Genomic DNA, 70594 nt, shown 5'->3' with positions numbered 1-70594 from the left:
GAAGCAGGAAAGGTTTGGCCAACACTGGTTAGAAGGCAGACTTGCTGCAGCTCCTGGCAGTAGAGCAGCCCACAAGGCTGCAGAAAGAGGCTGGAAAACACAAGGCTTGGTGTTTGCTGTTGCCTGACCTGGATCTACAAGAACTTACAAATGCCTCTGAGCTAGAGCATTAGGGTAACACCTTGGGGAGCACCTAAGAGCTGGATTCTGACAGCTGACAGAGAGGACAAGCAAGGTAGGCAGCTCCCTACCTAAGAAGATAGGAAAAATGCCTGGCAATGTGACTTAAGGTGTCAGAGAAGACCAGCAAAATAAGAAATAAAATGCTGTGTAAGTGCTGTATAAATGCTCATCTGTCAAAGATGCAGATGAGCGTGAAGTAGGAATTTGAAACAAATGCAACAGAGTCACTGCACTGTCCTCCCCTGGTGCTGTAGCCCATGCTGCATTTTTAGAGCCAGGGATCTGGAGGTACTCTTTTTCCAGAAACATACCTAGGACATATTCAGACTGCAAGAACTGATTTCCTTAAATATTAGTCCATCTGCAAAAAAATACCTGCAAGCACCTTCCTCTGGGGCCAAACACCTCAGTCTTCATATGACTGATTTAGCAGACTGGCTTTGTTACCCCACAATTCGTTTGGATGCCATGAACAGTCCTAATTACCTGACAATCCATTTGCTAGATCCTTGGTCAAATGACAATCTAGCAAAAAACTAAACTCGACTCTCTGCTAGGCCTGATCCAAGGGGGAGCCCACACCATCCCAGACTATATTAGTAGCACTTCATAACAGAAATAGCAGCACCCCCTGATCCCAAATAGAACTGAAACACAGCTCAACTTTTTTTTTGGAAGCTCAATACTCTCAAGATTTGGACACCTAAGAACTGGAAACCCTTTCCTACTTTCAGCTAAATCCTACAATACTTAGAAAACACGAATTACTTACCAGTGACTAGTAGCAGAAACTGGCCTGGGATTCCCAGGATGTTTTTTTCCCCAGTCTACATCTCAGAAGCACCTGTGTGTATCCAACGCTGGAGTCTTCACCCTTAGGCCAAGAGGAAAACCTCAACACAAGTGGTCAGCATCAGGCAAATGCTCCCACGTGCTGTACGGCTGAGGCATCTTCCAGCAATTCACTGTAATCTTCATCCAATGAACAAAGCAACATAACCTGTGGCACAAACTACGCCCTGTACAAAAACCAGGAAAAAGGCAGGAGTAATTTGGTTATTTGAAAGAACTGCAAAACCATTCCACCAAGGTATTTCTCTCTTTATATTTGAAGGTTATTTTTAAAAAAGACTAACAGCAGGGGGAAGAAAAGGTACACATTTTAAATTCCTATTTATGGATAGGCATCCATAGCAGGAAGGGCTCCAACACAACCCCTTCTTCTCAAGTGTGAAGCACTCACCTTCAAACCCTTTTCTCCAGATTTGAAAGCACAATGTGGTGTGGAGAAACCTAAAGTCAGGAGCCAAAGCCACAGGTCTGGTGGCCAGTCAAGGCACTGGGATTTGCTGTTCACTTGGCCCTACCTCTGGATCATGACAGGAACACAGGTTCCTCAGCTTATAACCAGCAGAGCACCAGTAACAACCAGATGTAGAATGAAAACTGGTATTCTTCACCCCACCCCATGTCCCACAGGTGTATCTAAGAGCAGATGACCAAACACCACCATTTATCTGCTGATCAATGATGTCTAAGATTTCATCACTGGGGTCTGCAATACTCCCTAAGGAATAGAGCTTTCCCTTGTTTCACTGCAGACTCAGGAAGCAGCAATATTATCATTATTTCAAAGATCAATTGGGTATAACTTTAGATGCAAAACCAGTATCTGACACAAGGCTCTGACACATAACAGACTTTTTTCCTATTAGTTTAATCTTTCACCATTCTTCCTGTAAAGACTGTTTTACCACAGAAACCAAAAGACTGTGCAGATCATAGGATCTCAGAAACAGTCCCAAGTGATGAATTCCTAACCAAAAACTAGCTGTCCATCAGCAAACAGGACACAAGACTTAGCTTTCTGTAGCTCTCAAATCCTTCCTGATGAAAGTGTTTACTTCTCATAATGCATTATGCACAAAGAGAGGCCAAAGCTCCAAGAGGTAATCGACAGCTTAAAATAAAACAAGCTGTGGCAGACTGGGAAAAGTAGGCTTGGAATGAGCATAACTCTGTTCAGTTACTGCTTCTGCCAGGCAAAGTTTCCAGTTATTGACTGGTGCAGAGGAAGTGGTTACCTTCAGGGATCACATCAGACTATTAAAGTGTCTTCATATTCACAGGCTGGCTGTGCCCTGCAGTAGGCATGAGCAGCTGCAACTGTTCTCTGACCTTTTCTGGGCACAAACTGCTGTAATCACCCCCAGGAAATTTGAGAAATCTGGGGATTTTCCATTTGTCATTACACTCTGATGTTGCAGTTGCTTCCTGAGGACAAGGCTGACATTAGGTTGCTTCTCTAACTCCTCTGCATTGCCTAGGATTTTCAGTGTTTGACATGTAACCTGAAGTGAAAATGTTATGGAAGCTTTCTTACCTGGATCCATGTAATTTGTTTGTAATTTGATCCATGCAATTTTTTAACAAATTACAATTAAAAAAAAAAAAGCATGACAAACTATGCTTGAGGTTACTGTTCTCTCATTTTATCTGCTGCTATTAAAAGCCATTCAGTTTAACAGCAATAAAAAAAACACAGGGGATAGCTAGAGATCACTTCTGCATAAATTTACCACAGACATCAGAGCACTGCGTCACCAAATACATCCAGTTTTACTTACCTCTCAGTATTTTTTCCTCTACCAGCCTAATCATTTCCCACTTATGGCAATTACTGTGGCAGAGCCCCTACCAGGCACCCGTTCCAATTCACACATGGATAAAAACATCTGCACTTTCATCACTTCAAATCTCTCCAGGTTCTCCAAACTCCATTCCAAAACATATTCCAAAGGGTCAGATAAATCTTTATTGAAATTTATTTTGGGGAGTATTAATTTATTTTTTGGAAAGAAATAAAAGACATCTCCCTTAATACTTAAGAGGATCAAGTGTCAAAACAACTGTATCTCAGTCAAATTGGAAAGTAATCCATTTTCACTAAACACATATTTCATCAAGACTTGGACACAATCTGTTCGAGCAACAGCAAGACATTTAAATCCTTGTGAGAACGGAGAACTAAAATAGGTGGGACCAGATGCATAGCTTTTCTCCAGGCTGTACATGAAAAGCTGACTTGCATTATAGCGAGTACATGTACCAAAACTAAGTAGGCATTTAGACACCGGCAGCATGAGGATAAGATTAACAGCAGCCACAGCAAGTCTAGTTCTCTTGTTGAATCCCTTCTATTTCCTGTCTAATCTGTCTCTAATGTGTCCACAACTGCAATATCTATTACCCCATAAGAGCAATGCTTGGCTAAAAGGGACATTCCTCCTACCTCCCATTACAAACTATTACTTGGCCATCACACATCCATTCCAAGCATTCCTCCTATATTATGTTGAAAATACAGTTCCAGTTCCTACCTCCCAGGATTAGAATATTAAAGCTTTCTGCCCTAATTGTTTCTATGTATTGATCCTTGGCATATACTAAGAATCAAACGGGAAGAGATTGTTATAACGTAGGTAGACCCTACTCATAGGTCAGAAGTCTTACTCTTTTTCTACATCACCAAAGTATATAAATTATCAGATTTGAAAATAAATTGAATGCTGCTGAATCAGTTGTGTCCAAACTAAATTCAGTATTTTATTACTGCCTCATTTGTGCTCTAGGCAACATCCCCTTAACACCCTGAGTTCTGATGCTTTGTATCACCTAATTTGATCAAAGCTTTCACTGCTAAGGCAAGCCAAGAAAAAGCACAAAGCACAATTTGCTCAGAACAAAATGCTGCTGATATTTAAGCAGAAACAAGCATTAAGTTTCAATGCTTCAAAATAATGTGACTGGCTATCCAATTTAGCACATCCCTATTCCAGTTCCTAATACATTATTCTCAAGCCACTGCAATCACTGACCTGTTACCAACATTGCTGCTGCAAGGATATTATTAGAGAATGCCCTTGTCTGTTAACAGTCCTGTACCTTCTACTTTGAATTCCAGACTTTAGGGCTTGGGATTTTTTAATTATTTATGGGGGGGTTTTCTCCCTAGGATAGCCTTGGAAGCATGTGCATCCTGCTAGCTTCACAGACTTGGGGGAAGAACAGTCACACACCATCATCCTCAGTGCAATCAAAAGGAAAGAAGAAAAGACCAGCAAGGCAGTTAATTTTATACCAAGGCAGCACCTCTCCAAGAAGCATCACAACTACTGTGCTTTAAAAGAGGGAGCACTTGAGCAGCAAGAAAAGCTCCACAATCCTTTCCTATGAAGAAAATGCTTTGAGTTTTGTAAAGCTTTTTATTCACATCAACTGTGCTTGAGTAAAGAAAGGCAAACTTGCAGAACAGTCCTTGCTGGATGTTAGATTAGATCATGGATAAACTACTGTACAGCAAGGCAGTAGCCAATTTTAGTCTATCCCACTGTCATTTAACCTCACTGCAGATCATTTGCAGGAACTCTAATCTGAGATCATGGGGACCTTCTTCACAGACCACATACCTTACACCAGTTATATTAAGCATACTCACTCTTATTGCTGTGTTTACTGTGGGAGTAACCACGCTGTAGCAGTTTTCACTGTTATATATTAAAAATTGAATGATGCAGCTTAAATGCTGCCCCTGCCTGAATTAGCTGAATTTACCCTGAAACATCATCTGTTAAGTGCAGTCTATCTGAAAGTCAGAGCTAAGCACAACTTCACTTGACATCTAACAACCACATGACTAAGCAGCAATTTCCTGCAGAACTTGCATTTCCTCACAAAGTCTGCAATTCAGAGGGAAATCAGCACACAGCTTTGCCCATTGAAGCACTGAAGCCAGTACAACACTCAATCCAACCACCTCTTTATTACATGAAATACTGTTCCCAGATAAAGAAGAAATCAAGTCCAGAAGCCAGCTGCATCTAATTTTTCAGTACCCAGAATATCCAACTTAGTTCTTTACCTTCCATACTAAGTGTTTTCCTGTTCTTCAATATATTTCAAGATAGTTTGATTTACAGCACCAAGAAAAGAAGGGAAGAAGCACGTCGTGAAAAAAGATTTTTACTTGCATTTTACTATTGTTGAGTATTACAAGACAGTTGTTTATTTTACACATTAAAGTGCCAAGTTTATGTACAAACTATTAAAACAATAGTAAAAAAAAAAGGTAAACTTAAAACCTGCTAAGAAAGCAGTGAGATCATGTAGTTGCCTCCAGAATTTTCTACAGACTATTTGACAAATTTACAACAGTTCCTTTGTTTATGATGAGAACAGCAGAAGCCAGGGGTCAGTGCCCACAACCTCCCATCTTGCAGAATGAAGTGCCTGTATCTTTCATGAAATGGAATAGCATGTACTGTAAGATACATCTAAACATTCTATGCATTAACACCACTGGCAAAGTCTAAAAGGGATTTTACTGTTGGAGCTACACCAGCCTCCTAAAATATACCAATATCACCATACTTTACAAGAATGGGATTTTAGTACAGAAATCAAGTCACACTGTGACTCAATATATTGAATGATTCTCTGTAAACAGGGTGTTATGTACATTAATGCATATGGTCTCAGTTCATTTAAAATTCTGCATCCAGGGTGAAAGAGTTGTCTGTGGGCTTCGACATGACTCCCATCCTCTGATATTCACCTACTCGCTTCTCAAAGAAATTGGTCTTGCCTTCCAAAGATATGTTCTCCATGAAGTCAAAAGGATTCTCTGCTTTGTATATCTGAAACACACAAGCAATTCTATAGTCACTGCTGATGCTCACATCTTGAGCATGCAAGAGCATTACAGACCAGCTGGAAGGAGTCTAATGGCAGCACCAACAAGCTCACTATGTAGTGAACAAAAATCTCTGCCCCAAGCCTTCTCTACCATATTTGTTCCTGTGTTTTAGCTGCAGCTGACAGAAGCACAGCTACTCATAACACTCTTTTTCCATAGCACCCTTTTGCTCTTCCTTCTGTGGGTCTCCACATAGGACCTAGCAGCAGGACTGCTCAATGATTTTACAAGTTAAACTAATATTGCTGCACCCAATTTGGATTTCTGAAGGAAATTAAACTTAATATTACCTTTTCCCCATGAAATATTCTGTGTATTACGGATTAGAGCATTACCTTGTTAAATCCCAGTTCCAACATCAGCCGGTCTGCCACAAACTCTATGTACTGTTTCATTAAAGTGCAGTTCATGCCAATCAGCTTCACAGGCAGTGCCTCCGTCAAGAATTCCTGCAGATAACAAGCATTTCACATACAGCACTGGCATGTACTCTGTGCTAGCCAAGTTAATTTTATGCCCAACAGCTTTCCAGCTTTGTTTAATTGCAATCAAGTTTCTAAACAAGGGACAGACAATTACCTGCTCTATGAGAACAGCATTCATGATGATTTCCCTTACTCTCTCCTCTGATGGTTTGTGTATCAAGTGCTTGAACATGAGGCAGGCAAAATCACAGTGCAAACCCTGGAAGGAAGTTTCAGAAAATTATTTCAGGAACAGAGTAAGTGGCATCACCTTTGCCCTTGCCACATTATTTAGTGTTCCCTACAGACAGCTTTCTGCCTCACCAGAAGGCATCACACGAGCAAGTTCAGCCAGCCCGAGCTGCACCTGCTCCAAACGGTCAGGTGCAACAACTGCAAGAGTTGGTGAGAACACCTAAACTACTTTAGAGGAAGTAAAATGTCAAGTTCATTCATTCCCTGCTGCAAGATTCACAATGACACATTTGCACACTTCAGTGAGCCTTACTGCCTGTTTGTAAATATACTCCAGTTGAGTATCATTCCTTTGAGCTACTGTGGCACATTACGATCTTAATCTGCTAGAATTTGACTCATACCTCATCTCTACTGATGAGTTCATTAGAAAAAGTGAGTCCAGGCATTAATCCTCTTTTCTTCAGCCAAAAAATTGATGCAAACGAGCCAGAAAAGAAGATTCCTTCCACAGCTGCAAAGGCTACTACACGTTCTCCTGTTAAGAGAAGATTGATAGTAATATTTACTTACAGAAAACTTAGCAGGATTAATAAATACCCAGAAGTTACAAATAGACCAATGAACTGCATCCTGCAAGGTGAATGAAGTTGCTTCTGCTTAAGTGAGCTATGGCCTGTCCTAAAAACTATTACAATAAGGATTTCTAGTCATTAAACAAAACAAATATGAGTGGAAGCAAGAACTAAACAGAGTGGCTACTAAGTAGCTGAAGCCAAGGCTCCTTCCCCCTGGGTTAACCATCAATATCATCCTTTTCCAGACAGCTCACTGAAAAAGCAGTCATTTTGGCAGCTGATTTAAGCCAGTGTCTGCTCATCTTTGATTAAGTAAGGAACCTCGGCCATGAAGAATGCTTTAATGCTAGTGAAATAATGATCTGTACCATCTCATCTCACCTTTCAAGTAAGACAGCAGCAATTAGCAAGGCTAAGGAGCTACAGCCTCCAACCAGACATGTCTGCTGGCTACAGATGGCCAGTGCAGTTCTAGATGTGACAGCAATTTACAATTTGATCATATAGTCAGGCATATGATGATTGCCACATGACCTTACTAATCATAATGCCAGCAATTTTACAAAAATTCCTGTCAGTAGCTCATTTGAAGATGAAGTAGTTTCTTCATTTCCAGAATTTTATCACTATCTTATACTGGAGAGCATGGACTCTCCCTGTGACAATAATCCATCCCTATGAATTGTGAAGTCTGGAGAAATGGTGGTTCCTCCATCTTTAGGGAAGGAATTTCACTTTGCTTCCAATAGATGAACTCACCATATGTTGCTTTCTTGTCCCCAATCCAGCACATGGCCCAGTCAGCCTTCTTTTTAACGCATGGTAATGTTTCAATAGCATTAAAAAGAAATTCCCTGAGAAAGATAAAACTCATTAGGATGGACATAGGCACAACCAGTAGAATCAGCATTCACTGCCATGAACAATCTGATCACTCAAACATTCTCTGCACCTTCATCCTTCTCCTTCCCCATCTTACTTGGCACAAATCTAGCTTTATTTGATCCAATTAACTACCTTTTCACCTACCCATCACATCAACACCAGTTCACATGAATTCCCATGACCATATCAAGGGGAGACTGTTTCACAAAGTGTTGCACTTGAATGAAGCTTTCAAAAACTACAGATTAACCAGGCTCCACTCTCCCAGTGCCAAGGCACCAGGCCCCTCATGCGAGGAATTCTTGCTGGAATTTAGCATCTCAAAAGTAGAAATGACATGGCCAAATTTTCAAGTAGTAGCAATATATCTAAACTGCAAATAGCACTGCAATACCACATGACATTGGTGTTGATGTCATGTCATCAACACACGACAGGGAGTTGATTTGACAACACCAGAACAACTCAGCCTGAACTGCTCCAAACTGTTAGTTTTAAGACACAATTTTTTAATCGAGTAATCTCATTATAAAAATTTTTCAGTATCATTTTACTTTTAATCAAGACCAAAGGCCACTCTTCAGCAAATGCAACATGCCTTTCTTCCCCCAAGCAAAATAGTGTGGTAAGAGCAGCACATGCTATGTTTAAGTGCTTAGCTGTTCAATAAATGCACTGAGGTTTAGAAATAATATTTTAATAGAAGGGATAGCATTCTCAGAGAAACTTTCCTACATAGCTACCTACTAGGTGCAGGGGTCCTCCATATGAGCACTTACTGTAGTTTAACATACTCCCCTTATTTGAATGATCCACCTTTTACATTTCAGTATTGAGTGGTTTCAGTTTCGCTCTTAACCTAAGCATGTTCTTGCACTTGAGACTAAAAAGATATTCTGAAGTAAAACTGGTCTTAAGCAGCAGTGGTATTTTATATAAGCCTAGTTTACACCCTAAAATTAGCCTAAAAGTCAGAGAACAACTGATATGCAGCATTTAAATCTGAATATTTAGCAAGTTTTGAACTTTTCATCATCAAGCAACACAAACCTCTCTCTAGAATCCTTAATGTAGGTGTCAATAAGAAGACTGTACATTTCTGAATGTATATTTTCCATGGCAATCTGGAAGCCATAGAAACAACGAGCTTCTGTCACTTGTACTTCTTGACTGAACCGCTCCACCTAGAGGAAATAAATGAGTGTTTGCATAAGCATTTATAAGCTGCAGGTTTGAGGCACTGATGCTGTGTAGACCAGTTCTTGGTTAGCTCACAAAACCTTCAGATTAATTCCAGACATGTGGATCATTAACAGTAATATGCAGAGCAGTAACCCCTCACAGCTCCAAGTTGTGAGGCATTCTTTGGGCCCAAGAGAAATGGAAAAATGTGTTTGTTTTACTTATCCCTTACTAGGGAGAAGAGCACTGAGAGGGTGGAAGCAGAACACGGGCGCTGAACCAGGCAAGTGTTACTGTAAGGCAGCACTCAGGGCCCCATGGGGAGTAGACAAACTCCTGGATTACAAAACCAACCCCAATTTGCAAATTAACATAGGACAGCACTATACATCATAATGCTGTAACACTCCCATGAACCAGCAAACGACCTGGATCACCCACAGCAAGTGCTGAACATGGAGTTATCTGGTTATCTTCCCAAAGTAGTATTCCTGTCAGGACTGTTTCTGTACACTCACCAAGTTTTCATTGACAATGCCATCACTGGCAGCAAAGAAGGCGAGGACGTGAGAAATGAAGTACTTCTCCTCAGGCTTCAGGGACTCCCAGTGCTGGATGTCTTTGGAAAGGTCCACCTAAGACATTGCCAGGAGAGATAAGAAACGGTGCCTCAGAGGGGAGGCCGGACCCGAGTGCCGGGGCCGCCCCACGCTCCGCCCCGGGGCTGCGGGCGGGAGCGGCCGTGTCCGTCCGCCCCTCACCTCCTCCGCCGTCCAGAAGGAGGCCTCGGCCTTCTTGTACATCTGCCAGATGTCGTGGTACTGGATGGGGAAGATGACGAACCGGCGGGGGTTCTCCCGCAGCAGCGGCTCCTCCTCCTCCGCACCCCGCGGCACCTGGAGAGGCGGGAGAGCGGCTCGGGCTCGGCTCGGGGCTGCTCCGGACCGGGGCCTGGGGCGGAGCAGGACTTGGGAGGGAAACTGAGGGCGGCAGCCTCTGAGGAGACCCCCGTGAGGGAGAGGGAAAGGGCAGGGGAAGAGACCCCCGTGAGAGAGAAGGAGGGGGGGGAAGAGACCCCCGAGAGGGAGAGGGAAAGAGGGGGAAAGAGACCCCCGTGAAGGAGAGGGAAAGGAGGGGAAAGAGACCCCTGTGAGGGAGAGGGAAAGGAGGGGAAAGAGACCCCTGTGAGGGAGAGCGAAAGGAGGGGAAAGAGACCCCTGTGAGGGAGAGCGAAAGGAGGGGAAAGAGACCCCTGTGAGGGAGAGCGAAAGGAGGGGAAAGAGACCCCTGTGAGGGAGAGCGAAAGGAGGGGAAAGAGACCCCTGTGAGGGAGAGCGAAAGGAGGGGAAAGAGACCTCCGTGAGGGAGAGGGAAAGGGAGGTGCAGCCCCCGGCGGGGACAGAACCTGAGATTAGCTCAATTGGTTAGATCGTGGTGCTGATAACACCGAGGTTGTGGGTTCGATCCCCGTATTTATTTAAAGAGCTAGACTTGATGATCCTTGTGTGTTCCTTCCAACTCAAAACATTCGGTGTAATTTCTGACATCTCCGAGAAAGGACAAACCACCGATTGGAAGTGAGAGCGGAGCAGGGGTTGCAGGAGCCCCCGGGCAAGGGGAGAAGGGCGGGCGCGGTGCCGTGCCCGGGCGTTCCACACTCACCGGTTTCCAGTCGCCCTCCTGGAAGATCTTGCGGGCCGTCTTGCTGGCCAGGACGCGGGCGCTGCTGAGCGCGGGGGGCTGCAGGGAGAGAGGGGCAGGGTGAGCGCGCTGCAGCGCTACCGGGCGGGGACAGCGGGAGGGCAGGCGGGGGCTCACCGTGTTCTCCTTGTCGCTCAGCGCCAGGCCCTTCATGGGCGACAAGCTCTTCACAGGAGACTGGCCCTTCTTGGGCGACAGCTGGGGCTGGTCGTGGCGGGCGGCGAGCGGGGCGCGGGCAGACAGCATGGCTGAGGATAAGGGTGAAGCAGCGGCGGCAGCGGCGAGATGAGCGGCAGGAAATGGAATTTCTCGCGCCGCCCCTTTATATCCCCTTCGAACTTGGCGCCAGAACGGCGGGATGGCCAATCACAGCCCTCGTAACGCCCACCACCGCCCGCCCCCGCGTTCCCATTGGCTGGCAGGTCGGGCGGGGCCCCGCCCTTCTTTGTGCCTGCAGTGGCGGGAGGAAGAGACCCGCCCTCCGCTTTGGCGCCAGCGGCGCGCGGAAAAGGCGGGAGAGAGCGCGAGGAGGCCCCGCCCCCCGCCCCGCCCCCTCGCGCTTGGGAAGAGAGGTCAGGGTGGGCGATCTGAGTCTCGCAGTTTGGGAATGATTCGGGGGCGTTCGCAAAATCCAAAACTCGTTTCCGGATACGGGAACAGCCATAACCTGGTTTTGGGGTGCAGATCTTGGAAATACCACGTTGTCCCTGCCTCTGCCTTGCTCTCCCCTTCTCTCTGGCCCCTCCTACCTACCTATTCCTCCTCACTTTCAACACTGATTTCTGCGTTTGGATACATACAGATGCCACAGTCCTACATTTGGAGGTAGAAATTGGCTTCCTGGAGAAACTGACTCCTTGTGCCTCCTGGTTCCACGTTTTAAATAAATAGCACAGGGAAGGGAGAACACAGGTATGAAGAAGAGGGAAATATTCACAATCTTTAAAAAGTCAGCATTTATTTCATATTAATTAATTAGTCTTTTTTGAACAACATAGTTTTCCTCATCCAATTCCACAAACGATCTGTTTCTGTCAACTAAATGTTTTCCCTGAAGCAATTTTAGTGAAACCAGGAGCTCCATGAGACTTGGAGGCTCTTCTGTTATGTGGGTTGTACAGTGGCCTTGGATGAGTCCAAGTGGTCACTGTCATCTGATCATACGAGTTATTTGTCCCAGCTTGCACTGTGCTTGGCTGGAAGAGAGTCAGGAGCAGGAGAGCAGCAGAACTGTATAATGGTACTGTGTTAAATTTACTGCTGTAATGAGTGGATTTGGAAGAAAAATGAGAGTACTCCCCTCCACCATCGCTTTTAACACTGTAAATTCAAACTGATTATTTATTCATTTCAGCAGGTCAATGTCAAGGTCACAAATTTGGCTCTAAGCTCTCCTCAGCTGCAACTTATCAGAAATGGCCAACATTTCTGAGAGAGAGATTAGACTTATGACTTTTATTGGTCCTGTTTAGGACCTTCGACTAGTGCAGGCCCCCACTCAGGAGATGTTCTGTGGGACCTTCTGTGCTGAATATACATCCCAATATACATATCTAAATACACATCTCCATCTCTGGAGAACCACAAAACCCCATCCTAGTAGGCAGCCTGAACAGGCACAGACATGATCCTGCTCTGTCCCAGGAAGCAGGTGCCAGGGGCAGGAACACCAGGCAGCTCCCAAACAGCTCACCAGTGTCCATGTAACACCCTCTTATCTCATGCCACCTCTACAGCTGCTAGGAGAGTTGTCAGAGAGCTGCAGCAGCACCCTCCCCACCCCAGCCAAACTCATTTACCCTCCCACCCCAATAAAGGACCCCAGAGCCACCACCCTGGGCTGTGGCCAAGGGCTGTCACATTGCAAGGGCTGTGCTATCTCTGTGGTTCAGTTGCTGTTCCCAGAAGCCCAGAGCAGGGGATCAAAGCCCTGCCCCGGGGACAATGGCTCTGCAAGGAGAGAAACACCAGGGAGAGCATGGAGAGGGTCTGTGAGGAAGCATTTTGCAACTCTGTGCTGCTGTTTTTTGGAAATGAGTGTCCACACTGAATTTTCTTATTGCAGCAGTTTAATTCAATTGCATTTGTTCCTCCTTCATGTGCATCCTCTACCACGATGCAACTGCCTTTGGGACTAGCAACTTCTTTGCCAGAGCTGGGTTCAAGGCAGTAGGCTGCTGCCCTGCTTTGAGGTACTCAGCATCTCACCAGGGTCGTCAGCTAGCTTGTGCCCTCTCTTTGGTTGTGTGAAAGGATGTTCTGCTCTCATGACTTCTGGCCACTACTTCTGAGTAGTGTGTTTATAAAAAAAGCAACCCCAAACTTGAGTTAATTTCTCGCCTTCTTTGTTCACAGGAATTCAAACACTCAGGTGGAAGTAAGAGCAGCCTGGGGCAGTTGGGTGAGGCAGCAGGTGTGGGGTGTTGTGCAATCACACTGTTTACACGTCTCTCTCCAGACTGCCTACCCTTGTGTCCCAGCAACCACCTCCACCCAGGCTCTGAAATGTCTCATCAGCTGCAGATGGAGCTCGGCAACATCCTCTGTCCCAGGTACTGCTGTTGTGGTACAACAACCTCAGTGCCAGCATGGCAAAGCTCCTTCCCACCAGGCACAGCTCACAGCCCCCAGATCTCATGTCCCCATCACACCTCTGCTTCATCCTGTTGGTATTGTCTTGGCTCTCAGCTGGCCGACCTGCTGGCCTTGGGTAATGGTCAGGGCAGTGTTGTCCTTGTTCAGAGGGTTGGTTTTCTTCCATTTTAATACAGATTGCCTACAGGACAGATAGACAGTGACTCCAGGTCACTGACTGCCTCCCACCACTGCAGCAACTGGTGTGATGAAAGTCAGCGAGGATAACTGACTCATCACTAGCTGAGGACTCAGTGTTTGCTGGTGCTTTTCCCCTGATTTGAAGAAGGTGACTTGTTTGTATGGCCTCATCCAGCCACATTCATCCCTACCAAACCCTGAAATCCTCATCCACTGCTCAGTCTGACAGGGTTGATATTTGCATCATGCTGAAGGTTCCCTGCTTAGGCCTGAGTTCCATATGCAGCAAGAAGAAATCTAAATACTCTAAATATAAGCTGAGACAGGGTAGGTGAGCAGGAGGAGGCCATCAGCCAACATCTGCAAGATGGTAAGCGGTGGTCTCAACAACCTCCACTTTCTCCAACAGGTTTGGAGGTAGCCCTCAGCATTTCCTCGCATGCTCACCCAGCTGTGCTGAGGAGAAGGATGCTCTGCGTCCCTCCAGAACTTAGGCCAAAACTTCAACAAATTGAATGAAAAATTTGCCCAAATATCTTCCTTCCTGCTTTAGAGGTGGTTGCCCTCCACTTATTGCAAAATTTATAACTGCAAAAACAGAGCTGCAGGGCTCTACCTGTTGAGCCAAAGTGCTTTAACAGGCTGTTTCACTGAGAAATCTAGAGCAGAACAAAACAAATATTTATTAGCATGATTCTAGCAGGATATCACATTTCCCGATGCAGCCCATTAATTTGCAGGTCTGAGAGCACCATCATTACTCACCTGCTTACCTGATGATCAGCCTCTCTGGAGATAACAAGTGGCTGTTGGAAAGCAAAGCCCTCACATGGTTGGCATCCCTCCGTCTTTAATTTTTTAAAGCTGCATTTCTTGCCTTTCAAGGTCCTTACCCAGTATTTAAAACTCTCAGGACAAAATCTGCAGGTAATATATGACCACATATGGCATTATAATGGTGTAACTGGACGTGTTTCTTTGCTGCTCATGAAACTGGGCACAATGCTGCAGACACAGGCCCACAAGTGCCAGGTGGATGATCCAGCATTAAAAGACTTTCAAGAACTGGAAAAATGAAGCTTTCCAATCAGCTGCACTTGCTGGTCATCAGCAGTCAGTAATACAGAAGAGCACCGCTGATTTTGGTACCTTCCTCAGGATCTATGAGCATGTTGTGGAGCTGGAGTAGCAATTTCCAAAACTGCATTCGTACCTGGGCTCAAGAAGGTTGTCACTCTTCCTTGCTGCTGGAACCACCTTTTTGTTTCCTGCAGCAGAAGAAGGCAATGGCTCCACCGTTTACTTGCCTCAAGCAAGTTTTGGTCTCAGTTCCTGTGCCCTGGTTCTGGAGGCTGTGGCTGATCTCCTGTCACATGTGGGCAATTCCAGCTCTAGCAGCCTGTCAGTCAGCACAGAACAGTGAAGTTTCCTGGGGGTTACATTCCTCAGCACTTACTCATCCAAAAACTGCCTGTTCAAGGCTGCAGGCCCAGGTCCTTCATTTCTGGGCAGGCCCATTGTTTATGTGGAGCAGGGCTCTTACACAGCAGCATTTCTGGGGCATCTCCTCATTGCTACAGCAGACACACAGCAGACATGCAGCTGCCCTTTCCCTCTTGGTCCAGAAAACAACCTTGCCATCTTAGCAAAGCAGCCAGGGCACCCATGTACTTCTGAATGGTTCCAAAGAAAACCACCCTCAAAATATGAAAGACAATAGTTGAAGAGACAAAGACAAGACTGCAAATCATTTTTCTTAACTTGGGCAGCAGTGGGCAGTTTGGTTATCACCCAGACCTTACTTATCTACAGGGAAGTCCTATGTATCCTAGATCCCTGCTCTGTCTGCTCTCAATGACCTTTTTTTCCCCAGCAGAGATTTTTTTTAACCACTGGAAAATGCAGATTATCTTCAACTAAGTGGACACCTCCTACCACCAGACTTCCTGGTGTACCCTGGCATTCCTGCCCCGGGAAATCACCTAGTCAAGATTGCATGAAAGGACTGAGAAAGGATCCTGCCTCTCACCTTTGGGATAGTACAACATTTTGGCCCCGTTCTGCTCCAGATGCCCATAACATCTACACTCATCCAGCAGGGCAGAGAAAACAGGGAGACTTATCATTGCACATTTTCTGGTGCCTGGTGTCTGCCAGACACTTCTCTGCAGATTCAGTATTTGTCAGGGTTCAATTACAATTAAGCCAAAGAAGGGACTGGGAAAAGCAGGCTGCTTCCATGCCCTGTTCTGTTGCTCTGCCAGGGCAAGTTTCATTGTGGGATCTGGCAGTGACCCTGTGGTGATAGGACATGGTGCAAGGTACTGTTTACCTGGTCAGCCCCTGTGCACAAACAGGCAGCAGTAGAAAAGATCCCAAATACATTCAAGAAAGTGAAAGATGAGTTAGGAATACACCTACATATGAAGGAAGTAATTGGCCCTAGGAGCTGTAACCAGGGGGAAAAAGAGGTATAATGGAAATTAGAAAAATACGGAGGCAAGTGTCTGCAGCACTCAGGGAACCATGAAAACACAGAAAAGTGGATTTGTGTTGAACATGTATTCAAAGGTGAATAAATTGATGCAAGTCTGATATTAAATGGCTTAGAGGCCTGTATGGGAATGTAGTTGACAAAAAAAAAGATTGGCATCCATTATCCTTTTGGCAGTACAGTCAGGCTGATAAAAAAATCTCTTGCTTTATAAGGGCATATTTGATTCACTGCTTTGTGATGTTGAGAGGATTAAAACTGGTTAACTGATAGATTTTAGAAAGTCACTGTAGGGGCATATCATTACCAGCTCAGTGTCCTGAGGTGTGCAAAGTTCTCACATGGTGGATGTGGTGGGTGGTAAATAATGAGTGTAAAAGTGGCCTGTCTAACTATGTCCTTGGTATTAATGAGCCTAAATGCAGGATCATGCATTAGGGAAGAAAACTGAAGATCACATTTATGAAATGCTGGACTGGCCTTGCAGGGAGAGTGTAGTGGGTTTCTGTGGCTGGGTTTTAGTAGCAGGGGTGGGGCTACAGGGGCGGCTTCTGTTAGAAGCTGCTTGGAGCTTCCCCTATTCCGTGGAGCCAATGCCAGCCGACTCCAGGACGGACTTCTTGCCTTTGGCCAAGGCCGAGCCAATCAGGAGTAATAGTAACGCCTCTGTGATAACATATTTAAGAAAAGAAGATTGTTGCACAGAAGAAATTGTAGCCAGGGAAGAGCGGAGTGAGAACATGGGAATAACAACGTGTAGACATCAAGGTCACTGCAGAAGGAGGGGGATGAGATGCTCCAGGCACCGGAGCTGAGGCCCCTGCAGCCCGTGGGGCAGACTATGGTGGGGCAGCTGTGCCCCTGCAGCCCATGGAGGACCATCAGGGTGCAGAGACCCACCTGCAGCCCATGGAGGAGCCCTTGCTGGAGCAGGTGGATGCATGAAGGAAGCTGTGACCCCGTGGAAGGCCCAAGATGGAGCAGGATCCTGCCGGAGACCTGCGGCCATGGTGGAGAGGGAAGTTCACGCTGGAGCAGGTTTTTCCCGGGTAGGACTTATGGCCCCACCCACGTCGGTACAGCTCATTCATGAAGGACTGCACCCCATGGAGGAGTGACCCACGGGACAGCAGTCTGGGAAGAACTGCTGCCCAAGGGATGGACTCACTCTGGAGAGGTCCATCAAGGACTGTCTCCCGTGGGAGAGACCCCACGGGAGCAGGGGAAGGAAGGACTCCTCTCCCTGACCAGCGGCAGAAACAACTGACCGCAACCACATGCCCCATCCCCCTGCACCGCTGGGGGGAAGAGGGAGAACACGGAAGGAAGGAGGGGTGGGAGGAAGGTGTTTTTAAGACTGTTTTACTTCTCACTCTTTGGCTCTTATCCTGTTAGTAATATAAGTATTCTCCCCACTTTGAGTCTTGTTTTGCCTGTGAAGGTAATCAGTCACTGACCTCTCCCAGCCCTTGTGTCTACTCATGAATTCTTAGCTGTTTTTTTTCTCTCTTCTCTATCCAGTTGCAGAGGGAGAGTGAGCGAGTGGTTTTAGAGGGTACCTGGTGTCTGGCCGGGGTCAATCCACTGCAGAGGGTCTCCTGAGTGATGATTCATAGCAGCTCCATCAACAGCCTCCCAGGCTAATCCATGGTCAAGGGAGCACACCAGGTCCTCTGTTCCATCAGCAGAGGGATCATGGCTGCAGGCATGACTGCTTCCCTCCTGCATCGTCTGGGAGAGCATCCATGGGGCAGCTCCAGGGGGGTCAGCTCAAGATCCAGACACCCAAAAGTAGGTGGGTGGGTGTGTAGGCACTGGGACATTCTAAATCATCCTGCCTGACCTCACTGATCCCCAAAAGCCTTTCACACCTTCTGGGCCACTCCTGCCAGCCACACACCTATGCCCCCTGAAGCCTCTCAAATGACACCAATATCCATATTTAGGCAACTGAGTCAAGTCATCTGATATGAGGTGTCTGGATATCTAAATGCCTTGTCATTATCTCAAACCAAACCTACTCACTGTGCCCAGTCCTAACAACAAAGGGTGGAGAGGGCATTGAAGATGTGGGAGCAGTTCAGAAGACAGCTCCAGGGCAGACCAGAGGCTTACAAGCCTGCCCTGGGGCAAGAAGCTGGAGCAAGCTGCTACTGAGAGAGAGCTGGGGAGCAGCCAGGTAACCACCCTGACCAAGAAATGCTGTAATGAGCTGATGGAAAAAAAAGGAATAAGATCTTACAGCTCTGAGCAGAACATCAGCTCATCAGAACATGGGTTTCAGAAGGAAAATATTTCTCACCAGTGGTAATTTAGCACTGAACCAGCTTTCCTGGGCACACGGTAGATTCTTCAATTCCCAGTCATGATTTCAAGACTTCACATGACAGTTTTATTCAGGCATATTATGTTTTGCTCAGCAGTTACTGGCAAATTTCACTGACCATAAAAGGATTACAATAGATTATTTTATTGGTCCTTTTGTCTGGCATCTATCAAGAAGCTCTTTCATTGCACAGCAAGCTCAAGGGCATGCCAGGAACTTGGTCCCCCCCAGCTATGCCTGTTGGCACACACAACTAAAGAAACGAGGAAAAAAAATCTTCAAGATAAAGTTTTAACACTGAAAACATCAATAAATCAATCACTGATATTTTGTTACAGCAAAACACTCTGGTCTCATGTAACTCCAGCAGAAAAAAATTATTAAAACAGGAGACAACCCCTACCAACAGAGCCCCACAGCACCTGCTCCACCACATTTTGCCACATCTCCCTCTTCGAGGTTCAGTGACCTCTAGTATTTCAGTGAAACTGAGACACAAGTAATTCCTTTAAAGGATATAGTACTTTCCATACTCCTTTCCTTCTACAACCCTTAAACGAGATCCACTCGTACTCCTTTCCCACACCAGTCCCTGGGGAAAAAGAGGGATGATTTTGTTTTATTAACAGATAAGTTTCTTCAGCCGAATTACTACTGGTGTTTCCTTCCTAGCAGAAACTGGGAAAGCTTCCAGTTTGTAAGCATCCTAGATCAATCGCAGATGGATAGAGCAAGGCATTATATGACCACACTTTGCCTACACTGCATTGCAAAATTGCATCTCCTCTACCATTTTCTACAATAGTTACCTTCCTTGTGGCTGTCCCCATCTCTTATCTTTTTCTGTTGTTTTTTAGTGTTAGTTTTAAGTTCACTTTTCTCCAGTGCTGCCACATGAATTTCTCAGGACAAGAAAATTTGCATACTCTTTTCCCTGGGATCCTGCTTCCTCACCACCATGGCCCTGAGGCTCATGTCTGAGGGGGTCCCACTGAATACCAGGCTTCGTCAGCCGCTTCCATTCTCATTTTCCACAATTGCCCCAAAGCCATAATCTTTCTTGGAAATCTCTGGGCACTGCTTGAAGGGAGAACAAGACTTCACATGGATTAGCAGACCCGACACACTCAAGGTGGGGAGCAGGAGTAGAAGAGACTAGAGCTCCTTTCCTTCTTCCTTCTGGTCTTCCTGAAATTCAAGCACTCTGGTGCCTTTTCTTTAGAAATAATATTAAAATGGCCCAAGGTCCTTCCAGTAGCCGCCCTGGCCATGAGCACACATTCCCCCTATCTTGTGCTGGCAATTATCTTTGCAAAGGAAATTCCAGAGATGGAGATAAGGGTTGAGTTAAATTCACACCCTCCCACACTCAGGTTTTCATTCTCCATATCACCTCCTCCTCTTTCCCCAGCTGATGGGCCAAAGGTGTGCAAGCTGGAGCCTTGCTAACCAAGCCAGCCACACCACCTGCAAACAGGCCCTATATGGCTGCTCCCTGGCAGCTCTTCTCTCCACTCTGAAATGACAGAATACTAATATTTAGTAAAACATGGTGGTTTGAAGTTTCTCAGCTAGCTCCTTCACAGGTAACATAAGTTTCAACTACTGAGGGAGAAGAAAATATTTCAGACCACAGTAAGACACCAAACAGAAGTCTCTGCTGAGACAGCTCTGCCTTTTCCAGCTCCTGCAAGACCAGCCTGTGTCTTGTGTCTTCACAGAGCACCACTGCTAGAGTTTTGCTCTTCTGACCATGTTTTGATTCCTTTCCTGAAGTTCTTACCCTTATTTCCCTCAAACACATAATTTCCTGCAATACTGCAGACAGGTATATGCCAGGGCTCCTAGAACAGTGCCTGCCAGCAGGTTCTTGGGGAGGCTACGGGACAGGATGATATGTGGGAGCAGCACTGGGATCAGTAGCATTGTTCCCAAGCAATTCCTCATTATCACAACTATTGCTATTGGGAGATAATAATGGAAAGCAAGAAACTGCTAATAAAGCTAAAATATCATGGGAGCCAAAGCTCAGGCAGTTCCCTTGTGGGGCTGAGCCACCAGGGAGAAAGCCCTGCATCAGCAAGGCCAGAGTAGAGCATGAGGTCATACACCTTTCACAGCTCCTGTGCTTCAGACACAGGGTATGGGACCACTGAGGGCGAGGATCCCCTCCATCCCACCCTACCTGGGCCTACCATGGTGCTGAGCCCCAGAACAAGCACTTGCCACCCACCCTGAGCCTGGTTATATCTTGTATTTTCAAAGCCATTCATTTGGTACAAGGGAAGAACAAGGCTCCACTCAGGCCGATGTGTCCCATCACACTGCTTCTACAAAATGTCTCTCAATACCACATAAATAATCTATAGCAATCACCTTGAAACAAGCCCATGCTGGTTTCATATGGAAGCACTAATAAAATGGGAAGATGTCAGGGATTGTGAGGAACATAGACTCACAACTGCTTCATTTTTCAATTCAGTCTGACTGCAGCCACAAATCATGCAAAGTTTTGTTAAATAGGGAAGAAAGCTGTATTGAGCTTGCCTGGCAAGCATGGGAGGAGTAACCACAGCTCAGATGTTTATTACCTCTCTCAGTGGGGCTGAGCTGTCTCTGCTCACATTGACTGTGGAGAGAGGTGAACACCTATCATCTGCTCTGATGAGGCTGAACAGAAATAGAACAAAACCAGACATATTTAACAGTTGGACGTTTATACAAGTATGTGATGATGTAAAGAGTAACCACCATCCTGCTGTCAAACTGAAAAAAGCATTTGACTGCCTGCCTTGACCCTGGTCCAGGCCTCAAGGGGCACAGTGCAGCCACCGACACCTCCGTCCTCATGTCTTACTCAAGCTCCAGGGTCAGATGGGGCTTTTGATGCTAATTTCATGGGGTGAGCCCAGACTGCAGTGGGCGATGTGCTGTCCCCCTGCAAGCTATACCGTCGAGGCTGAGGTGAGAGCCAGGAACAAAGAATTGCTAACTTCCAGAGTCAGTGAGGTAAGATGTGGGTATTTCTAGAAAATCCTTCAAAGCACTACCCTATGGCTGTTAACTACTCTGAACCAATTAAATTTAGAGCAGGGGCTAAAAGTAGCCCTGTCCATTGCTGAGGCAGAGGAGGCACATCCCTGCTGTGTCAGGTACACAGCAATGCTCTGCTTGCACACAGCCTGTGCGTGCATAAAACAAAATCCATGCTGGCAGCAACAGGTGGGCGGCAAACCTCTGAGCTCCTTCTGAAGTGCCAAGCAATGGCATAGCCCGTGGGCTGGGAATTCTGTACCCAGTACAGAAGCAGCAGCTGGCCCCTCAGGGGCCCTGGCACAGCTCTCCAGTTGTTAGGTCTGAGTAGCAACCTTGCAATCTGAAAGCCTGATCCTCCATCTCCTGCCACTCCCCAAGCTGCAACCACTGCATCCTCAGGGGTTACAGGCAGCACAGAGGGGGACAGCCTTCAAAACTGGGTGGGCACAGCCAAACCACCCAACAGAAGCAGTCAGCAGTGGTGTAGGCTCCCAGGGGACCAGGACGTGGCAGGGAGGACAGAGTCCTGCAAAAGGAAGTACAGCTGAGCTGGACAACCCTCTCCATCCCTCTTTTGAGCTCCTGGATCTGATCCAGGCTCTGTGTCGGGTACAGTGCTGGGCAACAGCCACCCTGGGTACCATCAGTGACATGTCCTGGTGGTAAACACAGGATTTCCCAGACATGCACCACTGTCACTGTCAGGTTTTCATCCTCCCTCAGTGCCTGATATTGACCAAAGCAGTAGCCCATTTCCATGTACATCTGTGTTTTAAACTGTGTTAAGTGTCAGAGATGAAAGCACTGGTGGCCGCTTCCCTAGGGTCTACTCCTGACTCCAAAAGCTTTAGATGTTCAGTGTCTGAGAGGTGCTCATAAAAATCACCATCTACTGAGGTGACAGAAAAAAGTGACTTCTGTCACCAAATTGGACAAACATTTCCCTGCTCTGTGTTGTCTCCTTTTCACAAGCTTCCAGAAGTGACATTTTATGAGTATATTTTCTCACTGTTTTGCTCAAGCCAGCTCAATTACTTATAGCGTTGTACAACCAGTTAGGGTTGTACATTTAGCGTTGTAAGAAAAAAAAGTACTCCTGAGAGATTGAGTTTAACAAGAGAAAAAACGTGGTGAAGTTGGGGTTTTTGTTGGGTTTTTTGGACCTAAGGCCAAATTAGCCTCTAGGCAGTGAGCTAGAAAAAACAAGTTTCTAATCCGGAAAAGCTCTCTGGTCTCTCTTAAGCATTAAATGGCCAATTTATTCACCAGGGAGAGGGTGTGGAGAGTTTTTCACTCACAATCCTTTCAAGATTATTATTATTCTACTTAAAATGCCTTTAAAAGTCTACTTTTGGTTCTAATCCATGTTAAACAAGATCTTGGGGAAAGCTTTGTCTAGTGAGCTAACAGAAGCTTCATTTCAAACTCAAGTAACATCTGTATGGGAAGCTCTTCTGGAAACAATATAAAAACAAAACGGGGGGGGGGGGGGGGAAAGAAAAGAAGAAAACATATCCTCCTTCTTCCCAAAACTGACCTCTGCTACAGTTACCCTCCCCTTTGTGAAGGGATCCCCCTTAGCTCACTCCATGTGCAAATCCCAAGCCTATGTGCATTTATTAGCAGACTCAGGTATTTAAGGGTTAAAAGACTTATTTATGATAAGATGAAAATTAAGTACATTGAGGCTGCAAGAGAGTAATAACTTTCTTACAAATACCTGTACCCAATAGTCAAAATTAATAGGAATAAGCCATCATACAACTGTTTTGAAAGACCAGACTTTTCCTTTTGTTTTCCCATTTTTTAAATGAAAGTAGATGAAAAGCAGTAGAAATCTTCAGTAAGATGCCTGTCAATGCCAGCTTGTGTTTCTAGCACAGTGCAGGCTCCTATGATGTTGTTTCAGTATGATTAATAGTATTTAAAATAACGTCTGTGCAATAGCCACATCTGAAACTCATATAGAAATCTGAATATTATTTAAAAAGATAAAGAAAGCTAAGTAACAAATCAAAGGGCTGAGAATTTCTCATGTCTCAGCAGGTGATATAAATTTAGTTCTCCTTTATAAAAAGTTATTGAATTCAACTTTAAAAAGGGCTTTGTTCCCCTCATGTCTTCAGTGACATTTTAGGGATCGTCTGTAAAAGCAACACACTCTAAATCATTGCATTGTTCTTCTAGCTAATAAACTCAAGGTAACTTTTGTACAATATTAAAGCAGTTAGTGTTAATGGATTACAGGGCTTGTAAGCTATCCTGCTGCAGAGGCATCCAAAGCACTGCAGGAATGTAGTGGTGTTCCCCAGTATGGACTTTAGTGTTTCAGTCCAGGATTTCTCCATCTCAATGGGTGGTAGATCATTCAGATTAAGGCCTCGTTTGATTTGCTCTTGCAATGGAGAGCTAGAAACGCTGCAAAAAGCAGTCAGAGACAGTGGCTGAGTCTGTAAGCGTCTCTCCTTTCCTAAGTGTCCAGCTGCGTTAATGGGGCAGAGCACTCCATGCCAGTCACACCACAGAGTAACCTAGGGATGAGAAAGTTCCTCATAGATGGGTGGCAGAGGCATCACCACTGGGACATGTAGGGATGGACACAAGTGCACAGGAGGATCTGGTGCTTGTTACATTCTGCCTGTACTTTGGACAGCATTGTCTAGCATTGTGTGCATCCCTCAGGCACCAGTGTTGGGGTGGGGACATTTCTCAGGTCACTGAGTGACCAGGACCTGCACAGCTCAAACTGTGCACAGTAGGATCCACTCTGCTGGGTACTGGGTTCAGGTATGAAGGTCACGTACCTGAAAGAAAGAAAGATAAATTCAGTCACTGAGCAGGTCAACAGTGAAATGAAGAATAAAAACTGATCTTCTCACCCCAAGGCAGAGACCCACTTCTGTGGTTCCCACTGTATGTTTTCCATAGACCCCAAGAGTCTCCATGCTATTTCAATAGCTCTTCAAAAATCAACAAAACCTATTGCCACAACAAGCTGAAGCTCACACCTCTACAATAAGCATTCTTTGGGGACCCCTCATCTCAAAAGGTAGCGTGAAGATCTGCTGCATCCAACCCAACAGCTTCTGAATTGCTGCCAACTGTTGAGCCAAGGCTCTTTCCAAGCACTGAATCAGCTAAAGGCAGCCTGTCATTAGACTGCCTTATGGGAAATGTGCCACCATCAGACAAAGGGAGTCCCCGCACAAGGTTTTATAGCACACGATCTATTGTTTCCATCCTTATTCCACCAAGGTGTCAAGTGAGATCCTGAAGATGAAACGGCAGCAGTTATCATGCTAATAGCTGTGCTCATTTTCAGCCCTTCGCCCTCCTCCCAGCAAACAAACCACTGGGGAAAAAAAATTGCAGCATGCTACTTTGGCATTAGCACTTTGCAATTAAATCCTCACCTTTCCATCTCTTGCTCGGAGCACAGTGTTGCCAGAAATAGTGCAGCTATGCCTGGCTTCCCACTTTTCTCACATCTTTACTCTTCCATCAGGCTAGGGCCACTTGGTTTGTGAGGGCCAGTGGTTCATAAACCCTTACCTTGCTCTGTGGGAAGCCATATCATGATAGCACAAAACCCACAGTCACACTGCTTTGTTATACACAGGCTTTGAAGGCTTTGCAGTTCAATCCATTAACCATGTGCATTTAGAGGAGATGCAATTACTCTGCCTGTAACTACACCTCAGTGAGCGACCAGGCAGAAACACTGTGGACATTCACCAGCAATCACTGCTTTAGGCCTCTGTAAGGCAGAACATGCTGTCTCCTCAGAAAGGTGGGCAGCACATTGCCAGCAAAGGAAAGTGAAGGCAGTCTCTTCCATGGCCTTTGTAACTGCAGTTTTAACCAAAAAAACCCACACAAAACTTTTAATTAAGTCTATGCTTACTTCAAAACCAAACCCTACCCACATTAGCAGAAGATTTAGCATTAAGTTCTCCGGGGATGAGGGAAGCGTCTGTACCAGCCAACAAAGCATCTCTGTGCTCTCTGCTTTGCCCTTTTTTACAGAGTGGAGGTAACCACATCCATCCCAACAGGGGCAGGGAAGCTTCATTAACTGATGGTTACACAACACTTTCACACGAAAGCCATGTGTTTACAGTTTCATTTTGTCATAATTAGTGTTACATACTACAGCAATGTCTCCAGGACTTTAATACCCAGTTTGTGTAAGGGGCATTTCACAAAGCTCAGCAAAAAAAAATTCCTTATTATTAAGCAATTGCTACGTAAGTACACTCGGCTCTTACAGATGCCCTGACATGTCTCAGAATAAGCAGGTAGTAGGCAAAAGTTTGACTTGCTCGTGATTCAGTGACATTAAATCAACTTGCTTTAAGTAACTGTCTCTTATACAAGAAGCACTATTTATCCCACTGCTAAAAAAATTTTAAAAACTAAAAAAGTATCTTCTGCCTTCATTGGAAACAAGCCTGGTTCAGGTGGCTATCTGAGCACAGGAGTGGAGGAATGACTAATGAACTGATGTCCTCTGGGCTAAAAAACCCAGTATATTTTTCAGAACTGGTCAACAGAGATGCCAAAGCTGTGCTGTTCATTGTGAGACCCCAGTTGTAACTTCACTGCAATGTGTCACTGGCCCCAGGGCAAGGCACTGCTCTCTCTTGAGCTCCAGGCACCTGAGTGGAGGTGTCAATGAGCTTCCATATGGTCACTTAATAAAGGTCATGAGAGGCTCTGGGCAGATACATCTTTTGATACTCCTGGACAAAACCATGTTTCCATTTGATCACTGTCAGATGCCATTTGAGTACTAATCCCTAGAAATACCTGAGGCACTTGATCTCCTTCTTCTGTGAACTTCTCCCCGTGTTTTGGAAACACAGACTTGACTGCAAGCACTGCTGAAGTATTGCTGACATTTCATGCCATCCTGGAGCTAGCTAAACAAGAGCCCCTAGAGGAAGAAAAGGAAGGACTTTTGCAGAGATGATGTTCAGGTGGTACTGAATACAGATATTTATAACCAAGGACATAAGGGGTTATTTAAGACCATGACTGGAGGAACAGTAATAAAGAGTTCAGGCCTACAGGAAAGCAGAGTAATGATAGAAGGAAAATACATGTGAAATTAAAGGCAATTAGTACATAATGTGATAGGTCCCATCATTTTGTTTGAAAATATTTTTTATGCAGAGCATCTCTGTCCCCATACGGTACCATCTCCCCAACTCTGCTTGGGTTTTCAACCTTCAGCCCCACACAGGTGACAAATCCACTAAGTCTATAATTTACACACATATCTACCTCCAACTTTCCATCAGTTCCAGAGAAGATTCAGAAGGTCCATCTGCACTGGTACATAAAGCTAGATAGGGCTTGTTCATGACCAGAGGCCACCTGACACAGCCTGGCCACCTCTCTACAGCTCCAGTCTCTTCACATTACTCTCCAGGCTGAGAGCTGTGGATGTAAAGCTGACCTCCCCAACACCAGTGGAGGCCAAGGAAAGGAAAGAGCTGCAGGGAGCATGGGTATGAGCTGAGCTGAGCACTGATCTTTGTTGGTCCCTTCCAACTCAGGATATTCTTTGATTCTGTGATTCCAGTCATAGACTGGTGTCAGTACTCTACTCAGTCACAACATCCATGACTCTTCTCAGAGGAGCTCAGCAACAGGACAAGAAGCAACAGACACACACTGGAACAAGTGAACATGGTCAGGCACTGGAGCAAGTTTCCCAGAGCAGATGTGGAGTCTCCATCTTCAGAGATACTCAAAGCTGGACAAGACCCTGAACAGCCTGATCTAGCTGGACCTGCATTGAGCAGAGGGTTGGAGCAGAGACCCTTCCAGGTGGGCATCTCTAGGACATCTCAAATGGTTCTGTTTCCCATATGGAGATTCAGTTGAGCCACAGTTTGCTGGAGTCTCTGCTCCTCCATGAGTTGGAAAAGCAAAAATCTTCCTTGTCAGCAATACTGATTTGCCCATCATCTCCATTCCCAGTCAAGTTACTCCATGTTTCCAGATTTGCAGTCACTGAGTTTACAAGAGCCAAACCCTGGGATCTGTTACCCACATTTCTGGGGAGTTCAAGGGAGAAATCCTGTCTCTCCTTCTCCTTTGTAACTTTCCAGCAGCATGCAGGTGAAGGCAATGCCAGTCCCTGGGCTCCCATACCTCAGGCCTACCTTCTGGAAAAGCACAGTTTGACATTTTTAACTACATGCTGGAAGGTACATTGTACCTTAGCTACATGCTGAAGAGGTCAACTATTTTTTAAAAGAAATGCTTTTAAAAACTTCCTTGCCACTAATCCCTTCAGATGTGAAATACTAAAAGTTGTACAAATTCTTTCAACTAGTAGAATGCAAAGGCTTCCTCTGGAGGAAAAAGCCATGATTTTGCACATTAAAGCCAGGGTAGATGAAAGGAATATCTCTTCACAAGCAATCTGATCCTGTTCACCTCACGCTTTGCAGATAAAACCCTGGGAAGTGCTGCCCTGCCTCTCCCTCAGGCCACCCAGCTCTGGTCCCCCCTTCACTCCATCCAGGAGATGGAGATGTTCTATCACAGTGCAGCCTCAGAGATATTTGTTACAAACCCACCTGTCTCTGGAGCTGGTTAGGAGACACAGGTTTGCTAGCACCGGGATAGGTCATGCATAACGTGAAGACACTGGACAGGATCCCATTAGAGTCACTCAGCAAGTTATTCCATGGCCTGGGCCATAAAACCCAACATTACCCAAGTGCATGCATTTAACTCAGGTCATCTGTGAGGCATGGACGCAGCTATGGCCTGGAGTGGGCTAAAGGCAGAGTGACAGCCAGCGCAGCCCTACTGTCAGGGGACAACCCTGCCAGCTCCCAGAACTCAGATGTGTGTCTGAATACCAGGTCAGTTTTATTACTTGCTGGTAAGGCATTAACCTCAGCTATTTTCTTCCCCTGTGCAAGTTAAACCAGTTTGTTTGCATCTATATTTGGTGGTCTCTGTCAGGCTTCCCTGAACAACCAGGGCTTGGCTCTGGCTCTGCAGAGCTGAAGAGATGAGTATTTAATAACAGCAGTCCCGGTTTGGTGGTGATAAAGGGCACAGGACTGGAGGCCAACCAACCTAACAGTGTCTCAAATCACAGTATTTTACATGTACCCTTGATCCCCTCTCACCTCTCTTGCAGGGCTCCAGGCTACCAGGCTGAAACAGAAAGCAGAGGTGGAGGTGGAGATGTCCCTGGTCAGAGGCATCTACAATAGCTCAACTTGGCAAAGGTGACCAACAGCAGTGCCAGATGTCACTGCTACCTTTTGCTCTCTGGACAAAGCATCACCAGGCTGTAGCATCTCTGCACCGGGCAGGCAGTGGGGAAGCGCTCCTGTAGCCCCTTGCCTTCTTCCAGGCTGGGACAGGGCAAGAGCCACAGGAATTTAGTTGCTGTCCAGGCAGCAAAGCAGTTTCTGCCGTATGAAGCCAGGCCTAGTAGCACCTGGCTGCTTCCCTACACTCTGCCTGATGTCACCCCAGGCTTGTGCAGGTCTGCTGAGGTCCCAGCCCAGCGGCCCTGCAACAGCTGTGACTCTGCTGAGGTCTGGGACATGGCTCCTTAGCTGAAATCCCACAGCCTGCTGAACACTGGGGATGTCAGGCTGTCTGAGGTCAGCCAGCCTTCAGAGACTTCAACCCTGACCCCACTGAGGATGAGAAACAATTTTCACAAAACTGGAACAAGAACAAAGTTTCTGCTGGAAGGGGAAGTTCATCTCTTGCTGATTAGCTTCACACCCCCACAGGATCTCTGCAGAGCTCTTCTGCTTCCCTACGCCCTTGTGTTTACCCAACAGAGTTAGAAGCAACCATCTCTAAAGGCCACACACCAAAGCCTACCATGAGTACCAGGACAAAGAGAGGAGATGGACACAACTGGGGAGCTGCAGCAGGAAGCCCAGCAGGGCTCTGCAGAAGGGTAGCCCACTGGGGATGGGGCAGGGGCATGCAGTCCACAGGGCATCCATGTTTGGAGACACGGTGGGGCTGGGAGTCACAGTGGGAAAGGCCAGTAGAAGCCAGGATTGAAACAAGGAAGTTGGAACAAACTCAGAGGGTCTAAGTGGGGCCAAGGGGGGCATTTATGCTACTGATTAGACAAGTACACCATGCAGGCAGCTTGATCATCTCCACTTTGGCCACTACATCCATACTGTGGTCACTGACTGGAATTTGCAACTTGAGTTTTAGGTTACTGATGAGAACACAGCACTACCACGTGGACACCAGCTCATCTGCATGGTACTGTGGCTCACCTGCTGGAAAGCTTCCCTGCCCTGCTGCAGGTGACAATGGGATTTTGGCCTTTTTCCTCATTTGGACATAGTTTGAGCCTCACCCAGGGACTCAAAAGAAAGGGCTTGTCTTACCAGCACACAAGCTGCTCATACAGGACATACCATCATACTCCAGCTGTGCGACAGCTGCCTCTCCTGGGTGCAGAAATGCTCAGGCAGGAGCCGGCTGCAGCTGCCGCAAGCGCTCCCATGGCATGAGCCCTGCATGCTCCCAAAGGAAAGACTGCAGAAAGACAGCATAGTGAGAGACACAAAATGCAACTCTTTGCTGGGTTGGGTCTTTTTGAACAAAGCAGAGCCCTTCCCTTAAAATGTGGGAAGCAGAGGGGAAAAAAGTGTTTACTGGCAATGCTTATGTTGCAGTAAAATCCAAGATGTTGAGACGACACTCCTAAAAAATATGCTTTCATATTTAAACATCTGTTCTCAGCAGTTTTTTTGCAAATTAGATGAGTTAAACCCCAGCCCTGGACCAAAGCCCAGCTCTGCTTATTACACAGGGGCAACCTTCATCCCTCCTCTAGGTGTGGTTTCCCCACTTTGTCCTGGTCCTGGTCCCATCGTGTTCTTCAGCATCATTGGCTCTTCAGCAAGGGAACTGGTCTCCTCTGCTCTGAAGCACCCACCTTACCAGCTCATCTCAGCCGGGTAAAGGTACATTCAACACAAGGCAGCACCTTGAGCAGCAACAGAGATGAAGCAGGCTTGGGAACATTTACTCCTAACCATCACCTTCCATATCAGCCTCTTGGAGTTTCCCTCTCTACGTCTCACTGGCCTCTCTCTTGCAGTTATTTTTCTCTGGACAGCATGTGGCAGCAGACAGCGCTGGCTCTGTGCTCTCTTCTCAAGCCCAGCTTTTTCCATACACTATTTCACAGCATATCAGGTCAGACTCACAGGACATGAGGTCTCTTCATCAAAGCAAACATCTGAAGAACCGTAAACACTAGAAATAAATTTTCCAGGAGGTTTTGGGTCAGAACTGTAGAAAAACCCAAATGAAGATGATATCTGGGAAAAGGTTTGGAAAACCACGTGATGGAGGCTGGCTCTGCGATGTTCTCATTGCCTTTGCTACACACAAGTTAATGCTAGAAAGGCAGATTAATATATAAACCTGTTCACTGAAGGGTAACACTGGTCCAGCAGTTCACAGTGGGGAAGATGAAGGTTTTCCTACTTGCTCCGTGGAGACCAAATTTTATTATTTTCTTCTCAGAGTGTGGCAAAAGCTGTCTAAGGTAGTTTGACATCTAAACAAACTTCTGATGTACATTCACTGGTCTGCTTCTAAAAAATCCACAGTAAATATCTGAACCAAGATCTCCAGGCTCTCTCCAAATGTACCAGGGTGTCCTCATGGTGCAAGGCAGGAATGCCCAGGTCCTGACAGTGGTCAACCAGCATCAGTGGTGCTGTAGAGGACAGCTAAGAAGACGCAACATCTCCCCATGCCACATCCCAGGGAAGTGGATACCTTGTGAGGGGACCTTAGGATGTCTGGGAAGCATGTGAGAAACCACCCTTTTAGTCAACAAGTGAGACGGAGAGATTCATTCTGATATTATGTATTTTAACTTTGAGTTTTAATCCTTTTTGTGATTAATACAGGTGACCACAAAAACCTCCGTAGCTTTCCAGAACTATTACACCAAGGTATATCTATCTCTGTTGAAGGCTTGCTGAAAATACACCAAGTATTAGGAAAGAAAACAAAACCTAAACACATGTGCTGCGATATTATTACAAGACCAGTTCCTTCAGTGAACTAACTGCAAATAACCTAAAAAATTTCTGGTGGGAATAAAAACCTGAAAAAACACAGCTCCCCGGGTTCTGTTTTGGTTATTGTGTCAGAGGGTGCCTGTTATTTTACCAGCAAGGAAACTCTTCATGTGTTTAGCTCTCTGGTGCTCCCATAATAACTACTGATAGGAGTGCAGCTGCCCATCATGCCTTGCCAGGTGAACAGCGGTACAGCCCAGAACAACACTCCTCCCAAATGCTGGTGCTGGGACCCTCGTGGGGTGTTGCCCCTGCCCAGGGAACCTGTCTGTGGGGCACAGGGTGTGTTGGTGTCTGACTTCCATCCTCCCCACCCCCTCCTTGCACTAATGCTGCCGAGTGCAAAGGCTGGGCTGGGCTGGTCCTTGCGCTGGCTAGAGCCGTAAAGATCTGTCCTGTGGCCAGGGGGCTGCTTCAGGGGTTGGAGCCAGAGAGCAAAACCTGAGGAAGCAAAAAGCTCAGGCTCTGCATCAGAGGGGAACAACAATTCCCTGGCTTTGATAGAGAAAAAGCCTAGACTATGAGGTCTCACTTTGAGATTGAGAGGTGGGATAGGGTCTGTGAGACCATCCCAGTGACCATGGGCTAAGGACAAGGCACGGAACAAACAACTCCACTGGAACTGGCTGCAATTTTTCACATACCCTATCCCTTCTCAGATGAAAGACTGTCAGGAGAGAGAAGACTGACAGTCCTGCCTGTAGTCTGGGGATAGGGTGAGATATGGGGTGAGGTAGAGTCAGTCTGGTTTATTCACATACTCAGGGAATGAGCAATCTTAAAATAAGATCTGAAAAAAAAATTCACATTTTGTCCTGGCAATTGCATGTGTCAACTCCACTTTGGCTTTTGCTCTTGAAAGTCCAGTCAAATACTTTAGCAGGGTAAATCAGTGCTAGTGGCTTTGATGAATAACGGTAATCTTAAAATAATTCCACGTTCCTCAAATAAATGTGATGGTTCGGACAAGACTTGGGTGTCAATATGTACAAGTGTGTGCATATGCATGCATGCATTTGTATCTCCACAATTAAATCTTTTATTAGAAGGCATTGATTGCCAGGTTTGAAGAGTGCTGTCTAACAGAGGCAGGCATCCTTTCACACACAGCATACATCCTTTTCTTTCCCAGAGCAGAGGCTGAGGGTGCCAGCACAGCTGGAGTCAGGAGAGACCACCCACCATGTTAAGTCCAGCATCATCATCCAAAAGAGCTCCTGGGCTCCCATAGGATTTGGGAGAAGCCAGGAGCCAGCACCGCTGGCATTCTCAACACTGTGCTTTGGATGCAAAGGCTCCTGGCTCATTGCTGGCTTGGCTGTGTGCCATCCAAAACTGATCCACATGCTGTACTTGGCACTTGCATTACACACTTCCAACCCTTGCTCTTGAAGATCAGCCAAGATATTATCCACTGGCCCTGCTGGTTAAAAGCCACCAGATCATCATAAAGAGGAATTTGATAGCTGATTTTCATTAATTTTCCTGAGGAGTCATGTACTTATCAGGCCTTTAGCTTTTGGAAAATCTCAGAGTCCTTCCGTGTCACTGTAAACCATGGCAGCATTTAAGGTCACTGTTGCTCAAACACTTTCCTGGCTCCAGCAGTGATCTGCTTCAAAACACAGGGCGTTTGGCTCATTTTGACAGCTGGTTTATGGAGCCAAGTAAATTCACTTGCAGCTGAATCTGAGGGACTGTCCTGGAATGAACTGTTTCCATGGGGGCAGCCAGGAAACTTTCCAGGAGGCTCCAGTCCTTCAGAGACAGCCTGCAGGGATGGAGGAGGAGGAGGAGAAATTTGTTCACTTCTTGTTGGAAAGTTTTTGTCTCTGATGCTTGCAGAGCCTGTCCCCTTGGGACATTTTGTATGGGGATATTTAATTCCACATTCAGCTCTGCCATCTCCTCCTCAGCAAGCAGGCCTCATCACTTCTCCTTTCTCCAGGACCTGCCTCAGATCCAAAACAGCTTCTTTGTGACCACCCTGGCTCTGGACCCAGACATGTGAAACAACACCCCCAGACTCGCAGATGATCTACTCTTCCTACAGAACATCCTTCACAGAGTCACAGAATGATTTGGGTGGGAAGGGATCTTTAAAAGTCACCCAGTTCAAAGCCCCTGCCATAAGCTGGGACACCTTCCACTAGACCAGGTCTCTCAGAGCCCAGTCCAACCTGACCTTGAATGTTTCCAGGGATGGGGCATCTGTCACCTCTCTGGGCAACTTGTGCCAGTGTTTCACCACCCTCATTGCAAAAAAATCTCTTCCTTATACCTAGTCTGAATCTCCCATCTTTTAGTGTAAAACCATACTCCTTGTCCTATCGCTGCAGGTCCTGCTAAAAAGTCTGTCCCCATCTTTCTTGTAAGCTCCCATTCTTAAGAGAGCATCCTGGCAATGATCTGACCTCTTGTGTCCTTCCCTCCTCCAGCCCCTCTGTCATGAACTTTAGCTTGGTGATTTGGGAAGAACAAGCAGGATGAAAGGCTCGTAGATGCAACCATTGCAGTCAGTGCTAAGGAGAAGCAAGAAGAGTCACACTCTGCCCCTCCTGCGTTCATCAGCCTCTGGTTTGGAAGGAGGGGAGCAGCATCCCCGTGGGACCTGCTCTCCTTCCCACTCGCCTGCATGCTGCAAATAGAGGCTGGAAACCAAGCAGCCACTGTACCCCCCTACTCTCCTCCCCTGGCGGGAATGACAGTCTTGCCTTTAATAGGTGCTGTTTAATTTGAGTGATACTTTCCAGAGTGCCCAGCAATTGCGCAAAGATTTTACTGTTGAAAGCAAAGAAAGAAGCAGTCTAGGATGGTTGGGGGATCAACTCCACAGGCTCGACAGCCTGTTGAGAAGCAGAGTGACTCTGTCTGTGGGGACGGGCTAAGGAGGTGCCCATTCTTTGCATGGGGGATTTCCCGAAACTCTACTCCTTTCACTTGTTAGTCCCCCACTCAGGAACACCGCCAGAACCGCCACTCAGTGCCACAAACCCGACCCAAATGGCATCGCCCGGGCTGCGTTATTCTCCCAAGGTCTGCCAGACCCGTCTGCGAGAAGTGTGCCTGAGTTCAGCCCAGGATTGCTGTTCCTGCTGTCATCCCCGAAGATGACAACGTCCTCTCCCCAGCTCAGGGAGATGTATGTAAAGATCTGGAGCTAGGGAGGCCCGAGCTAATGGGCTGGAATGGAAAGTTTTGGACGGAAAAGGGGAGCGCGGCACCCTGCCCAAAAAAGCGTGATCAGAAACGGCCGCGCATCCCTCCCCTGCGCCGCCGGCTCCCTCCCCCGGCCTTGGGGCGCTCCGGGGTGGGATTCTCCCACCGAAGGTTCCCGGAACGGCGGAGCGCCGCGCCCGCCCCGCCCGGGAGAGGCGGCGGCCCGGAGCGCTCCCGCCGGCACAGCCCCGGCCCCGGCGCGGCCCCGGCCATGGGCAGCGGCAGCAGCCGCCGGCGGAGCGCGGCGGGGCCCAAGGGCAGAGCGGCGGAAAACCGGGAGCTGCCGGAGACGGCGCCGGCAGAGAGCGAGGGGGTGGCGGCGCCCGCTCTCGCCCGCCCAGCCTCTGCCGCCGGCGGCATTCCCGAGCCCCGGGCCGCCGGGAGCTGCGGGGCGATGTGGGCAGGCGGCGGCGGGGCTCCGCTCCAGCAGGCGGTAAGTGCCCGCCCTGGCCCCGGCCCCGGTCGGGACCCCAGACTCTCCCGACGGCAGCCCCGGGACCCCCCAGACCAGCCCGGGGGTCCCCCCTGCCATAGCCCGCTCGCCGTGTCTTCCTCCGAACATAAACCGCACTAAATTCCTTTGATCTTCACTGCGAGCCCGGCTAAATGCTCTCTTCTCCTCTTCTCTTTGCTGCTCTGCTTGCGTTTTCTGTCTGTTGGGCAAGGGAAACACCGTCCCGAGAGGGGCCATCCCGTTCTCCAGTCTCCCGGTGCTACTGGAAGTTTCTTTTCCTGCTTTGTGGAAATAGCTCGACTTTATAGTTCGGCTTCTGGGTCAGGCTTGTAAACAGAAGTTTAAAAATGTGAACATAAAACTGCACTTTAATGTTTACCAGTCCGCTGCAACTGCAATCTGGCTCTTCCTAAAGGCGAATTTCAGTCTGTTTCTGTTTAACAAATTACGGATTTGCCACCGAGGCAGTTGAGATTCATCTTTTGTGGGTGTTTTCCAATCCAAAAATAGCAGCAGCATCTATATCATCTGGTGATGAGGCCAAAAATCACCAGCTTCTTTCATCTTAGTTTGGCTTTGCAAGTTGTGTGTTCTTTGTAAGGTAAACGCTGCTCTCCACAGATGCACAAATGTCTTCTGACTAATAAATTTAAAAATGGAAAGGAATATTTAGGATCCAGGAACTTTCTACCTTGCATGTCTCAGTTTTGCTCTTTAGAAGTGTATCACTTCCATCACCAAACTGTTCATCCATGAGGAAAGGATAACTAATACAAAATAATTTTTCCATTAAGAAACTTGGCAAGGATCAGTATGGGAATCCTTTTTTTAGACAAGTTTTAAAGAAAAGCCTCAAAGAAAGTAAGGCTTGGAAACAGAAGAAAAAATAGACATCTTGTATCGACATATTTTGTCCTCACTCTTCTTTCTGCTCCAAATCCTCCTGCAGTATGAACAGGAGCTCAGACCAGCACTGCTTTCTCCTCTGAGGGACTCTCATTTATGAACACTGCTCCTGACTTCTCCCATTTATCCTTACTTATGGGAATAGAGGCTGCTGATATCCATTTTCCCTCTGTTTCCACTTGTGAATATCATGGCTGGATCTTTAAAAATAATAATTACATAAGCTGGGAGTTTTCCTGTACATAAAGTAGTATTATAGCTCTATTCTGATGTGTGTTCTAGGTAATTACATATCAGAAAGGCAATGGAACTGCCCTCATCTTTCTTTACTAGTGTCAATAGAGAGACAGTCCACTATAGCATTAGATACTAGTGAACCAGTGACAAGGAGCAAACCAGAAAGACTGAGGAATTTAGGATGTTGCCCTTGGGGAGTCACTGTGCCCCACTCCCTGTTGCAGACCTCCTCCTCTGGCAGAAATGGTGGTGAGAAACCTGTAGCACCCCTTCAGCCACTCTGGGTTGTGGTCAGACCTGGTACAGCACAGAGATGTCTGTGAGGGTCCTCAAAACTCAGCCTGGAGCAGGCATGTGGGGCCTTGGTCATCCAACAAGGTCAAGTGGGTGCAGCACACAATTGTGCCACCTGTGAGGCAACAGTGATGCTGAGCATCCTGTGTGTGTCCCCTTGTCCAGCTGCTGCTGCCTCTTGTGTGGGAGGAAGTCCACACCTCTTGTTGCACCCAAATACATTGTCTTAAAGACAGCAAAGAACTACCAGTGTTTTTCAGATATCTAAAAGACATACAAGAGAAGTCTCAGGTATTTTCAGGGCAAACTGGAAGCTTTTTTACTGGCAGCACTTTCTTTACGTGAACCTGAGATGACCATGGTACAGACAGCGATCATGGGCTTACCATTCTGACTCCTTAGGGCCTAAAATGTCAATAGCCTGAGAAAAGAAGGGAGGAAACTGTTTGCAGCACCAGGTTTTGGTTGTTTACTCGGTGCAATTTAGTCTTTTAGGTTGTTGTACAAACTACAGTCCTACTCTTCCCATGAGGCTGGTGGAGGAGGTTTCTGGAAAGGGATATCAGCTTTGTTGCATTGCCGGTTCCTTGCTAGAAATTTTGAGGGCAATTTCTCTCAGTCTTGCCAGCTTCTCAAGCACTCATTTGTAGTTTCTCTCTAGTGGTGGGAACTCGCTTTGCCCTGTGCAAAATGGAGGATGAGCAAAGAAATTTCAGAGCAAAAAGCATGAGCTGATTCAACAGAATTAATGAGGGAAAGGTGATGCACGAGGAGGAAGGGTAACAAGAAAGTATTACAGGAGAAAAGTCTGATAAGAAATAGCCCATGGAGGAGCAGATTTTGGGTAGCAGGAGTAGAGGAGAGGTTTGACACGAGCCAGAAATGAGCAGAATTGCAAACAGGACTCAGCTCCCTGATGTCATGGTTAGGTTTTTCCTGGGCATGATGTGCATCAGTGTCGTGCTTCACACCTGAGCCCCAGGACAGTTTGTCAGCAAGTTAGCAGCACCAGTGGGCAGTCAGGCCAGGTGACAAGGGCTGGTAGAGAGGGATGCACCTGCATTTAGAGGCTTGAGCCACCTCTATTACATTCAGAGAGTACTTGGGAGTGAGAAGCGCGAAAGAATAGCAGCCGGCTGGGAACCAAATCCTGATGGGGAGCCTGAACCTGGCTTGGAGCAGACCCCAGCACCTCTTATCAGCATCATATGTCCATTTTCAGCTTTGCCCTCAATTCTAGATGGTGATACATGTTTTTTCCTTGTCTCTTTGCTCAAGACAGAAACATGTAGTTGTGGTTTTACAGGTGCTGCCTCAGCAGCACCTCAGAGCAGCACCTCAGAACAGCACCTCAGAGCAGCACCTCAGCACAGGGCAGAGTGGCAGCTCTTAGTGGAAGCCAGGGCAGAGACTGTGGCCTCAGGCATTTCCCCATTGGTTTCCTGAAATAGAAGAATCACACAGACATGTTAGGATCTTGCTTTTAACAGCTTTTTCCATGGCACCATCACTCCTCCTGATTGGAGACAGGATGTGATTTCAGCAAGTGAATCACTCAAGCTGCAGCATGGGAATAACACAGGTAGAGGATGCATTCACCAACTTCTAGAGGGACTATCATACACTTCTAAAACACCCAAGTCTTCAAAGCTTTGCCTGACTTTTTCAGCCAAATAAATGTTTTTCTGCAGTTTGGTGTGGCACAGCGTCATCTTGTGGCTGGCTGGTCCCAGCTGCAAACACATGAGGGTCCTGTAGGGACATTTAATGTCATGCCCCATTAGTTTCTTACAGGAACTCAGGTTTATTTTTCTAGTCTTGTTAAAATATGCTTCCCTCAAACAGAAATCTGATCTTTCTAATTTAGCATTGTTAGCAGCTTATTTCAGCATTTTCTTCCTGGTTGTATTAATAGTCAGAAATGCCCTCAAGTCAAGACATTCTGCTACAGTTGCGTAAGGAGTGGGAGGCCTTCAGAAAAGGTCTTTTCCAACTGAACATCTGGGACTCTTTGAACTTCCCGAAGTCAGATTATTTCAGATTCTGCAATTAATGTCCAGTTGTGGATCTGGCAGTTCTCAAGCTGAACTGTGTCACACACATATAATGTGTCACACACATTATATTCTTTGTCTTGTTAAAAGCACCTGAAACTTCACTAGAGCCCAGAAGCAGCGAGCTGTGCTGTCCCCTCAGCCAGCGTCACCCTCCCAGCACAGCTGTGTTGCAGCTGGACTTGGAAAACTGCTGAATAGTTATTTTCCACAACTCCCCTCCTTCCCTTGGCAGAGCATGGCTTGCTTTTGCCCTGAAGCTATTCTTGATCTAAAAACTAAGCTCAGGACATGCGCAGAATAGCTGGGAGCTGGTGTTTTAGTTGGCAGGAGAGGAGAAGCGTGGGAACTCCCTGCATCCCTGCCCACTTCCCGTTCACCGCCTGCTCCTAATTTCTTTGCTGGCCAGAGGATGTTGCTGCAGACCGGAGCAAGGCTGGGAGTGCTTTCCCTGGAGTGCAGCTAGGGCCACACATCCCGTTTGGTACCTACTGACACCTTAGGTAAGCTCTTTTTTTTTTACCAGCAGTAACTGCCTGCGGGTTCATGAGGGGCTGATTTCAGCAGTGAGGACTGGCTCAGCTCCCACATCATGTGCTGGCGTCGCTGGAGGGTGCTGCCCTGCTGCTGTACCAGCTCAGCCGTCCGTACTCTGCTGCTCATGCACTTGTGATGCTCTCCAGCTGACATCACCTCCGTCCCTGCCGAGGCAGAGGGTTTGCATTTCAGCTCAGACCAGTCCCCTGGTCTAGCTCACAGGGCGTTAGTGAAGTAGGGTTTGGGAAGAGCAGATGCAGGGAAGGAGGCACTGGCTTGCATCCTGCAGAAAAGCCATGCTATGAAACCACAGCCCAGTGGGTCAGCAGTGGCAAGGACAACACTGCTCCCATGTAGATGTTTTAGGTGGCTCAGTCACTCTCCAGGCTGCCCTGGCTGTGATAGGAGTACTCAGGGTCTATATCTCTACTGCATCTCAGGGCTGTATCTGTACTGATAAACTATACCATAGCAGCTGCCTGGCACTGGACCATGATGGTCTGCCCCACTGAGCTGGCACGGTTTTGTTCAGGATCAACTTGCAGTCTCCCAAATAATGCTTAGGCACGGCTCAGGGACCACTACAGGGGCCATCTCTAAGAACGCTTGAATTTGACCTCCCAGTTTTGGAGATGGTGTGATTTCAATACTCAAGACTGTAGTTGACTGTTTCAATGCATCTCAGGAGCAGCTCAGGGCCTCCGAAGGTGCACAGCTTCAGATCGCCCTGCAGGTCCCAGGAGAGGGTGTACTCACCCAGCTCTCCCACAGCTACTGGATGGCAGGACCATGAGGAACTTGCATTGGGTTGGGGGAAGTGGGAAACTGCATCCCGGGAGTGCTGGTTCATGCACTCAGCACAGAGAAATAGCTCTTCCTTCCAGCTCTCTGCTCTGCCTTGCTCCCAGGAGCCGCTGCCCTAACACAAAGGACAGCTGAACTGCATGTGCAATGACCGTCAAACCACTCCACCTCACATCTCATTACATTGAATTTAACCTGGGTACATGCTGGGTGAGCTTAATATACAAGCCTTTAAACTTGGAAGAGGGGGTGATGTGGGGCTCTGTGGCACAACAGACCCCAGCACAAGATGCTTACACTGAGGACAGGGTGAAAAACAAGGAGACACGCTCTGGTCTGCATGAGTAATAAAAAGATGACTGCAAGCTGCAGAAAGGAGAAGCTGACTTCATTTATCTCTTAACAGAGCGCAGGCCAACCAGGCCAGCAATTGCTTATTTAGCTGTAGGATAGGAACCCATAATATTAAAGTGTCGTGATGTATGCATCATCCTAACCCACATAAAGGGCTTCTACCAATTATGTGCTGAACTTGCAACACGCACATTACAGCAATCCTGAACAGGCTGGGTGGGGTCAGTTTTTATTGTGTCTCACAGCCTGTGACAGCCAGTGCTCCGAATCCTGCCTGCTGCCCAGCACATGATGTCACCTGGGCATTGAGGAACCATGTGTACTTTGCCTGGAGGAGTTAGGAGCAGCTCCCAAAGCACAGAGGCTCTGATGGCAGGCAAAAGGCAGAGGCTAGAGGTGCCTTTTGTTTTCCTTGCCACCATTTTTGACTCATGCGCCAGATTAAATGTCAGTAGAGATCTACCTGCACCAATGCCAAATTCTCTTGGGAAATAAGTATTGTTGCTGACAGATCCCTTGGAGAAGGTGGGAGCAGGTTTTGCACAGAGAAGCAGATTTTACTAACCAGAGCTGCTCTGTCCTGATGACTAATTAATTCTGTCTTCCACCCACACAACACGTACAACTCGTAACATGGAGGAGTCAGCCACAAGGGAATAAAAAACAGACGACCTACTGTACAATTCAAACCCCTCCCAAAAATGATCCAAACCCATCCTTTGCCCAGAAGAGTTGGCAGCTGGGTTCTCACTGTGGGAAGAACAGCATCAAAGCACTCCTGAAGAACTGTATTTCCCTTGGTGCTGAGGATGAATAATGTTATTTGCCTGGTGGAAGGAAACCAGGACAGCAGCAGTAGCCCAGTGGATGATGCTGCATTGTGGGATGCAATCCCAGGAGAAGTCAGCCCTTGGAGCTCAGCATGGTGTTCTCCTGGCACTGCTTCTTGCTCTTGTTGCTTGTGGGAGATTGCCAAGAAATGATGCTAAATAACCAGGCGGGAACTGTCTTCCCCCACCATCAGCTTTCTCACATACCCTTGTCTCTGCTTGGACCCAGGAGCTGTTTCTAGACTAGTTCAGGCTCTTCCAGAGAAAATAAAGTGTTACCAAAGAGCAGGGACTCTTCTGAAAGTACGTGGATTCCCTTTTGGCAGGTATTAAACTAAAGCTCTACTTAAGATTGATAATATCTTTTGTCATTTTAAGCAAGCAGCTAGGATGTAAAATATCGTGGATGACAGATATCTTTCCCAGCTCCAGAAATGGAAGCTGCTAAGGGCTCATCTGGAAGAGGTGTTGATCCATGCCCTGAGGGAGGTGTCCTTGCTGTAGCCCTCCTCACTGGCTCAAGCATGGGAGCCAAAGGTGACCACAGCAGCACAAAGCCCATGCAAGAAGCAGAGAAGAGCTGAGCAGTTCTCTGCCAAGCACCTCTCTATCTGCCTGGCAGTGTCTGAGACCATGGTGTTTAAACCTCAACTTCTGTCCATCCCCATGAGGAGCAGATGAGGAAGGAGTGTAGTGAAAACATCTCCTTTCAAATTAAAATCAGGTGCCATGCAGTAATTGCAGACACCCAGTTGGACATTTCTACCCAGAGGATGGCACATACAAGCCTGATCAATACCAACTGATTTAAATCAGCTCAAGACTGCATAAAGCCATCAATGCTGTACCAGTACTGCCTGTAGAGGGGTATCTCCCCTCCATAGCTCCCACCCTTACCAGCAGCTGTCCCATGCATTGCTGGACCTTGAGAAAGTGCAAGTTTGAGCTATTCAAGATCAGATCTTATTGAGGAATCACTTGGTCCCATCCAGCCTTTCAGAAACACCATGCAGCAGAGGCATAGGTGATGGCTCTGGATTGCAAGCTTTTCCACACCTCTCCCTGGTTCCTTTGCTTCCATTTCTTGTACAGAAAGAATTATTCTTGTACAATATTTCCCCTTTTCCACACTGACAAAACAACTTTTTGTTTCTATTTTCTGGAAGCCAAATCCTCACTTTGGTTTGGTGTGCTACATATTAGTGTTGTCATGAGATTCAGGATAGCTTGTACAAAGGAGGCCTACCAGCTTTAGGATTGCAGCTCAGAAAAAATAGTGGTGACAAGATAGATCTAGTTTTATGCAAAGCCATGTTCTTGTCCCACTCCTTTTGCCCGTGAGAGTACAGTGAAAAAGTAAAAAAAGATGAAAGTTATATTCTCAGTAGCATCTGGCTGCAAGGGGTTCATTTTATTACCAGATGCCCCATTGAAAGCCTGTGGATTCCAGCATAGGGAATGTGGCTGTTTCACTACAGATGGATCATTTCAGGGAAGCATCTCTGTCAGGTAAAAAGAGTTGGGTCCATGTTGCAGTAACTTCTTTCCTTAACAGGTATTTTCATAGTGCAACCTGTCAATCAGTGGGGCAGTGCTCATTCATGAAAAAACTGGGAGGTTTAACAAGTCAGCCAGGGATTTCAGTTCTGTAGCCTGCAGCCACCCAGCTGCCCTGAATGCTGGAACAGAGCAGGCAAAACAGGGCTAGTAAAGAGGAGTCTCTTGTACCTGTCTCCACAGAGGTTGTTTGGGGGTTTAAATCAGGGCAGACATAGCCCACTATAGACAGAGATAGGTTTCATAGAAAGACACAGTGGTTTGGGTTGGAAGGGACCATGAAAGATTATCCAGTTCCAACACCCCTGCCATGGGCAGGAACATCTTCAACTAGACCAGGTTGCTCAAAGCCCCATCCAACCTGACCTTCAACATTTTCAGGTATGGGGTATCCACAACTCTGCTGGGCAACCACTTTCAGTGCCTCAACACTCCAACAGTAAAGAGTTTCTTCCTAAGTTCTTATCTAAACCTGCCCTCTTTCAGTTTAAAACTATTGCCCCTTGTCCTGCCACCACAGGTCCTGGTAAAAAGCCTCTCTCCATCTTTCTTAGAGGTCCCTTTTAAGTACTGAAAGGTTGCAATAAGGTCTCCACAGAACCTTCTGTTCTCCAGGCTGAACACCACCATCTCTCTCAGCCTGTCTTCATAGGAAAGGTGCTCCAGCCCTCTGATCATTATGGTGGCCCTACTTTGGGCTCACTCCAGTGGGTCCATGTCTTTCCTGTAATGGGGGTCCCAGAGCTGGATGCAGCTCCTGGTGGGGTCTCTCATGAGCAGAATAGAGGGGCAGAATCGCCTTCCTTGACTTTAAAGTGTTGTAACTGAAATACATGTCTTTTCTTGTTTCACAGGCTTTGTCAACCAGAAGCTCACCAGGCCCAGAGAACAACAATGCTGACCATCAGTGAGTATCCCTTGCTTTCATGGTATCTTCTGCTTTCATTGTATCTTCAGGGGGTGAAGGGACCATAAAGGGGAAAGCTGTTTCTGCATCCCTCACACTGTGCAAAAGAGGGGTGAGATTGCTGTGAAATGGTTTATAGCCTTAAATATTCTACTGTTTTTCATATTTGCCAATTTAAAAAAATCTAGTAGCTGTGCTGCCTGAAAAAATCCAGGCTTCATCTTAATTACAATGTAGAGATTCATTCCTGGTGATGAGCAATGCAGAATTTAAGATGTCCCCATGTCAGAGAGGCACCTTGGAAGAGCTGGTGAAAAGCTGTGGAGGATTGCTCTAATGAGTAGCTCAGACCCTGGTTCACCCACCAGTCACCTGTGGGCTCTGCAGTGTGTGGAAAAGGAGAAAACAATCTCTTTGTTCCCCAGGAATCATAAGAGAAAGCCTATGAGATGCTCCCATGGTACTCCAATTAGAGACATGTCCCTTAGGGACAGGGAATAGTGGGGACCTTCTGCACTGGGTGCCGAAAAAAGGAAACCTGAAATCTTCCATGAGCAAAAGCTACCATGCAAAAGCTACCAAGCAGAGCGTACCTCCAGGTCTGCCTGCACCAAGAGCAATGGGGACAGTTTAACACATGTGTTAAAGAAACCCAGATAAAATGAAGAGGATTGAAAAAACATCTTAAAAAGTCACCTCCTTACACTAAAGAGCGATTCTTTTCAACATTAAGCTCTGGCTGTCATCCAGCCCTTCTGCTCCTGCAGCACTCAAGAGCAGACTAATCTGCAGATCCTGGCCATCAGGCTGTGTGACCTACTAATGCTGAGCAGTGCCAGTGGATGAGTCAGGAGAGCCCAGGCACCAGCCACTGTCCTCCCTCCGCCTTCTCCCCCTCCCAGCTGGCAGGGAGCTCTCACCTGGCAAGGCTGCTGGTTTCAGGAGTACTCAGAAAACACTGCCCTTGGCTTTTCTGACAGCAAGGCTTGTACAGGTGCTCTCATGGGGATTTTAACCACTCCTGGGCTTTCCAGCATCCTCAATGGGCTTTGGGCTATGATGGCAACTGAGCAGTCTCCTCTGGGGGTGCACAGCCAGCCCTGCCACAGCCCCACACTGAGCTCCCCAGCCTGCTGGCCCCTCACACCCTGCCAAGGCTTTCCTTTTCCTTCCCTCTGACACACAAATGGAAGACTCAAGACAGCAGAAACTGGTTTCTAATCTGGGATGACAGAGCAGGAGCTTATTTTCATTTAAATAACATTTACTGTACACCCATTGCAGAGCCCCATAGAACAGCTTATGTGTGAAGTGCCTGTACTGCTCAACATAAGCAGGGCTGCAATTCCTGCTGGCAAGAATTATGCAAACATTCTTTGGGAAATGGCCCAGCACCCAGCAGAACTGCATTTTGAAGAAATCAAATCAAATCAAATCCCAGAAACAGAGGTTAATGTGTGTAGGTGTCTTCTTATCCTTCACATTTCTGTGGCTGGAATCATTCTAGATAAACACTCATGTTACAGACAGCAAAAGTCATTCTTGTCTTGATAGAGTTGCTGACTGAAGAAATTCCCATAAAGCCAATTAAAGGAAAAATAAATGTCAAGCAAGGAGAAAAAAAACCAGGTACAGAGACTTAATAGTGTGTTTCAGGAGAGCAGTCACGTGAGGCAGATGTAGGTGTGCACCTCCTGTGCTGCCTATATGACACCACAGAAGCATCTAAACCAGCCCCTGACAAATACCTTGGATGCGCATGGGAACACAGTTGGATGTGTTCCTGATTGGGCTGTGTTACTTCTTATCCCCCACTCCCCTCCCTGCTACAGAGCAGTTTTGGGAACTGCTCTCTAGCATCTGGCAGTCCACGGGTGGATGACACAGCCCAGGAACGCTGTAATGGTTTTACAATTGCTGCCAAGGCTCGTGTCACTGGCAGCGCTACCAGGGCGTTGTTTTGACCCATTTTTCAGCTGCAAGGTCTTGCAGAAGGCATTTTAATGATTAACCCTGGACTTTCCCATCCTCAGCAAAATCATACAAAACACTGGCCTAGATTCACCCCAACCTAGTTTTCAGCCACTTAGCTCACATTTCTGCCTTGGAGCTTGTCACCTTAGCCACCCATCAGGGACATTGTCACCGGAGCCCACAGACAGCTCTGCCCCACACCAGGCAGCTGACTGACACAAGGGATGTGGCACTGCCAGCCATACCCACTGCTGGGATCTTGATCAAAGGTGGTTTTGCTCACTTTTGCTCTTTGCATTTCCTTCTCCACATTGCATAGTTCACTGTCTTTCAATTTAACAGAAAACCCACAATTAACTCCTGCTTCTCTTAAGAATCTTTAAACACCAAGAGGCCTGTAGCTGAAATGGAACGCATTTCTTGATTTCCTCTTTCCTAAATTGCTTTGCTCTAGCTTCTTAAATCACTTTTATTGCTGCTTTCTAAACTCCCTCCAAGCTGTTAATAACTTTTTAGCAGTGAGACACCCAGAAGCCTGCCCAGTAATCCTGATGTCACTGCATAAGCCTTTTTTTTCTTACTGCACTACCGTGCTGCAAATTCCCCTCTTGTATGCTTTTCAGTTAGCTCTTTCTCTCTCAGCTTTGCCCCTTCCCAGGTTTCTCTCCTTCCCCAGAACATCTGCAGACTGAAAATTTTTCCCCTTAACATGCCTACCTGTTATTTTCCAAATCAGAAAGTGTAACAGCCCTCAGCTGCACTACATGCGTTTGAAGACCTGACCTGCAGCCCTGACACATGGTGATGAGAGCAGCAAGGTGCCTCCTCTGCTGCTGGAGCAGCTGGAGGGGCATGGGAACAGCCTTATAGTCCACCAGCTTTTGTCCTATGCACATCCTGAGCTTGGGATTTCCCTGCCACAGCCTCTCACTAAATTCCAGGATCAGTAGAAGAAGCTGCACCTAAACCTTTGAGATCGAGATTTAGGTTGGAATAGCCTCAGGAGCTCTCTAATCCAATCTCGTAGCTCTAGCTCCAAGGTGGATCAGCTGTGAAGTCAAAGCAGAATACTCCAGGCTTTGTCCCATCAGGTCTTGAAAGCCTCTAAGGATAGAGCCTGTGCTATCACAACCTGTTCCTCTGGTTGCTGTCCTCAGGGTGCAGAAATTTCTCCTTTTATCCAGATTAAAACTCTCATTTTTTAATTTATTTCAATTTTCCCATATTAAATTATACAGAACTTTGCCACAAATATAGAAAGAATATGAACAGCAACTTGCTTTTTTGTTGCTCTTGAAAGAAACCCAGCCCTCTCTTTTCCCCTCAATTTTGGGGTATGCATGGTAAGTGGAGTTTACTTTTGTATTTTTAAAAGCACATCTATGTCTCAATGAGTTCCAGTTTTACCTGGATATTTTATCCATGCAAACCAAAGCACTGAGAATAATTAACAGTGGGAAATTATGTAACTGCTAAGAGAAACAATGGCTCTTCTGTGGGCCTGCAAGCAGGTTGCCAAGAGCTCTGCCTCTTATTCATCACATAAAATTAGTTTGAGGATTGTCACAGTGCAGCGTTTAAATCAGTAAATTGTGGTTTTAAGTCAGATTTCTTCACTTCCTTTTCCCATTCATGTTTTGTAACTGCTGCTGTACAGTTCGAGCTCTTGGACTTGTAGGTTTCTTCTCAGGTCTTATTTTCTGCAGTGGAAATCAGGTTGCCTGGAGCCCCTCAGAAGGAAAATTAGTAAAAGGAATAAGCAGAAGAGTTCAGTTGCTAAATCCTACTTGCTGACAGTAAAACTACTCATGAAGGGCATGGTGCAGTGTAAATAAGTGTAGAACACCCACACGACCCAGTGGCCACACCAGCTGGTCATCAGGTGACTCCAGGGAAAACATCAAACTATTTCTGACACACAGGGGGCATAGCATAAGCACAGCTCAGTGAGAGAGCTGGGCTGGGCTGGGCTGGGCTGGAACTTCTCTGACCAAGGCAGATGAGAGCAGAGGAAGGAGCAGGACAGCAGCAGGAGGCTGGCTGCTGCCTGTTGGAGGAACACTGAGGATGCTCCCTGGCCCAAGGAGAGCAGTATGAAAGCATCTCCTCTGTAGGACAAAGTGTTATTTTTTTCAATTCTGATTCTACATTTACCTACCTGCTTTGAGGCAGCTTCTGTGATTCCATCTAATAAACAGGTCCTCATCTTTTTTCACTAAGGATGCCAATGACAAAATTCACTCCAGCTGCAAGACCCAGAGTGGGATAGAAAAATAGTAATTCAACAGATGCTACATGATGAGTCTAGGACAGATCTGGAGCCATGCTACTGCCTCTTTGGCAACCAGCTAACTGACAGACAAACTCATTTATTTCTTGCTTGTTCTCTACCAGTAGATGGTCACAAATCTTGGTTGACATGGCATGGCAGAGCACTTTACAATTTGGATTTACCAGCTCAAGTCCCCACTTAGCTCTGCACCACACCATGACCTCCATTTCATTGAGCCATGTGCTCCAACTTCCAGAGATGACAAGCCTGACAGCCTGCCTTGCTCCTCCTTGAACCTCTCAGTTCCTTACTGGGCCAAGGAGGAGCACTCAGTCACCAGCTCCTGGCTCCTCTCTTGAGTCCCAGAAGGCAAGATCAAGTACACTTAATTGGTAGCATTGAGGTACAGTGGTCTAAGCTTGCAGAAGCCTTTTCACTGTTCTCCCTCATGCAGGTAGGGACAGATTTCTCTTGTACCCAGCATAAACCACCTCCTAAAACACCAGTAAACCCAATACCAGTTCCCTTTGAATCATACATCAGTTCCCACTCATGTGAGAGTTGTGCTGATGTAAAAATAAATGAAAGCCATAAGAGCAATTTGAGGGAGCTGCATTCATGTTTTGGTTGAAACTCAAATCCCTTAAAATACAAACAAAAAAAATCTCTTTCTTCATAAAATATTAAAACTAGTAACTAACATAAAGGTTACACAGTCCTTTAGCTGAGCCTAACTGGAAGATTCCGGGCGTTTGATCTGGAGCATTGTAAGGGCTGTACTGTAATGAACTCACAGACTGAAATAGGCGCCAAATGATAGCAAATGTCAGCAGGCAATGTGCCCATGGGTTATGGAACTAGGCATGACAGAGTATCTGTGTCTCAGCAAGCCACTTGCAGCTCGATCTTTCCATTCACAAAAATAGTTAAGGGCCTTCTCATGTCTTCAGAGCCTGATTCTCTCTCACAACACCAATAACTCATTCCCTTTTGTGACAGGAGCCCAGAAAGCAACAGCAAGAAGCCATCAGGACAGTCCACAATATCATATGATTACTCGGAGGAGGAGCTCATGGCAAGCATCGAGCGGGAGTACTGCCGCTGAGTCCAGTCCCGTGCCACAAGAACTTCAGGCATAATCCTGGAAGCCCAGCTGGAGCAAAACTGCTACTGACAAAATAGCCCTTCACACAGAGAAATGGCATGGGAGAGGTGGGTGGTGAAGGGTGGCAGAGTGTAAGAGGCACCATAGCTGCTTAGGAAGCACAGAGAGCACAGACCAACTCTGAGTGCGACTGTGAAGATCCTCATCAACTGCTGATTCCTGATCAGTGCCACTGGAAGAGGGACCAATTCATCTTGAGTACCAATATTTAGAAGCTCATTTCTAAACGCTATTTACAAATGGACATGTACTAGAATTGAAGTGTCATACTAGAAGTTTTGAAACATGATACTTTGAAGGAAGACCTTGCTTTGACTTAGTAGAAGAAAAATGCAGCCATATCATTTGATCCAAAAGTTACTTAAGGGGATGTTGCATGAAATTCATGTTCCTGCCAATTAATATATGCCAAATGTACTCCTTGTGCTGTGCAAGCCTCAGGTCCAGGTCTGAATTTGGCACTGTCTCTTTCAATGCGGTCCCTAGTATGGGGGATAAGAGGAAAAGGGGACTGAGCCCACCATCCAGTACATAGGCAGTGTAATCCCAGAGTTCAAATCCAACCACAGAGGCAAATGAGGCTCCTGGGAGCTATCAGAGAACATAGGATTTGTATGATCCCTTTGGGGTAGAGTCCCAGCATAGGTGTCCTGTTTGGGGCTCCTTGATATGGATCCTCCAGTGAAAGCAGGATGCATATCCCCATTCCAATCATTCATCTCAAGAGGGACTTGCATGCTCTTGTAGAAAGCAGCTGTCAGTGATCTGGCCTTCCCATGTATTTTGTGTCCTTGGTAGGTAACCTAGAAGAAAAAACATTACATTCTACTGTTAGCTGACTGCAAAGTAAAACAGAAAGTCGTCTCTCCAAAGAAAACAGTACATTTTCACTGCTCTCAGACAGGGAAGCCTGGCGTTTTGGGGCTTCTGTTTTTATTTTACCTGCATCTTAACAACTGCTTATTATCAGAAGTAGAAAAATACCTTATTTCTACCTTCAGCTGAAGCATAAAAGGCATCAGATAGAATCTTCACCATGTGTAAATGCAAGAGGAAACAGTGGGACACCTTTTAGGATGCTAAGATGCTGTATTTTAAGTATTTTGTGATTCCTGGTACCTGTGAAACAGAAATAAATGCATCTGTACTCTATATAGCTCTCAGTGAAGGCATCAAATGTTCTGAAAAAGGCTCTCTAGGTTACATGGCTAATATGGTACCTGCAGAGACTAAGCAGAACACATCCTTCGAGGATGGCAGGAAGGATGCCGTGAGGGAGGCACTAGATGACACCCCTGGCACACATCCTCATATCCCAGTTGTCTTTCCTGCAGCAGCCATGAGCGAGGCTGGGTGTGGTGCTCTGCCTGGCGGCAGAGGTGGGCAGCAGGAAGGGAACCAAGGTCCTCCAAAGCTATGCAGGCTCAGAGGCAAGAGCTTGCAGCATGTCACCTGGGGGACTTTGGCAGGATGAGGGATAATTATTTTAAACTGAAAGAGGGTAGATTTAAGTTGGACAAAAGGAAGAATTTGTTCACTGTGAGGGTGGTCAGGCACTGGAACAGGCTGTGGATGTCCCCTTCCTGGAAGTGTTCAAGGCCAGGTTGGATGGGGCTCTAAGCAACCTGCTCCAGTGGAAGGTGTCCCTGCCCATGGCAGGGGCATGGGACTAGATGATCTTGAAAGGTCCCTTCCAACCTGGGCCATTCTATGATTCTCCATGGCCCAGAAATAGCTGGAATAGAGAGCAGATGTCCATGCATTGCTTGGGGTAAGTTGGGTGGCCCTCTGCAGCAAGGGCTTTCCAAAACTGAAAAAAAAATCCAATTTTGAATGCTAGCACTTTATTTTTTTGATAGGAACAGTCATTTTTAGACCTATTAATGCCACTAAGCTGTGGCTGGAACAGAGTTTCTCTGCAAGTGTGTCAAGAGTCGTGACCAGATCTCCCAGAACTTATGTTATTTCTCAGCAGCTCTCAAAGACCTACTGGGGTGAGCAAAATCTGCCTGCGGGGAGCAGAAAAAACATGGGAAGCTGTCTGACCCCAGCACCATAGGGCATGATAGTACTCTATACTCTTTTCTAATCACTGTAGTGGTTTAGAATTTCCTTCAACTTGGATCTCATTCTTTCAACTAAGACCTTCCTTCTGCCAAGGTCCCCAGAGTCTCTGGCACATGTGGGGAGATGCTTCGAGGAACTCAGTCACAGCAAACCAGAAGGAAAGCCACACTGCTGTCAGACCATGCTGTAACAAGCAAGCAGGGACCAGGGCTCTGCCTCCACCCTGGGTCGCTCTGCCTGTGCCCTGGCTCCCCTCACAGAGTTTCTCTCTGAGGCTGTATTTGATGACTGGACCAGGTAACAGCTCTACCACCCATTTCAGGCTCTCCTAAAGGAAAGCCTAAGTATTAACAATTACAGAAATTGACTAACCAAAAAAGTAAGACCTTAACTGAATGTATTGTTAGGTTGCGAGAAATCTCTCTTGAGTGAACAAAGCGAATGAATTAGCTTCTGAAATAGCCAAGAGAGAAGCATGTTTCTGCACCTGGAACAAAGGTGCAATGGGTTTCACAGGTAAACTTTACAGCATCACCAACAGAAAAGGAGGAGCTGCGGGAACCCAGGAAGGTCCAGAAAGGAGTGGTGCAGCTGGGACAGTCGCTGCACCAGGGAAAAGATGGGAGAAAGAAGTTTGGGGATGCAAGGAGGGGCCTCAAACCGTGCCATGGTCTTGCAGGCTTTCTCTGTGCCATGAAATGATGTGTGTTCAGTACTGTGCTCTGACCACAGAGACGACCAGGACAGAGCAGCTCACAAACTGAAACATATCTGTCTGATTTTCATACCATGCAGAACAGGACGGTGGTACCCAGCCAGCTTCCCAGCCTGCCCAAGAATCAATGGGACTGTGTTCCTCTCTCTGTGTCAAACCTTTACCCAGCAGCACACCAAAACAAGGTGGTGGCAATGGGACTGGTACCTAGGAAGGCACAATTGCAGTTTAATTGCCTGGTGTCAGTGTAACTCTATTTTGATCCATCCTTTGCTCAAGGAAAATAGGACACTAGATCATTTGCAGGTAAATAATCACATTAAAGCAGTAATTCAGCCCATGCTAATTTCAAGAGAAACTTCTTGAATTAATGGCTTTTTAAAAATAAGGACAATTGCACTGTGGAGATCACATCTCAGGAAGTGAATGCTGACATCCCACCAGCTGAATTATCGGAAAGTTCATTTTCTTTTCGTGGTATTTCTCTATAACCATCATAAAGTCACAACTGCTTGAAGGACAAAAAATTATTCAGCTTGCCAGTACTTCCTGTTCCTAAAACAGTTTGCTGGAATTAAGCAGGGTTCTGGAGAGTTTCTCGTTCATCATTTTAGAAACTACCCTCCTGTTTAATACATGCAGCATAGGACAGGGTAGCTCATCACGGCTTTTCAGCTAACATTATTAATCTCCATTAATAAAACAGCAAAAGGCCAGTGTTTTAAACAAATCACTATATTATTCATCTAACAAAGACAAATGCTACATGCTGCATTTTGCACTTACAAAGGAGTAAGAAAGCCTTTGCTGGCCAGTTGGCTGTCTCTATATACCTCCTATTACCACAGTTGCTGAGGGGACTGAAGAGGGTAATTTTTTCAGCTAATCATGAAAAATTACTTTTTAGTGCATGAGAAGATATTGCCACTTCTGAGCTCCTTCACTTCCACAAGTTCAGTTTTCTTACCTGGCCATGCAACAAGATGCCAGCTGAAAGGTTCTGGTGGTGAAAACATAGAACCATATTTTCTAAATTACTCAAACCAAGATCTTAAAAAACAAAACCAACAAACCTGAAACTACAGAACCAGTTTACGCAGTTACTCAGACTCTCGATTTCCCTCAAATCTGTTTTTCATGTGCACATAAACACTTTGAATCCTTTCCTCCCTTTCTTCCTAGATGCCTTTTCTTTGTGAGAGCACTGAAACACATATTGCCTTTCTTTGCAGAGCTCTGCCTTTCCAGTAGCCCACTAAATGGGCAGAACTGTTTCCCAGAGAGCACCTAAGAAAACAGATCACTGGTGGAGCAGTTTTAGGAAGCAACTTATCTTTTACCTGTTCTGTAGTCACCCAGAAATCTCTTACAAGCTTCAAGAATTCCTTTGGGAGCTGTAAGTAGACACGAGTGGGGAGTGTATCTGCCACCATCCCATTGCCAGGACCTCCAAGAGCAGAGCAACTAATAGTTCCCTTGTCCAGCACCCTGCTCTCATCTACTCACCTTCATAATAGAAGAAAAAGGAGGGCGGCACCCTCACCATCCCAAGGAATGCTCTTTCCCAACCCCTTTCCTCTTAAGGTCAAACCCCAACACGCTTTCAGCCAAATTATTCACACACGCAACCCTCGGAGTCAAAACAGAGCCTCTGCCCCAGCAAGGTGCAGGCCTGGAGCTGTGGCACAGGGGTGTCGTGCAGTTCCCCTCCACACTTGTCAGGGAGGTGGAACACCAGCTGCCTGGCACAGACCACATCCACAGCAGAGTTCCCTCTCACCCCATCCTGGACACAGGACATGGCAATTATTTGCACAGGGTGAAAGTGAGTTTATCTGGACAATAATAACAAACAGAAAGGAAGTCACTCTGAACTCAAGAGACACTACAAAGGAGACAATTAAACCTAAGGTATTTTTCCTATCTAAGAAAAACTCTCTCAGGAAAGGGTATGCTCCAAACTCCTCAAGTTTTCTGCATGTCTAAGATGTGCCAATGTGTGCCTGCATGCATTAGAACATAAAAGTCACGAATTTTCTTCTCCTACACAGAAGGACTGAAGCAGAAAATGAGGAAGGCTGCATTTGACAGAGGATGGAAACAATCTGGAAAGAAAATGGCTCAGTGTTAACATACTCACTGCAGGGAAGTGTACCCCAGGACTGCCTAGACAGTGAAGAGACATGTCTGAGGCTTTGCAGCTTCCCCCTGGACTGTCCTGCCATTTCCTCAGCCTGCAGGTTGCTGTGCTTTGAGTCATGATTTACTCTTCCTGCATGCATGGAAGTAGTTTACCTTCTCACAGCCAAAGCCTGCCTGCCTTGAGCTGCCTTGCCAGACAAACGGAAGACAAACAGGCAGATGGGCTCACAGATGAAACTTCAAAACCAGATTTAACTTAGCAGATGTACTCAAGCCAGATGCAACCCTGAGGCAGGTCTCAGCTCATGAGAGGACAGATGAAGGGCCACCTTCATCAGCCACAGGATGCCGAGTACGGCTTTCTCAGCTGGAAAGGCAGAGGTAGCCAGAGCTGTGGCCGCAGCCAGAGGAGCACACCAAGTGTGCAACCACCTGACAGGACGGACCACCTCTGCCTACTCTGCTCTGCAGCGTCAGAAGGGATTCACTCTTCCAGTATCCAAACTGCAAGTGGATCAGTGCTCATCAATTTGCAAGACCAGGGAACCTACCGCTGAGCTGAAGGTTTGGCTGTACAACGACACAGTGTGGTGTGTGACCACAAGCAATGCCAGTCTGATTGCAAAACACAGCATTAAGCCAACAGATAGGTTTGAGAACAAATGCATTTTCCTTCAGAAAATGATTCCTTTTCATGGATTTAGAATGGCTACAGGACAGAAATCCTCAACAATGCCTGTGTCAGCACAGGGGTAGCTGGGAAGGCTTCCTTGTGTGCAGACTGTTTCTCTCACAGGATGAAGCTGTTTGAGACTCCAGCACCATTAAGATGTGTATGGAGTGCACCTCTTGGCTGCATGGAACAGCTAAGACCACAGCTTGGTGAGAAGCAGAAAGATGAGCAAAGAACTGTGAAATCCATCACCATGTTTCATATAAACAAAGCCAGGGAGACAATATAAAAATTGGCAACAAAAAACAAACAAACAAACAAGTATTGTTAAGGATATGATTTGATGCTCAGAAAAATTTTCCTTGAAAAATAATAGTAGGGACAGGTAGGACAACTTCCTCTGGGAAACAAAGCATAGTGTAGACCTGTAGAGCCCACAGGCTGAAGAATGTGGGCCATTCTGCCAGAGCATTGATCCTGCAGCAAAGACTTCCCTTCCAGTTGTTCTCCTGGGGGGGAATCAGAACCATCCATAAGATTTTCTTTTCACCTTCCTCACACTTGCAAGAATGATGTGCACTTTTGCAGACAAAGCCTTGAGTCACCGCTCGGAAGTTGTTCTCCGAGGGCTCTGACTACAGGGACTGAGCCACTTTGCAGTGAAGGGCCATGACAGAAAGCTGAAATCATTACACCCTCTTCTTTCCTGCTCGAAATAAACATCTCTGCAGTTCAGGAACTGGTCAGAGGAAAAGAAACAGCAGAGAAGCGTAAAAATGTAGACAGTTGCTGCTGCTGTCACCATTGCTGGACATCTCCTTCCCAAATGAGACCTCGAGGTGACACCCAGCTTGCCCGAGCCCCTTCCTTACCATAGTGCAAGTATGAGGGAACAGGAAGAACTGGGGCTAATGTAACTTTTGAGTTACATTCTCATCTTTTACTTCCAGCATTCACTTCATGCACAGCTTGCAACACCAACAGAGAAACACCTAGCCCATTCCTTCTGCTGACAGCTGCTGGAGGCCATGCTGGAACAGAAGTACAGACTGTTGTTCCCAGAGTCTTCCACTTGGCTAGACATAAAACCTAATCCAGATGGATTTTCACAGTTCTGGAATGGACATCTATGAAACCTGCAAATTCATAATTTTTTTATGATTTAAAACCAGTCACATTGCACGCATTTTATTTAATAAAAGTTAAAAACAGGTACAAAAAATGCGATTCCATTTCCTTAAAATATAGGTTCAAAATAAAAAGACTGAACGATAGAGTTCAGGCAGTAAAGTGCAAAGAGATCAGCTATCCCAGTCATGCGTACTCCATAAATAACCCTTACACAGCAGGAAGGAACAGAGCACACAGAGCAGACACAGCCACACCACGGCACAGCTATTCATGCACATTCACAAGAGAACGATCTGCATGTCCCGGACACAGGTGGTGGGAGGCAGCCCTTGCAGGCCATGTAAACCCAACAAGGAGAGAGCCATTGCTTTTCCACATCATGACACACATACATGACACACTTTTCAAAATTCTGTGTTCTCTGGTCCATCATTTTCCTCCCATGATGCAACTAATATGACAATTTACTTAATTATGACATGAGTTTTCAAACTGTTTTGCTCAGGTTTACACCACAGATGGATGGTCTGTAAAAAAAAATGAAGTACTAAACTGGCTACTGAACTGAGACAGGACATGCTTCCCCTGGTTAAAAGCAAGTGAAAACAGCATCCAAAAGCCAAACTTCTTGTTCTAAGGGATTTCCAAGAAAACAAACAAACAAAAAAAGTAAAGCAGCGACATCTCTTTGTTCACCACACAAATTTGGAAAACCGGGTATCAAGAGAGAACAGCAACACCACAAGCATCCACTTTGCCAGGAAAAGGGATTCCAACCGAGTTCTTTGGAAAGTCCACACACACACTCACCGACAGACATGCTGGGGGCAGTGGGATTACAGCACGTGTCAGTGAACAGGATGTGGGCGTTTTAAAGGCCAGGCACAAAAACATCAGTACACTTAGCACAATACTCCAATTTAGTGCAGTTTGAAAACTTAGTACTGTTCATTATAACTATAAACTTTAGTGTAAAAAATAATGACATAATCCGCTTTAAACTGAAACAGGTCTCTGCTGATTTCAGGGGAGTGCTAGCTGAAATCAGCAAGTCTGCACTTACATAGATGAGATCCATGCTTTGCCTATAACGGGAAGCAAGACCAGGATTTCAGAACAAAGCCATGCAAGAGACAGCATTCCTAGTTATCCACATTTGATGCATCCAGGAAAAAACAATCCTCCTCAGTGCTCAACTAAGCTTCAGCATAGCAGTGGCTGAAGGGAGAAGAGTCCATAAGGAATAAACTCTGCAGAAACATTTCATTCAGCAGGTGAGCTGTCTCCCAGCAAAACACCTGGTGCTTTGCTCTGCTGTCAGCTCTGCTACAGTACGTTTACACATCCTTCCGCACCATGGAAACTGAGCAGTCCGACCATGCTACAGGCATTTTATTATTCAAACCATGCCATTACAACACAGCACTCCTGCATCCAGTGGTTCCACTTCTTAACCATGATTACACTTCGTGTAAAAGAAAATCCATTCAACAGGAAGAGTGTATCGTTTAATAGAAAAGGGTGATTTTATACAAAGTACTGTGGAGAAGTATAAGGCCACATGAAGCACATCATCAGGTTGACAGGGTGGCTATTTCTTAACTCAAGACACAATTAGTACTTCCTCTGGTGCATTGATACAGGTAAATGAAAGCCTTGAACAATTTCCTATAAGGTGCACAAGCATCCACAATACATAAAATCCCTTAATTTTCTATTTCTCCTGTACTCCAAAAAAAAAAACCAAACCAAAATAGAGACCCAGATAATTCTTCATGGGCTATCTTGCCATTTTTGCATTTTTCACTTGATTTTGATATGCTGGTTTAGTAGGACCAAAAATAAAGCATAATTTTTAGTGTCAAAGTCTCTAAATGGTGTTTGTGCTTCTACCTCCATCAGAGTAGTCTGGCTCCTCCAAACTTTGCTCCAATGAACTGTGGACTCAAGAATGCCCGGTATGTCAAACTTCTACCAAAAGCCACAACGGCTTCCACTTGCAAAGGGTATGAATTCAGAAAATGTTGAGAATTTCAACACTTGTGTTCTCAAAGAAAGTCATTCTGGTTTGGTTTGTGTTAAAAAATGACTGACTCACTTTGATCTCCAATGTCAGCTGCATAAGGAGGGTGTAAAAGCACTAACCCACTGCAGGATCAGGATTTGCAAGTGTGAAAACACCAACCAATACGAGCTATCAAATTTTACATGTTTATAAAATGCTCTGAATGCAATTGTTTAGGTTTACTGAAAAGGAGTTTCCAAAACTCTGGGTCTCATCCAGCACACCCTTACTAATGCAGGTCAAGTAATTTGCCTGCATAACAAGACCAAAAAGAACAAATATAAAATATATTTGGTATAGAAAATAGTAGTATAAAAATTAAAAACCACCCTGTTTTACTGTCCATCAAAATATTAACAGCAAGCATTACACTATAGCCAAAATAATTTCTAAAGAGTTCTGCTTTCCTGAAGTGCTGGTGATTGCAATTGCCCAAGTGTTGAAAAAAAACAAACAGGGAAGGGACAAGGAAATATAGATTTCTCATACAGCATTATCAACTGAGGACCTAAACTGCAGGAACCTAAAGTATGCACAAACACAGGGAAAACAAAAGCCATTGCCAGTTCTGTTGTAGCCATCGGAGCTCTTCCTGATCTTCAGAGTTTGCAGGGAAGGTGTTTCCTCACTCTAGCCCTGACAGACGGGTGATGGCATGGGGATGAGCATACTCAGAGCACTGCTGCTTTTCGGTTTCTCTGCTGTGGCAATTCTGCTGAGTTTGCCAACCTCTGTCTGCCAGCTGGGGGTCTTCTTCGTGGTCATGTGGCAGCGGGTGTGCTTTGTCAGGTGATCGCTGCGCATGAAGCGACGCTCGCACACAGGACACGCAAACTTCTTCTCTCCCGTGTGAGTTCTGCGGTGGCGTGACAGTTCATCTGAGCGGGCAAACTTCTTGTCACAGCCTTCCCAATTGCAGCTGAAAGGTTTTTCTCCTGCAAGACAAAAAGGAAGCATAAGTTACTTCTGAGAAGCTGTGTTGCAGTTTTATTAAAGAACTAACTTAAAACCTGCCTTGCAAACAATGAGTTCCAAAGAACTGCTCATCTGTGCTACCTTATCCACTGTTGGAACTAGAAGCAACCCTCTGCCTCCATCCCTATGCGTCCACAGTTCTACAGCTGCACCATATCATCACCAAGTACTAAGGGCTAACAGGAAGCCTGGAATGGAGCCTCAGGGTCCTGCTGCTCCAGTGACCCAGTCCTACACACAAACATCGACCCCCCACAGCGAGCACTCCTGAGGCATGGCCTGTCGTGCCACCCCCACACAGTTGGAGGTCCCATGGCCTTGCGCTGCCATCCCCACGCAGCTGGAGATCCTGCAGATGGCCAGGGGAGTTCCTTTTGCATGCCCAGAAATAGCAGCAGTCAAGCAAGGCTGCCCACGTCAGCTGCTGCTCATCCTGGGCCACTGCTTAACATGAGACCTATCCTGGACAACGTGATCTACCGCCTGCAACTCTCAGAGAGCTCCAGATAAGCATCCACCATGTGGCCCAAATTTATGGGGACATTTTGGAGCAGACCAGAAGCGGCCTGCAGAAAGCCCCACAAGAGTGTTCTTCTTCTGACAGATATTGAGAGTAAAGTTCTGTGTTTGGTGTATGTGGTATCATCTAGCTAGTCAGTGTGCAGGGAAAAGGTGGGAAAAGAAAGCTGAACTACTCTTCCTCCTCTTCTTGTAATGTGAAGTGGCTAGTGAAGGGTCCATGTGTTTCACCTCCCACTGATGTCCTAGTCCTAATGGCGATACAGGGACACACATAACTTCCCTATGGATCAGCAGTGGCACAAGCTCAGAGCGAGACACTTGCTGCTAGTCTACATTTATCCTGTAGGGCCAGGTTAATTCAGCAGCCTCTCAAAGCCAGAAGCAGAAGCATCATTCTACCTCTGAGCTATGGTTTAAAAGGATTATCAGCTTCATGTAGAGGTTAAGCTCTTTCCTCAAAAGAACTGTAAAGACAAGCTGGCAAACTAATGCAAATCCTGTCACGGAAGGTAACATCCAATATACCAGTGTCTGTGGGATAAGGGCAGGTGAGGAAAAAAGTCAAGATAAACCAAAAATAGATAGAGCTATTCTGTACCAATCTCCCACTATGCCTATCCTTCAAAATCAAAAATAATCCCTGAGAACTCAATGTTATCTCTACGCTGACCAGATTTTATGGAGCAAATCAGCTCATGTTAATTACATTAATTTTCATTTACCTTTAAAATTCCCAATCTGTAACTTAATAAAGCATTATATTCCTATAGCGTGTCTCTACTGTCTAACACAGCAGCCCAAAATCTCTCCCATTTAGCCTAAACAAAACCCTGAGTAAAAAAAAGCACTTTCTAAGTTTCTCTTTCCTTTTACTCATGTAGTAATTAAGACCAACTACCTGTGCTATGCTTTCCTCTTACCAGACCTCTCCAGGTCCCAAAACAAGGGACTTGCACAATTAATTTCAATCTAGTCCAGATGGCAGGATTCCACTCAGATCTAAACATACGCACACAGACGGCAAAGCTTCACTCCACCTAAAGCCTGCAAAATTCAACTAACACTACGGGGTCAGCTGAGGTCTCAGAACAAAGTCTGTCTTGTTTTGCTTGCCCACAGAGAATGAACATTCCTTCCTTCCCCAAGATGAGCACAAGCTTCCCAATCACCTGCCTCTTCCCTTTCCCACCCTGGTCCCCACAAAAACCATGCATTCAGCACCCCAACACAAACCAGTGCCAGAGCTCCCTAGTACACACCAGTGTGGGTGCGAAGGTGGGCTTTGAGGTGGGAACTTTTGAAATAGGTTTTCTTGCAGCCGGGGAAGTCGCAAACATAATTCCTCCGTCTAGAAAAGTCCATCTGGGGGGCGCAGGTTTGACCAGAAGCAATGAACACAGGAGCAGGGGCAAGGGGCAGTAACTTGGTGTTCCCAACAGTCATTACGGTCTGTGGGCACTGTGCTGTCTGTGTGACAGTAGGCTGGGGAAGAACCAACATGACAGTCCCCTGAGGCACAGAAGGTCCCATGAGCACAGGCTGGGAGAGCGGTGCTGTCTGTGGTAAAATAGGTTTCATGGGAGTTGAGAGTGCTGGAGTTGAAGGCTTGACATAGGCATTGATCATACTGCTTTGTCCATTTAGAGGGATCATTTGACAGAGAACTTGGGGGCTTGAAACAGGGGCAGGTGTCACTGGGGTAGCTCTTTTTTGCAAGTCATTCTCACAGTTCTTTGGTAAGTGGGTCTGTGGTGAAACGGGCTGGACTGGTAGTTGCCCTTTACTGGTCACAATATCACTGGAGTCATGTGCATAAGGCTGACGTACTGGAGAGGTTTTGTTGATTAAATCATCTGCAGCACACGTGTCCTGTGGCAGTCTGGAATGTCTTCGTTCATCCACTCCACACCAGTCTCTGGAAGTGCCGTAGCCTGAAGTTACCTTTGTTTTCTCTTGCACAGCAGGAATGTGATGGTAAGCAGAACTATCACCTGTATGACGTATGACACTTGTTGCCATGGCCCTGCAAGGCTGAGGGGCAGAAGATTCAGAGATCCCTGGCTTCTGACTGCACTGACGCTCCACGTTGAGAACAGATGGCTTGGTTATGGGAGAGGCACCAGTCACTGATGTGACTGAACAGGCAGTTGTATTTGCCATGACAGTCCTTGGTTTGGAATAAGTGACTTGTGAGGAGAGGAGTGTAGCCGTTGATATCTCAACAAAGTCAGGGCTGTGCGGAGGGGTCATGCACTGCAAAAAACAAAACACCATTGTACATCAGTGTAATTCCATAGCACAGCTTTCCACTATCTTTACTGTGAGAAATGAAATTATGCCCCTTCCCCAGAATCTCAGAACTTGCCTCTCAAGACAAACTGATTAAAGTGTACTGCTGTGCTTTAATCTCAGACTGCAACCAAGTACCATGCAGCTGCTCGCTCACTCATCCCCACGCCCAGTGGGATGGGGAGGAGAACTGGGAAAAGGTAAAATCTATGAGTTAAGAACAAGTTAATAATTCAAATAAAAGGAAATATAGAAATAAAAATAATTGTAATGAAAAGGGAGAAACAAGTGATGCACAGTACAATTGCTCACCACCTGCAAGGTCTGGCCCTGAGCGGTGATCAGCCCCTCCTGGCCAACTCCCCCCCAGTTTATACACTGAACATGATGCTCTATGGCATGGAGGATCCCTTTGGCCAGTTTGGTCAGTAGTGCCCTGGCCGTGCTCCCTCACGGCTTCTTGTGCACCTCCTCACTGGCAGAGCATAAGACACTGACAAGTCCTTGACTTAGGGTAAGCACTACTCAGCAACAACTAAAACATCAGTGTGTTATCAACATTATTCTCATCCTAAATCCCAAACACAGCACTGTACCACCTACTAGGAAGATAACTAACTCTATCCCAGCCGAAAACAGGACAATATCGACCCCATATTTTATGCCATTTATGTCATGCCTACACTTCTCAATACATTCCAATTAACCACCATCACTTTTCCTGCCTTTTGATACATACACACAGATATCATTCCCTGTCTATGGGCAGGCCATTGCCCTAAAGCATCCGTTGAATTCATTTATCCACAACTTTGGGCTCCATCTCACAGTAGTCCTTCAGGGTAGGAGAGATGGTACGTGGTGTTGGATTGCTGCCTGCTGAAGTCAGTTCTGATTCCACCTGCATTCCACTTGTCCAGTTTCATCAAAGCTCATTCTTCACTATTCTGGGTGATTCTTACCCTAATACCCTTGATGTTGCATGTAGCCACCATAGCAGTGATAACATACAGTGCTATATGGCAATTAACATCATACAATCCAAATCACCGGCTATTCTCAGATCCCCTTGAAGCACACACTGGACTTCCCCATCCTCCCGCATTACCACCAAGTGCACACAGGTCCTTGAGCAAAAGCAAGCCCATGGATGGGTTTGCCTTTGCCTGAGGTAGGAATAACTCAGATTGTTTCCCTAGAATTTTTTTATGTGCACTACAGGGACTTTATCCCCTTTCACAGTATGTTAAAGTTTCGATTGGGCACAGCTGGCCCAATTGGCAGATCCTCTAGCATTGACTGAGCAGGTGGCCTTTGCTAAATGTGTATCCAATTGTTTGAAGGTTCCACCCATTGCTCTCGGTGTTGGCTTTAACAGTCCATTGTATTGATTTTCAGATAGGGATGTCATATACTCACTCAATGCTGTGCTCTTCCGCCCAGCTGTCTGTGAAATTGTTTTGGAAATGATTCCTGTTGTCCAGCTTGATTCTTTCTGGGGTGCCCTGTCACCATAAGGCTTGCATTCTAAAGCCCAGGACAGTGTTCTGGGTGGTGGCATAGGGCACGTTTCCTGCCATCCAGTGGTTGCTTCCACCATTGTAAGCACATGGCACTTGCCTTGGTGGGTTGCGGGGAGTATGATACAGTCAAACTGCCAGGTCTACCCGTATTTTTATTTCAGCCTCCACACCAAGGAGGCTTTACCCACTTGGCTTGCATAACTGCAGCACATGTTCCACATTTCATGGATAACCCACACAATAGTGACGATGGTCAAGTTTACCCCTCAATCATGAGCCCGTCTAAATGTTGCTTCTCTTCCTTGACGGCCTGGGGTGCCATGGGCTCACCATGCAATAAATAATTTACTCTCATGTTGCCAATCCAGATCCACCTGAGCACTTCAATCTTAGCAGCCTGATCCACCTGTTGGCTGTTTTGATGTTTTTCAGTGGCCCAACTCTTGGGTACATGAGCATCTATATGACGTACCTTCACAAACAGGTTCTCCACCTGGGCAGCAATATCTTGCCAAAATGTGACAGCCCAGATTGGGTTTACCTCTGCACTGTCAAGTGCTCTGCTTCCATCACTGCAACCGCCACCACAGGGCATTGCCACCATCCATGAGTCAGTACAGAGATAAAGTATTGGCCATTTTTCTCGTTCAGCAATGTCTAAAGCCAGTTTTCGTCTCTGCAGACTGACTCAATTCACCTTCTCCTTCAGCAGCTCCATATAGCTGCTTTCCATCTGCAATGTTTTCTACAATACAGCAGGAGCCTTCACCAAACAAGGCACACTGTTTCTCATTTTTTTTCTGATTTATTATCCAGTAGGGCCTTTTCAGCACACATCACCTCCTCCTTAGGTGACATCCTGGAATCTCTGCTCTCTGACCAGTCCATGGTCACTTCCAATATTCCTGGATGACTAGGGCTTCCTCTTTGAGCTCGTTGTGTGATCAGCAAGACCCAGTTACTCCACATAGCATCAGCTGCATGATGTGTAAGAGACCAACCCTTTGAATATCCAGCCCAGCACTGGCAGACGGGCTGCCAGGAGGAGCTGTGCTTCAGTACCAATCCCTTCCAAAGTGGCTGGAACCCCCTTATGAGCTGCCAGTACATCTTTTTAAGTTGTAGTACAGTGAGCTTCAGATCCTCTGTATCCCCAACTCCAAAATCCTAGAGGTTGACCCAAGTCTCCCCATGTGCTTTCTGCTAGAGGTTTCAGGTAGGGCCATTCTTCCCTGCTGTGGTGTAGAGCACATTTTTAATACCTTGTCTTGCCTGGACTGGCCCAAGGGCTGGGACAGAGTTAATTTTCTGCATGAATTACCTCCTGTTTAATTTGTTCAAAGGCTTGTTGTTGTTCAGGGCCCCATCTGAAATCATTCTTCTTCCAGGTCACTTGACAGAGAGGGCTGACAATCAGACTGTAATTTGAAATGTGCATTTTCCAAAAATCCACAACACCTAAGAAACCTTGTGTTTCTTTCTTACTCATTGGTGGAAACATAGCTGTTATTTTGCTGATCAAATCCATTCGGATTTGATGACATCCATCTTGCTATTTTATTCTTAAAAATTAGATCCCCTGTGCAGGTACCTTTGGTACTTTGCTTTTGGCAAAACCAGTTTTCAGAAGGATTTTCTTCCCTTTCTCAAACACTTCTGCTGCTGTATTGCCACACACAATATCATCACTGTATTGCAGGTGTTCCAGAGCTTCACCCTGTCCCAGTGTAGTCTGGGACAAATGATTCAAATCTCTGCCACATGGGTTGTGTGTGCAGGACTTTATCTGCATCTATGGGTGACTGTGCCTTGTTTGTGTCATAATAAATCACCTCCAGTATGGCTAATTCCCTGAGGTAGTAGATCTCTCTCTCCTCGGTGGCCCACCTGGCTGGGTGACATATCTTTCCTGAAGGCTTCTATACCTTCTAATTTAAGGCTACTAGCCCCATTGGAGCAAGTAGGTGATAATGTGCACACCTGGATGAAGGCTGAAAGCTTTTCACATATCCCACAGCTCTGTCAAGGATAGGGATTGAGTAGTTACCTCTGGTTCTGCCTCTTCCTCCAGTTCTTGTGATGGCTCTTTACTAAATGAACTGACTTTCAGGTCTATTTCTTCTGGTGTACAGGGACAACTGATAGCAGCAGCACAGGCTCATCCTCTGGTTCAGCTGCATCACCGGGGTCTGAGTAGTCACACTGCCTGTCACCAGGGTCTGAGTAGCCACAAATAGCTGCTTAACCCTAAACTAGACCTGAACCACATTCACAGATCCTGGTAATTCACAGACCATGCTGGTTTCAATATGCCAAGAATATTCACAATTTTCAAAATTCCTAAACACAATTAATTAGCCTGGAGAAGGGGAAGATGTGGGAAGATGTCTTCTCCACAGATTGGCTCTCCGAGGAGAAAAGGTAAAACGTATAATTATTAGAAGTTTCTAATAGATGGTTCCCCAAATACAGAGGTGACGACAATGCTGAGTATGAAAATCAGAATAATTTCAAGACCAGCAATTCTGTGCTATCATAATCCAGTGTTACAAAGTACAATAAAATTATAACCTTAGCCCAACCCTCAGAGATGATAAACACCACAATGAGGAACATACATAGCAAGCAAGGTGTTACATAACACAACGACTTTGAGAGCAAATAATTCAACACTGTGATCAACAACTATTAAATTAATAAAATGAATGCTGATAACAAATTTGTTTCAACACGCTCTGATCAGATCTGTTACAGAGGAGAATCAAAAGATAAAACTCACGAGTTGAGATAAGAGCAAGTTCGTAACCAAAATAAAGCAAAATATAACAACAATAATAATAATTGTAACAAAATGGAAGATAACAAAAAGAGAAAGAGGAATAAAACCCAAGAGAAACAAGTGATACACAGTACCCACTGATCAATACCCAGCGTGTCCCCAAGCAGTACTGGTTCCCCCAGTTCTGATGCTCTATGGTATGGAATATGCCCTTGGCCAGTTTGGTCAGTAGTGTCCTGGTCATGCTCCCTCACAGCTTCTTGTGCACTGGTAGCACACGGGAAACTGGAAAGTCCTTGAGTTGGGATAAGCATTGCTCAGCAACAACTAGAATATCAGTGTGTTATCAACATTATTCTCATCCTAATTCTCAAACACAGCACTGTGTCACCTACTAGGAAGAAAGTTAACTCTATCCCAGCCAAAACCAGGACACGTACATTGCCTCATCTCATGGTCATTCTAATCTTGCTTAAAAGCATATTAATAAAAGGGAGGCAATGAGGCAGCTGTAAATCTGCATGAAACACTGGAAGTCTGCTTACTTTCTCCTCAGCAATGAGCACAGCTATGAGAGGCTATGAGTACTCTGCTGTTCACAGAAAACAGACTAGCAATAGGTAGCAATACTGTACCTTTCCATGTCAAGCTCCCAGAAAGCCCTAGATCTTTTCTCAATTATTACCTTGTCAACTTGTGGCTACTTCCAAAATAAAGACAAATGGAACTGCTCTCTCCCTTCTTATTCACCCATTTCTCTCTATGATCTCTTCCTGCACTGCCTCTCCTTCCTCCTTTACCACTGAAAACTATGTCCTGTGCTGCTCAAGACACAGTGCTAACTGAGTGGCAGGAGATGAGAGCAGCCCATCATGATGAGAGCTGCCATACTATCTCAGCCTCTTTCCTCCATTATTCCCTCTTTTCTTGACATAACTGCATACTAGAAGCCTCCTGGTTGAAATGGGCCTTAACCATCTACAATCTGAATGCCACCAAGCCCTTTTTTAATATCTACTTTTGTTGCAACATAAATTGCAACAAAAGAAAAAAAAATTTAGATTCAACTGACATTAGTCAGCTGGAGTAGACCAATGTCTGGAGAAATAACAGACTACATGTACAAACACATAGCACAGAAACTAATTAAATTGTCTATTTCATAATGGTAAGGTGTACTTTCTCTTATAATGACCAGAGTGAAGCCAAATGTCATCAAGAGTCTTTTTTCATACAGCATTTGCAGATACACTGATGCCAAATCACCGAGGCTCACTCTGCCATTCTTAGTCAAAATGTTCCAAGAAAACTACAGCAGCCATCCTGACATCTCTGTCAAGTCAAATAACCAGTCAACAAGGGCTTTCACATCTAGATTTAACAAGGGATCAACCCCTTACATTTGCCAAACCAGAGATGGTAGAAAAACCCAAGCTAAACACGCTCACCTCACTACTCTGTGCACACACACAAAGCACAGGCTGTGCTGTAGCTGTGACACAGGGACACCTGAGCAAGTTTATCTTTTCAAGAAGCTAAGGGACTGCAGAGATGTAACATCCAGGTGTTGGGCATATTTATTTTGTATTACGTTTTCCTTACCAGTGTCGATAGGTAGTCCTTTGGTAACTCAGATGTAGCCTCGGCGTGCATTGTGAAATCCCCCGAATCCGAGAAGGGCGTGAGTGGCCTTATCTTTAATATGTCACCTTTCTGCGATCTTTGACCCCAGGAGCTCATACAAACAAGTGCTTCAACGGCTTCAATGTCGTTCTGCTCCAAGGTGCTGCAGGTAGACCTTTCACTGTCATGACGCTGCCTTTCACGGATAGACTCATAGATGTCCACAATGTCAACCTGAATGTAATCGGATTACTGGCCATCAGGACAAGTCAGAATACAAAGCTGACACCACCCACACACTGTCTGCTCATGATGAAGGTCATCTGAAACAGATCCCATGCCAGTGGCAAGACTTTTACCAACTGGCTCCACTCTTACTCTCCCCGCTATACCTCCTTCTTTAAAAAAAAAAAATTAAAATCAAAAAAAGAATGAAGTGTGATTTGCAGGAAAGGAACAGATATGTGTGCGTGGCTTACATTTCCAAAGCTACTTTCCTGGATTACACTACTCTGAATAAACACATCCCATGCTTGCATAGAAGCAAAAAAGAGGAAAATCCTGACTTCCAACCTTGTTTAGACAAGGCTGTTCCCTAGACCCAAAAGACAACTGGTATTCAGCACTAATCTCATTCTGGTAACATCCAGAAGATAAATTTCAGCTGACAGTAGGATGCTTTAAGGTATGATCATTGACTTGGAGTACCACACCTTGCAAAAGCATTTTTGTCTTATTCTTACTGACAGGGAAGCCAGGATGGGAGAAAGGATGGAAGGAAAATAGTCTTCAAAGTGCAATAAGAACTGTTTGCATCGTAGTTTAGAAAGATCTGATAATATGTGGGTGCTAAGTATCCAAAAGGCACTATGAAGACAAACATAATCATATTGTTTCCAATTGCAAGCATCACAGAAAAGTCTGCTGTGCATACATATGCATGCATGAAAAACACTTCACTTCTCTGTGGAAGGATGTCCAAAATTCACAAAGCTCTCACAGTGCCAGCTCATTCTCAACTAGGCCTCCAAACTCTTCCAGTCTTTATACACACCAGCTAACTCAAAGGCTGGGATTAAGAAGCATGGATCACAACTCTTGAGCCTGCTGTTATTATAAAGAGTATATAAATACTGCAGCAAAAGCATTCTAATTTAGAAAGCACTATGACACTGCCAGCATGGCCTTGATCCCTAGAAGGAGCTCTACTCATTGGGTCACAGAACTTGCACACCTTAGCCAATGAGTTTTGTTACTGAGTTAAGTATCGTGGAATGATACTTACTCAACAGTGTCTCAAAGATTACTCTGTCTCCACTATAGGGATGTGCAGGCAAACATGCTAAACATAAGGGGTCCAAAATGCCAGTACTGCACTCATAAAAGATTTTCACCCAAAACATGAGCTACCAGGCATGGAGATGTCAAGACTGGGGGCCAGGAAGGGGTAAAAGTACTCTAGAGCAATTAACTGCTCAGAGAACTACTTTTAAGAATTTCCCCTGAAAAAAAAAATGAGAGTGGGAATGTGGGCAAGACGGGCAGGGCCACACCAGGTGAGGCTCTGTACTGAGCAGACACAGAGACTGCAAATGTTCCTCAAAGTGTGTAGGCAAACAAGCCAGCAGGGTTTATTTTTTCCAACCCTACGTTTCAGGAGAGCAGTTTTCCCCAGAGAAACACGAAAAAAATATATACCTCCCTCCAAAAAAACCCCCAAACCCCACTAAAAAAGCCTTTTCTGCAGGCGAGCACTGCAGCCTGGGCTCCCTGGCTGCTGCCAGGGAAATGGCCAACCGCGCCGGCTGCCTGTCCTCACATCACCCCGCCGGGAACTACGTGCGCGGGCTGCGCAGAATGGGGAGCGGGCAGGGAGGTGCGGGCATGGAGAATGGGGAGCGGGCAGGGAGGTGCGGGCAGGTGCAGGCAGCCAGGATGGGAAGAGAGCCTGAGATGAGGGCAGAGAGGATGGGTCGCGGGCAGGGAGGATGGGGAGAGAGCAGGAGATGCGGGCAGCGCGGGCTGCGGGCAGCGCGGGCTGCGGGCAGGATGGAGCGGGCGGGCAGTGCCGCGCTGGCCCCGCGGGTACCCCCTCCAGGCTGCACCTCCTCCCGCCCGGAGGGGCCGCACCGCCCCCGCCCCTCCCCACCCCACGGCGAGTGCCCCTGGCCGGGCGGCGCCGCCGAAGGGCGGATGGCGGGAAGGGAAGGAGGAGGAGACGGAGGGCAGCTCCTACCCTGCCGCCGCCCCGCACGGCCGCTGCAGGAGGGCCACCCCCCCCTTTTCCCCGCAGGTGACCGGGGCAGCCCCCACCTCCGGGAGCTCTGCCCCGTCCCCGCGGCCCCACCGACCCGCTCCCCGCGGGGTGAGCAGCGGTCCCCGCCGGCGGTCCCCGCGCCCTGCCCATCGCCGAACACGTGCCCGGTCCGGCCCGGCGCCGGCTGCCCCCGCCGCCCCCTCCTCCTTCCCTCCCTCCCTCCATCAGCCCGCCTGGTGCTCACCGCGGGCGCATCTCCCATGTCCGAGCAGGGCGAGCCGTGCATGGCGCGGCTGCGGTGGGTGGTGCTGGCGGCGGTGCTCCCGGGGAGCGGCAGCGGGAGCAGCAGCGGCGGGCACAGCGGGATCGGCGGGCACAGCGGGATCGGCGCGCGCACGGCGGCGGGAACAGCGGGAGCGGCCCCGGCGGCACCGCCCCCTCGAGCCCCGCCCGGCGGGAGCGGCGCGGCCGCGCTAGGGGAGCGCTCCGAGCGCTCCAGCGCCAGGCAGCGCCGGAGGGGGGGGGGGCAGCCAATCAGCGCCCGCCCCGGCCCGCGCTCGGCCAATGAGCGGCGGCG

The 70594-nt window shown here is 46.5% G+C and overlaps 3 protein-coding genes and 2 long non-coding RNA genes across 5 annotated transcripts; 2 read left to right on the top strand and 3 right to left on the bottom strand.

Moving 5' to 3' along the window:
- Positions 1-5192: 5192 nt before the first annotated feature.
- Positions 5193-11309, bottom strand: RRM2 (ribonucleotide reductase regulatory subunit M2). The gene is made up of 10 exons (XM_032682771.1): positions 11061-11309; positions 10905-10982; positions 10004-10138; positions 9761-9877; positions 9111-9244; positions 7935-8029; positions 7002-7135; positions 6518-6622; positions 6274-6387; positions 5193-5879 (listed from the first exon to the last, which is right to left on the bottom strand). The coding sequence occupies exons 1-10, from the start codon at positions 11187-11189 to the stop codon at positions 5727-5729; spliced, it is 1194 nt and encodes a 397-aa protein (XP_032538662.1). The 5' UTR covers positions 11190-11309; the 3' UTR covers positions 5193-5726.
- A 12025-nt stretch (positions 11310-23334) lies between these two features.
- On the bottom strand, positions 23335-30949 carry LOC116784549. The gene is made up of 3 exons (XR_004356127.1): positions 30531-30949; positions 30007-30127; positions 23335-24378 (listed from the first exon to the last, which is right to left on the bottom strand). It is a non-coding gene; the product is annotated as an uncharacterized LOC116784549 (long non-coding RNA).
- A 910-nt stretch (positions 30950-31859) lies between these two features.
- LOC116784065 (transcription initiation factor TFIID subunit 4-like) lies at positions 31860-50408 on the top strand. Its single transcript, XM_032682243.1, has 4 exons — positions 31860-31881; positions 35023-35344; positions 43793-43845; positions 49091-50408. Exons 1-4 carry the CDS (start codon positions 31860-31862, stop codon positions 49228-49230), a joined length of 537 nt encoding a protein of 178 aa, XP_032538134.1. The 3' UTR covers positions 49231-50408.
- Positions 50409-50911: 503 nt separating this feature from the next.
- LOC116784859 lies at positions 50912-56637 on the top strand. The gene is made up of 2 exons (XR_004356273.1): positions 50912-52344; positions 54093-56637. It is a non-coding gene; the product is annotated as an uncharacterized LOC116784859 (long non-coding RNA).
- A 721-nt stretch (positions 56638-57358) lies between these two features.
- Positions 57359-70383, bottom strand: KLF11 (Kruppel like factor 11). Its single transcript, XM_032683849.1, has 4 exons — positions 70262-70383; positions 67740-67994; positions 60806-61799; positions 57359-58984 (listed from the first exon to the last, which is right to left on the bottom strand). Exons 1-4 carry the CDS (start codon positions 70301-70303, stop codon positions 58680-58682), a joined length of 1596 nt encoding a protein of 531 aa, XP_032539740.1. The 5' UTR covers positions 70304-70383; the 3' UTR covers positions 57359-58679.
- Positions 70384-70594: the final 211 nt, after the last annotated feature.

Source organism: Chiroxiphia lanceolata, chromosome 3 (genome assembly GCF_009829145.1).
Source record: "Chiroxiphia lanceolata isolate bChiLan1 chromosome 3, bChiLan1.pri, whole genome shotgun sequence".
Classification (NCBI taxonomy): Eukaryota; Metazoa; Chordata; class Aves; order Passeriformes; family Pipridae; genus Chiroxiphia; species Chiroxiphia lanceolata.
Note: the sequence above shows the minus strand (reverse complement) of the source record. Positions and strands in the feature narration are given on the sequence as shown.

Coding starts and splice junctions, on each gene's coding strand:
- RRM2 (XM_032682771.1), bottom strand. CDS start 11,189: ATGCTGTCTGCCCGCGCCCCGCTCGCCGCCCGCCACGACCAGCCCCAG. Junction 7,136..7,934: donor GGACAAGAAAGCAACATATG/GTGAGTTCATCT, acceptor TTCTCTTAACAG/GAGAACGTGTAGTAGCCTTT. Junction 5,880..6,273: donor TGGAACTGGGATTTAACAAG/GTAATGCTCTAA, acceptor TGTGTGTTTCAG/ATATACAAAGCAGAGAATCC.
- LOC116784065 (XM_032682243.1), top strand. CDS start 31,860: ATGCCTTGCCAGGTGAACAGCG. Junction 35,345..43,792: donor GGGCTCCGCTCCAGCAGGCG/GTAAGTGCCCGC, acceptor CTTGTTTCACAG/GCTTTGTCAACCAGAAGCTC. Junction 43,846..49,090: donor AACAACAATGCTGACCATCA/GTGAGTATCCCT, acceptor CTTTTGTGACAG/GAGCCCAGAAAGCAACAGCA.
- KLF11 (XM_032683849.1), bottom strand. CDS start 70,303: ATGCACGGCTCGCCCTGCTCGGACATGGGAGATGCGCCCGCG. Junction 61,800..67,739: donor AGGACTACCTATCGACACTG/GTAAGGAAAACG, acceptor TGTTTTTTGCAG/TGCATGACCCCTCCGCACAG. Junction 58,985..60,805: donor CCACCTTCGCACCCACACTG/GTGTGTACTAGG, acceptor TTTGTCTTGCAG/GAGAAAAACCTTTCAGCTGC.